This window comes from Pelmatolapia mariae, linkage group LG8, assembly GCF_036321145.2.
Source record: "Pelmatolapia mariae isolate MD_Pm_ZW linkage group LG8, Pm_UMD_F_2, whole genome shotgun sequence".
Taxonomy (NCBI): Eukaryota; Metazoa; Chordata; class Actinopteri; order Cichliformes; family Cichlidae; genus Pelmatolapia; species Pelmatolapia mariae.
In genome coordinates this window covers 12,438,071-12,498,383 of record NC_086234.1, presented here as the reverse complement: position 1 = coordinate 12,498,383, position 60,313 = coordinate 12,438,071, and the positions used below count along the sequence as shown (strand labels likewise).

At 38.7% G+C, this 60,313-nt stretch overlaps 1 protein-coding gene across 1 annotated transcript; it reads left to right on the top strand.

Moving 5' to 3' along the window:
* Positions 1–35,802: 35,802 nt before the first annotated feature.
* On the top strand, positions 35,803–60,111 carry polr3a (polymerase (RNA) III (DNA directed) polypeptide A). The gene is made up of 31 exons (XM_063482888.1): positions 35,803–35,998; positions 36,842–36,977; positions 37,972–38,109; positions 38,428–38,599; positions 38,698–38,852; positions 39,119–39,358; positions 39,539–39,701; positions 39,869–40,005; positions 40,107–40,210; positions 40,852–40,993; positions 41,544–41,684; positions 41,800–41,869; positions 42,110–42,237; positions 42,315–42,453; positions 42,925–43,089; positions 43,265–43,437; positions 45,721–45,832; positions 47,011–47,129; positions 47,522–47,659; positions 48,106–48,276; positions 51,363–51,476; positions 53,570–53,656; positions 53,739–53,821; positions 54,613–54,783; positions 55,170–55,263; positions 55,434–55,526; positions 56,164–56,328; positions 57,480–57,644; positions 58,916–59,047; positions 59,140–59,272; positions 59,357–60,111. The coding sequence occupies exons 1-31, from the start codon at positions 35,955–35,957 to the stop codon at positions 59,503–59,505; spliced, it is 4,173 nt and encodes a 1,390-aa protein (XP_063338958.1). The 5' UTR covers positions 35,803–35,954; the 3' UTR covers positions 59,506–60,111.
* Positions 60,112–60,313: the final 202 nt, after the last annotated feature.

Genomic DNA, 60,313 nt, shown 5'->3' with positions numbered 1-60,313 from the left:
AAATGACCTGTTATCACAACAGTACAGGTTTTATTCCAATGCATGGATGTTATTGAAATGTGCTTACAGATCCCTGTCCTCGCTCTCTCTCAACACACACACAGACACACACACACACACACACACACACACACACACACACACACACACACACACACACACACACACACACTTTATGAGTGCAGAGTGTAAATCACTTCAGTATTTCCATTTTTTTTTATCTGGCCTTTCAACATCAAGGTCGGGGGCAGCTTTATTATCATGTAAAGAGTGCAGAAAGAGCAGAAAAATGCAGTTATAACCTCCACACATGTTACATACTGTGTTTTAGAGAAAAAGATTTATCACAGTTATAAAAGAGTAAAAATGAAATTCAAAGTTCAAGAAAACAAGCAAATAAAAAGTAAAAAAAGCTCACAGAATTTGAACTAGTCTGTAAATATTAAACTGTCAGGACTAATGCAGCCGTGTAGCAGTTATGGAGATACAAACTATGTTGCTGTGTTTTTAAGTTGCACATTAGTGTCCTATTACAGTGTACTGCACCATTCTGAACTCATAATGGCAAAAGAGTTCTGCAGTATATTGGTAAACGATATTGCACTGTATAACAGGGTGCAGTGTTTGGTTATTACTTCATAAGGGCAAGGAGGGAAATGAATATCCGAATAATTTGTGCTGCCTATGCAACATGTAGCGCAGTTTTAATAGATGAGAGGTGGTATCTAAGACCTTATTTGTGTTCTTGCGAGAGAGAACAAATGAAGGTTAGAGGTTGTGCAGTGGTAGATACTTTATAACTTCACAGATAGCAACACAGGCTGTAGTTTGGGTATTTAAATGTTGTCACACTGATACTGGATATTGAGGAGCTTCTGATACTTTAAAATGGAAAATACTCAAAGTTGTGGATTTCATGCCAGTTTATTATGAGATTAGTCAGGCTTGTGGTTTATGAGACTTTTAAGAGTAACTACTTCCGGCGGAAATATAACACTTTATGTAGACTTTCATATATCTTGGAAATGCAAAAAGTCTGCAAAATGTGTTAAAATGTGACCTTTGATCTTAATAACGTAATACTTCTTACATTATTGTGTTGCACTTTAAGACAGGCTGACAGATGAGGTCATGGAGGCGACTATAATGTTCATCGCTGACATCGTGATCTGTAGTGAAAGGAGGGTATAGCTGGTGGAAGTGAACTTGGAGAGGTGGAGGTATGCTCTGGAGAGAAGAGGAGTGAAAGTCAGTAGACGCAGGACAGAATACATTTGAATGAGGGGTAGACAGGTGTAACTGTGAAGACCCAGGAAGCAGAGGTAGTGAAGGCAAATTAGTTTAAGTACCTGGGTACCAATCAAAGCAACAGACAGTGCACAAGAGAGGTGAAGAGGAGAGTGCAGGCAGGGTGGAGTAGGCAGAGATAAGTGTCAGGGGTGATTTGTGAAAGAAGATGGTAGTGAGACCTGCTATGATGAATTGTTTAGAGATGGTGGGAGTAATACAAAAACACAGGAGGTCGAGCTGGAGGTGGTAGAGCTGAAGCTGATAAGATGGTTTTGGGACTAATGAATAAGGACAGGATTAAAAATTAGTCCATCAGAGGGACAGCTCACATTGAGCGGTTTGGAGACAAAATTTGAGAGGCAAGGCTGAGATCGTTTGAACATGTGCAGAGGAGGGAGAGCAGACATATTGGACAAAGGATGTTTTATATGGAGCTGCCAGGCAGGAGGAGAAGAGGAAGACCACAGGTAAGACTCGTGGCGACCCTTAAAGAGAGCAGCTGATTGTGTAAAATGCCTGACTATTGTGTTACACAGACATGTTGGCACACTTCATTTAAAATTGGTTTGTACACGTTTGGCAGATTTATTGCAACTTTGCCTTTGTTTAATGTTGTTGGTAGTTTAACAGTGCATAAGGTGAAGAAGGTATGGTCAAGCTGCCCATGTGCAGGAGAAGGGTAGGTGGAAGATTTGCAAATTTACATATTCATATAACATATATAAGATGTAGAATTACTACTGAGCCATCTCAAGGTATGTATGTAGGAAATATTATTTAGTTCTGATATCCAATCTGCCCTATACAGGGGCGGATCTAGAGAAATTTTCTTAGGGTGGCAAAGAAATCAAATGGGGTGGCAAAATCAAAGCCTTTTTTCCCCCCCAAACACATATGCAGGTGGTTACATATGGTTAAAATGATTCAAATGCAGTAAGTATACACGTTTTTCATATAACTATAGTCTATAACTTAATTATTGTCTGTAGCCCACATAATTACACACTTTAGTTACATAAAACAAGTGAGTTTTGATGTTATGTACTGTATAGCCTGTATAATAAATACATATGTAGCCCAATAAGTATAAAATCCAGAAAGCTACACAACATGGGGTGGTTCATTTACAAACACAAGTCTAACTTAAGTTTCACACTGTTTTTTGTTAGAAATCAATCACATTGTTACATGCTTAAATTACACAAAATGTCAGAAATCTGCACTGTCATGAACAAAAATTTAAACCTAATTTTTCATGATTTGTTGGATTAACCCACTGAGGTCTGAAATACAACTGGCCATTTTTGACTCCTTTTGAGTTTACGTTTGTATTTCACGCTCAGATTGTTTCATTTTATTTTTTTCTCCCTGCCTTGTTTGGTATCATTCTTTTCAGCTCAACTGAATTTAGTTGTTTTTTTCACTGACATACTGCATTAGTATTACTGATCTGAAATCACACAAAGAACTTAAACTCCTAGTAGTATTTTTTACTGTAAAAAAAACCCCACAGACATGTTGAGTAAATTTTTATAACTTGAAATGCAAATATAAATTGTACATTTTGTAAACATATACAACTATTTATCTAAAAATGCAGCCAATACACCTGCCGGTTTTTGTTTTTTTTTTCATTTTTTACAACCATTTAAAAATATTACTAAAACTAAAGTGAGAGAACAATCAGGTTTCGCAATAAGATGCCCCACAATTGATGTGTGCCAGTAAAAAAAAAGTTTGTCCACCAAAAGACAGAGGAGAAGAGCACAGGGATAAACCAGCAGGCCTGACGACAGGTGGTGTATCACTCCGCTGGTTTTCTACTTAGTGACAGTGTTTACATTGCAAATGTGCCTTAGTGACATTCATTAGTGCCCTCACTAACACACAAAACAAAACGACTACACAACAGAACAGCTACACAAGACAACACAATACACTAAGTATACACTCCACACTAAACGTCACAAATCTCCCACATCTAAAAACTCTCTCGCTCTCTCTCTCTCTCTCGCTCGCTCTGTCTTGCTGCGTTACCGTCACTCCCAAAACTTTCCCCTCTTCCTAAACAACCAAATCCCACATGCTGACTTTTTTTTTAATTGGTCGACATGGTGCATTTTTCCACCGATAGGAAAGAGGTGGCTTTTTTTCCTTTCTTTACTGTTTTCGCGCTGTCCTTAGAAAACGCTTAAAACACACACACACAAAAACGTGACGACAGTATTTAGAAAAAAGCGTGGCTTATATATATTATCATAACTCTGGATTTACTTGCCTGTAATTAAAATTTAAAAACTTTGAAGTCCGAACTTTCAATGTGGGCTGAAACAGAGACTCAGCGTGGCTGCAGCTTGTTGCTATGTCAGCTTACATCAGTCATGTGATTTGGAGGTGCAGCGTGTTCGTGGACCACGGAGGGTTAATAACACTCACCTTCCTTCCATTTACAGAGTGTAACATCCAACCACCTGTGCAAAATCCGAAATTCCCATGGTGTTGTTCAAAATGTGCTCTGGCACAATCATAAGCATCGCTTGCTACTGAAACCAAGAAAAAAGCCGGTCCTGCTATGGGCTGAACCATTTGTTAATGGTGGAGGGGGGGAACACTATCCAATATATTCAGTTTTAGCATTTATATTCACTGTTGACTGTAACTACGCTCAAACTGTTAATGCTATCTTATTTTAATAAACAACACTGTCATATGCAAAACTGGGGTGGCACTTGGGGTGGCAAGGGATCATTTTAGGGTGGCACTTGCCACCCCATGCCACCCTTCTAGATCCGCCCCTGGCCCTATAGACACACAAATGTCATGCAGTTGTATACAGCTATTTGCTAATTACCTCCTGGATGAATTAACATGAGTTTTAAAAACACTGGAGTGGTCATATATGATCAATATAGGGGGTTTGCATTTAGTTATTTATTTACTTTTGATTCTATTACATTTATTCCCATAAATAATTAGCTACTGACCAGTTGTACACTTTACTTTTTGTTAACCTGATTTTGTGTTTCTGTGTTATGGATGATTCAAGGGAAGGGTTTTCATTGATCTGTTTCCTACAAAGGACAGAGTTCAGAAACAAGATGGATTTCATATATCTATTATCTGATGTGACTTCTCCTCTTTAAGAGGATATGGATTTTCTGCCACTGATTCAAGCAGTTAGGATGGGCCAAGGATCTTCTGCTTCCAAAGGTTGCAACCAGTGGATTTTCTGTGCTTTGTAGGATAAAAGGTTACACTGCACTATATAAACTTTAAGCTGACATTTATCTTTGTGGTAGGCCTGAAATCCTGTTTTCTAACACTAAAACTAATGCTAATGAATTGCTCCTTTTTAGTTCAGGGTGTAAAAAAACACAACAACAATATTGTATTTTCACTTTTGGCCTGATTAAATTAGGTGCATCGCCCATCCCACTTCCACGATGTACTCTGCTCCCACAATGTGAACAGCACTCGGTTTTAGAACCATTGGTTTGCTAGACTGTCTAAAAATCATCTCCTTAGCTCTTCCATCAGGCTCCCCGCATTTGGCTGGCACTGATAAGGCCCCGCCAGAATGACCAGGGGGTCACAATTTCACCACTGAAGTCAACGGCAGAGATAGACCACTGTGTCCATCAAAGTGTAACTTCAGGCTGTCTCCGCAGTGTTGTCATTTCCCAGGCAGTGGGATGCTTTGAATTAATCTGAAAAACATGGGGAGAAAGATAGCTTAGGCAGTTGTGAGGGCTGACACTCCTCTTGGCCTCTATTTCTAACACATTGTCAAAACGTTCATGAAGGCTGAATGCGCTTACAGAATTTCATATCTCAATAAAGTGGCTGTAGTGATTATTCCGTTTTGACAGAGATTACATACAAACGAACTTGCCAGCAATATCTTAATTCAGTAAGAAAATAATACATGATGTGGTCAGTGCTCCAGGTGTATATGAATATAAGTAGCCTGTATAGGTGTGAGTCTGTATACTCTACAGTACTGCCGGTTTTTGTGTCATAGGTAAAATAATCAAGCTTACTGTCTTGTTGGCATTTATGACAATTTTTATAATACAGTATTATGCATTTATTTAGAAATATAGATCAGAATAAAAAGCAAATTTAATGAGATTTAGAGGTGCTTCTTAATGTGTTGAACTTTCTGGAACTTTCTGTGGAACTAATCATTTATAAGTTTATTTGGTTTTTGAACAATAGCTCCGTGACACTTAAGGGTCTGATCAATACTCACTAATTATACAAAACCTTTTCCCCCCACTTCTGTAAATGACATGCACAACGAGTGAAAGACAAAATTTATATGTCACTTTGCACTTATTATTATTTTACTTACAACATGACACGGCAAATATGTAAAAACTAAGAAAAGCAATTAAGTAAAGGAAAAGTACTATAGAAATATGGTATGGCCAGCCTATTAGAAAATAACAGTTTTAACTCTTTCATTATATTTTCAGCTTAAATTGTCATTATATTCACTTGCGATATTTTTTAAAGAATAAATTCTATGCAAATGTGTCTATACTGACACATTTGCTGTTCAGGTCAGCAAGGTAAAAAAAAATTGTAGCTACAAAACTTTCACCAGTAGATAATTTGCACTGAGATCCTACTTTTGCATTACAAATTTTCTGGAATTCTGTGTTTCAGTGGGGTATATGCGGTGTAAATATGTGCTAATATTCACACAGTTTCTCAATCAAATTTTTTGGCACAAGTTTTTTGTGTGTGTGTGTTGTTGTTTTTTTTTTTCAAATATTCTGTTTTTATTAAAAATTATCACAAATAAGAGAGTATTAGAAAGTAATGTGAACTGTCAATGTTTAATATAGATTTTGAATATACATTAATAAAATGTTAAAATGTTTAGAATATGGTAAAGAATAAAGCTGGAAAGGATAAGGAAAAATATGTCCCATATTGTTTTCTACAAGCTCTCACATTTTGCAAGATATTTACCTTCACACAGCCTTTACATTGTACTGGAAAACCCAGCTTACTGGTAGGAAAATTATCAGGAAAATTATCAGATATTCCCATGAAAGGTTCCCCAGGTGATTACTTACATTAGGACAACTACTAACTACTGTCTAGTTTTCTGAAATATGTGCAAATATGCAAAGAAGGCAATATCTCATTAAGTAAACATCACTGTAAATAAATCCTGAGATGTGTGTTTTGGATTTTGTGTATTTTTCATTCCAGTAGTCTAAAAGAAGGCATGCTAAAGGAGGAGCAAAATAGCCCCCAAATCACAAAATTGACTTGTGCAATAACAAACATGTTGTTGCCTGCAGTGCCAAAGCCTAAAAACAGCATGTTAATGATGCAGTAAATTCTATAATTTTTAGTTTCAACGCTTGGCAGTTTTTTCTATTTTCCCCTGTTATGTGTTTATAAGTACTTTGTAGCAATTTTCCAAATCTGATGATTACTTTAGGATTTAGAAATGCACACAGTCCTTTAAGTTACTTCATGCTGCACACGGGGCACAAACCAAATTATTTATGACATCAACATAACTTCAAAGACCATATAGTTACATCACTATAGCATCTGCCATGAAAGGATTGCAAGGATTTTGCAGAAGTTGCGCCAGCCATAAAACTGTATTAGAGTGCTGTGTGTGTGCATTGTCACGGAGTTGAGCCTCTGTGTATAGAATTGATTTGTAAATACCTTCTTGACAATACCTTTCAAACACAGTGAAATAAATCCCATTCAATCCAACAAGCTGCCAGTACAGCCATTTGTTTGTCCATGACTAAACAAATGGTGGCTGAAACACTGCTTTAGCATGTGTGGCGTATACATGTCTGGCAATGACACAGCTATTACTAACACGAGGAAGGCTCAGAGTTCAACTGTAAGGTTTTTTTTCCTGTTTTTGATTTTTCATCACTCATAAAGGGGAAAGATCTTATTGTGTGTAATGGCTTAGTCATGTAAACAACGCTTGTAATATTTGGCTAAAATAAATTAAACTAATAAAAGAAGATGCTATTTGGAAGTCTACAGGATTAAGAACTGAAACTTTTCTCTTTCTTTCAAGTTGGTCATTTGGCTTAACGTGTGCTAATGTGACACAGGAAATGACCTTAAAAGTCCTGCTATAACGAATAAAATATTAATGATATGGTCTGTACCATTAATAGTTTAATCTTTTTAATAATATGACAGTTAGACTATAAGTAAGACTATAAGTGCAGCAATATGTCAGCTGTCTACTATAAGATACGAAGACAGAAAATGTATTTAACCACAGACTTTAATCAAAGAAAACCAGCAAATTTGAAAAGAATGTGAGAGAGGGGTGCAAAATAGGTCAGGACAATGGCTCTTTAGACTTTACTAAAACTGCTTTCTGCCAAGAAATAGCCCCTAAATCCCTATAAACACTAATTTCCATGGTAATAGTAACAATAATTATAAATAAAATTAAATTATTATACTGATATCAATTATAAATAATCATAAGTATAATAATAAAAGCACAAAATGACTTGCCACATAATAAAATGAAAATATGGTAATCGTTCAGATATATCTAAAAGGCATACTGGTGCTCTGACTATGACAATCAAATGTACATTGGTCTCAGCTGTATTGTGGTGAGGGCAGAAGACTCAGAGCTTAAAGACTTGCTAATTAAAGGTAAACCAGTGCAATCTTTTTTTAGTATTATTATTATTTCAGTACCCTAATTCTTTAATTTTAAACTCGCCTTTAATCTGTGTGCGTCCTGTGCATCATACATCTGTTTTTATTATTTCTCACCTTTGCTTTGAGTTTTATTTTTGCACTACACACATCATCTTATACAGTATGTATAAATGAGCACATACTGTACAAAAGTGAAACTTGCTGAGAAAGAAAGTTAAGGTGTTAATAGCACAAATATTATGATGAAGCGTCTAAATAACAACAGTGAACAGCAGAAAGCCAGTCATGCTTGAGGTCCAGCAGGACACTTGACACGACACAAGGACATCCTGAGGACGCTGGAACAGCTACAGCGCGCGCACACACACACTCACACAGGCGCACACACTCACTCCTCACCTTAAGACTCTGGAGAAACTAAACCATCCTCATTTCAGCATTATGCCTCTGCCAACTGTCAGAGGTGGCGCTTGTTGTTCTATAATGATGATCAAGTACTTCAATCCACGACGCTTTTGTCTTTTTTCCTTTTGCTCGGATCCCTGTTTGCCAAATGATAAAAGGCTTTTTATGATCCTACTTTTCTCTTCCAATTTGTATTGTTTGACATATGTTGTCCCCTATATTTCCCTGACCCCTCCTTGAACTCAACGCATCCATTTAATGCGGTGGATAAATGGCGGGTAGCAGGTCTCTGCTCTGGGACCTCTTGGCACTCGGCTCGGTGCTGAAGGAACACTTATCCCCACTCACCCACGTCAAATTCATTTTCTGGCATTGACGCGAGGCAGCACCATGGTCAGATCATTTTGAGTCAAGGTAAACTGCCAATAGTACACGCCGTGAAACAAGATGAAACATGAAATATGCTGGCACACAATGGAGCGGTGTGGATCTCCGTCACAATCTTCCCCCTAACTTGCTCTCATTTTCTCTCACTCTAAGTCACTTGAGTTTAAGTGGCGCCATAATCCCCGAAAGGCAATTACCATGACAACAGCAGTCAAAATTTGAACTGCAGTAATTAGCGTGTTTAAAAAATTGAGGAAATTATGTGTTTTCTATGAGAACTGGTATGTCACACATCAGCGTGTGAAGTGAAATGCCAGGGATGAACCTGCGGGTAGAAATGAGGGAGTGAAAACTATCCGAGCTCCAGTAGTACACAAAGAGAAAAGCAGAAGTCTAGGTCAGTGTATTAAGATCTCCATTAATCACTGTGATACAGTGGAAGCAATGACTTGAGCAGCCCTTCTCGGTGGAAGTGATGTCATGCCCATGTCTGTAGTAAAAAATGATGGTGGAAAAGGGACTGCTCTGAGTCTCAGCAGGGCCGCAAAAAAAAAAATCATAAAACATCATCTGATGAAGAGACTCTTTCTTCGAGTATGTAAACACTGGCTATGGCCCTTGATTCCTTAGTGGGGAGAGAAAGTGGGAGGGCTATTTGTTTTCTTTTTTCTCATTCTTGTTGAAATTCCCAGCATGATGCATCCTGAATCTCATTGCCCTGGATAGCAGCTTGTTGGAGGTGCGTGCAGGCTCACCTCCAGCTTTGCTCAGCTGCTGTAATAGATGTGTTTGTTGCTAAGTGGCGGTTGTAATGGGATGCTTGTTTGCCTTGCTCGGTGCACTTTCATCCTTCACTGTAGTGCTAATGCCACGCAGCAATTTGTCTCTCGGCTGCACGGCTTTTCCGTTAGGCAAAGGAAACAAAGAGTCTTGTGACACCTTACACTCTTTATGCACATCTGAATGTATGTCGTACATGCGGGTTGAGTATTTGTAGTAATTTGCCACCAGTGGGCGGTTGGGTGTAAAAGGCCATACCTGTTTCTGCCTAGCCCTGTCATTCCCGGTGCCTTTGTGCAGAAAAGGTGCAGGCTGTACGGATTTAAAAAGGTTCCATGTGGGCTCCAGTCCAGTGCTGAACTACCACACACACTGCAGTGCTCCATAAATAGAGAAGTGTGAGACATGGGCAGAGGTGTAGAGAAAGGTAAAGATAGCGCCAGGTCTCCTCCCACACAGTTAGACTGTCACTGGCTTCAGTGAATCATCCAATCATGGATACCGCAATCTTCATCACTGTTCTCCAAAGAAAAGTCCCCGCTGGTTTCTCTCAAACACTCCTGGGAGTTATTTTAATTCAGGGACCTTCCAGTGTTGTGTACAGTTATTGCTGTTATCAATGCATCATTTATGTATCTGAGTATCTTGGTCTCTGCAGAGGATCACCTAGGGTCAGACTGTGGTGCTTTAAAATATTCACCGTCTTTCAAAGCAGAAATAGGTTTCTTTAATTTTTGCTACAATGAATTGAAATCCGCTTTTCCGCAGCATCTTGAAGGCTTTTTAAAATTTCTATAGATCCTATTGTCAGATCTTGCTGCCACGCAGAGTGCGGAAAGGCTAAGTGACATTTAATTTAATTAGACGTAATCATTAGATGGTGCATTCTTGTGAGTCGCAGCCATGACCTGGATTTGTAAATCCGTGTAAAGAAATCTGGAACATCATGGAATATGTAACCTTGTTTGCTCAGGAAATGTGTGGTTGGTTTTTCGCATAATAAATTTACTAATCTCAAGGGACATGCGTTTAGTGTATTTGCACATGATTATTATCGTGCTATATAAATAAAACTCCCTGTGCAGTATTAAGGAAGCAGGGTGATGGCTGAAATGTTTGTTTGGCTCATCTTTCCAATGTAAACACTAATTCAGAATGTTTCTGTAAAGGTTGTGTTTCACTCTGCACGTAAATGAAAATTCTGCCTCCCGTTTTGTCATCTATTTCCTTTTGCCATTTCATTTTAGTTGCTTTTGTAAGTTGCAACTCTATCACTTCATCACCTCCCGCCACTTCTGTATTTTCTATTTTACATGTGGTCGCTGGAATCGTGGGCAGTAAGGAGACTTAAGTGATTTCCCTGCTGTGTTTTGATAAGTGGGCAGTGTGAGTCCTCACAGTGGACTCCGAGGAGGCTCTGATTTCATATCAAAATGGGACCCAGCTGTCAGAAACAAAATCCAGACTTTTTGTCACCGAAAGTATTTTTCTCTTGGTTCTACTGTAAGTCACACCCATGACTGTTGAATGTAAAAGCTGCCCAGTTCTGAACACTGAATAACACCGGTTAGAAAAGCTATTTCAATGTGCATCACTCTTCTGGTCTATAAAAAAACTGTAATGTAAAAGTGACTCTTGCTGTGCTATTGCTTGTTATAAGGATTTGACTCGTGGGTTTTATATTTATTTATTTATTTATTTATTTATTTATTTTGCGACACAGTTTTAACCACCAGGTAATAAAATCGCGGTTTTCTGCACGCCAAACATTTCAGAGCAGAACCACAGGAAAATACCAAAAACAGGAGGAAATTTCCACTTGTTAAGAATCATTTTAAAACTGCATTAATAGATTTTTCTAACCAATGTTAGGGTTGCTTTAACATTCCTGCAGGCCCCCTAAAAATCTTCTGCTTATGGCCATGTGAGTGAAGCTTTTTGCTGGACATCAATGACTTTGTCTTCTGAAGAAAACCACCACCTAGCACACTGGTGAATATCTATGATTTGGACATCCAAATTCCAGGGTGTTCACCTTAACAGTAAACTGGACTGGTCACATAACACTCATGCTCTGTACAAGAAGGGCCAAAGTGTGCTCCATTTGCTGGGCAGGATGACGTCTTTTGAGGTGTCCGGGACTTCACTGAGGACTTTTTACACAATCGTTTATGCAGTTGTCAGCTGAGGAGGTGGCAGCATGGAGAGACACAGGAAACGGCTTAACAGACTGGTACAAAGGGCCAGTTCTGTGCTGGACAGTCCCGTGGACTTCTTCCATTGCGCTTTATGTTCATATGTAAAATCTATGAGTGCATAGCAACCATTTCTAAAAAATAGAAATTACTCTTGTATAATTTTTTTAGTTTTTTAATTTTATTTGTACACTATTTTGTTTTGTACTTTTTTTTCTGAGACTTTGTCTTTGAACTTTTTCTTGTTGACCCTTGTACTGCTGTAACAGGTAAATTCCCCCAGTATGGGATTAATAAAGTCTAGGTCTAATGTCTTGTCTGCTTTGACTGCAGGACAAAAATGGCGGAGAGGGTGAAGAAGCGGTAGTCAAAGTTTAGGTGGGAGAACACTGAAGAGAGAAAAGCTCGAAAACTTTAAATTCCTTTGTTGTGGTTAAAGATTTTATATATTGTATTGATAAAAAATACAGTATTTTGTATGATGAGTTTAAAAAAATAAAAGCCCCTGGGCTTCTGGTCAGTGTTTCCTTGAAGAAGCATTGACTAGAAGCAGAGAACAATGAGCTAATCAGTTTACAGTCTTTAATTTAGATAGCACCGATTTACACACCAAGCAACCATGGAGAAGAATTACCTTTCTGGCCATATTGTGAAGCTTTTTTATTCTCCTTTCAGCTCTGCTTCTGTCTGTGAAAAATATATCATTCTTGAGCTGGATATTTGGATGTCTTATTAGTTAGTTACAACCCTTGTTTGCCTGCATAGCTACCACACTGTGGGTATACACAGGAAAATGTGACAATCAATGTTGTAAAGTGCTGAAGTGAATCCACGCAGTGGGCCTCCCTGTCTGTTCACTCTACAGGGTGCTTCCAGTCAGTTTGTGTAGCGCAAGCTGAATATCTGAGGTTCACTTGGTGCCACATGCAAATGGGAACTTATCTCCAAATGGTACCGGAGCGAGGCAAGGTCACAGCCTGCTGTGGTAATTAATTTTGGCAGCAGTGTGTTGTAGTTGTATCTTAACATGGGTTGGATGTGCCATGCCTTTGGGCTCACATGTGTGGTCAGATAGTCTAAGAGTAGCCACAGTTTGCAGCCCAGGGCTATAGCAGTAATAATATGCCACAACTGACCATTACAAGAGTCAAAGAAACCACAGACAAGCTCACTCAGCGAGCTCAGTATAAGTGGTTATTGCGCCTCTGCACAGAACTGGGTTTGAAATGGCAGGAGAGGACTGCTTTTTATCCCAGTAAAAAAATGTCAAGGTACAGCTTGACTTGGTGGATTGTATAATAATATTACAAAGAATTTCTGAAGAGCTAGAGTTTATTTTTTCTCTAAAGTTTTGCATTCATCATCAGGAAATAAGTATGGGATAAACTGCTGGATGTGTGCTCAAGGCCATGAGTCAGGATCCAGCAAAGGAAAGTGTAATCTGCCAGCACTGACACTGAGCACTGACCCACAACCAAGGTCTGATGGGATACAATTTCAATCGACAGCCTCAGTCATTGGTAGGTACAGACCTGAAGCGCTCCAGGTCATATTTCTCTGGCCTTCATTAATTGGTATTTTGACTACAGTCCTCTCTCTTGTGGTAGACCACCCGTCCACCCACATGAAGTCCTTGAAGTGTGACATTGCAATTACACTCACCGTGACACATGGGAGAAAATCCCACTCTGCTAATAGAGATCTGGCTGGCCTCTTCTCCCCTCTGCACTGAAAGGAAAAAGGAATTTTCAATAACATGGCCATTTATAGCTGCTACCACATGGTAGAATAAAGCAGAGGGCAGAAGAACTACTTTTCACTATTGATGGTTGTATAATGCTAATGGTTTGGCAATCAATACGGCATTACAGTGGCTCTGGTAAATAAAATTACGATCAGGACACGCCATACAAATGACCATATGAGTTATGCATTTAAGTACTAAAGCTGTACATAATGGCATGGCTATATATTTAGCATAAATATCAGTGAAATGGAAAGAAAACTACACATCATCGTGTAATAGGACCAGCGAGTTCTCCAAGAACACCCATCATCCAGTTCTGTCTTGTTTTTTAATGGTAACTATACTTTTGTGAAAAGCATGCTGGCATCTTGCCAATGTGTTGACATAATCCACCCACAGACATAGACTTGCAATCACATTTACATTTAATTTACATTTATTTTACAGTGTTAATACTTATTAATAAATATAAAACAAGTACCAATGCAAAATTTACCTCTACCGGCAAGAGTTCATCAGGCCACCTCTCGAGCTCCAAAGTGTTTGGACCTGCCTTTGTAGCACTTGTGCTACAGCTGGTGTCTTCAGGACCCGATTTTAGTTATGAAGCTATTATAATAGACAGAGAAACACAAGGTGAATGCAGTAGCAACTATGCAATAAAGCATAGTTGATGCTAAACTGATTGTGCTGGAGAAACCTGCACCCGTTCAACTTGCTTGTTTTATTAATGTTAAACTAGACTCAGAAGGAGTTAAAATCCTTTCTCCATCATCAAGACGTTTCTTGCTAACATGATAAAGGAGTTATTAAAAATTTCTGCATTTATTTACCTCCATCACACATTTCTGTCAAAGTGGTTTCTTACCTGTTACGTCTCTTTATAAGAGGTAAGAAAAAAAATTAAGTCTAGTTTGAAAATCTTGGTCATACTATAAAAAAAATTTGACAATTTTATCTGGTATGACTCTGCAAGCCCATTGGCTAACGACATAAAGTGTCACTGTCAGATCAGCCCTTCTATTCACATGTTTCCTGCAGTCAAGATGGTGGGTACAGAAACGTTCATCTTAATAAGGGTTCAAAATAGGACTTCAGAAACCAATGAGGGATGTCAGAAGCTAACTACGTGTTTTCATGTAATCAGCATCCACATGTCCATGACAGAAGCTCCAATGCCTCAAGTCTACTTCCAGAGACAATAGCCAACTGTCGCCACACTATGGCAGAAATTTACAGGATGAATGCAAAGAGGAGAAACTTGTTTCTCCTCTTTGATTATAAATATAATATTATTATATTATATTAAAGCAATGCATTATCAGGGACTGTAACATCTAGTCCTTTTTACTGAATTATTTTTTAGATTTCACTGGACAAGCAGTCCTTGCTTTTAATTTATATATGAAAAATATTGATGCTCTCCTCTGGAACTGATTTCATTCAGTTTGTACCTGTTTCTTAAGAGGGATTAATATGGAAAAACTGTATTGTGTTTGAGCTTTTAAACCAATACTAATCGAAATATTAGGCACTATGTAAACATAGGTATAGTGTCGCTGGTTGATGTTGAGCCTTTTTCAACCCAATAGCATTATTCATTGGCAATGAGTCTCATTTGCATCGTCCAGGAGCCTTTGTGATTGCCTGTAACGAAAACACACTTCTTTGGTGATAAATAAAATGAATGCACAGCAGCTTAATGCAAATTCTGTTGCCATTATTCAAGATGATGGCAAATATATGCAGTAGGACTAGCAGAAATACAGTGCATAGTAATTGTATATATACTGTGTCGTATGGCATGAATAAAAAATAGCTGTAATTTTTGCACTACATAAACCCGCTCATGCAAACACAAAAACAATATTCTATTAAATTGTCATAATAAGTAGTTTTGCATATACAGTTCTATTTATCTGAAATACTGATGTACCAGCATATTGAATGTCTGCACAATGTCCACAGCCCAATGTAAAACATATAGAAACATGATGTGTATGTATGTGTGAGAGTGAAATAGAATTTTGGCTCATAGGCAAAACTTGAATTGCATGACTAATATTTAATGAGCTAAAAGAGTCTCTCTTATGTAAGTTGGAATTATCCATTTTTTTCTAATTAACAAGATTGCTGCAGCCCCCATGCATGGAGGAGGTCTCGCATATGATGTGTGATGTGCAAAAAATATAAGACTAGTTACTGTCATCAAAGTCTCTGATTATAAAATGTTCTGAGCAGCAAGATAACCATTCTAATGCAGCTTCACATTATTTTTAATTGTTTTACGCGCAGTGACTCGTAGCCTATATGTTTTGGCTCTTCTCAAAAGCACCTTTTATCCAATGTGAATTTGTATTGGCTTTTGATGGATAATTTGACAGAGTCTGCCTTCACTTCCAGTTGTTATGATTAGGATAAATATCGCCGCAGCAGGCACAAAAGTCTGGACTTGACATTCATGGCTAAACACATTATGCGGAATCAAATTAAGAGCTGACCCATCTCTACAAAGTGGCTGAGATGGAAGGACAGCTAATCATCAATAACAGAAAAACACCTCAGAGATGAGAGCTGACAGCAAAGTGTCTAACACAATCCTCTTTCTTCTACTTTTTAAAAATGTATTAATTGCAAGAAAGTTATCATCTTTTCATTTGTCTGCAATATTTGATGTTTTCATCTAAGTATATTTTTAATTTCACAAGGTCTATTTCCTTTGGCTCTCACATTTTGGATTTGCAGATGTACTTTTTTTTCTTGTCAGTAAAGCTTTTTTTTGTGGCATTGTTTGAAATATCTAGTCTTTTTCTCACATTAAAATGTAGATAGTTCAGCTGGAATAAAAGTGCCACAATATCAATTCTTAGATGCTTTCTTTTGTTGAAAACAACATATATGTATATGTGCATTTTCTGCACTCCTAAGGAGGTTTGCTGCTATACTCTGGTTGTAAAGATGTAATCCACATTTGAATAGGTTTCTTTTTGTGCATGTTTTCTTTACTTTTCACGACATCACACAAGTGGACCTTTGCACCTCATTACACATTGACAACCTCTCAGTGTGCTCTCATTGCACACCATTTTCCTTTCCTTTTTCTCAGAGGAGTCACTCCCTCCTGCATCTTGTTTTTTTTAAAAAATTTTTTGAGGAGTGGTATGCAGGACCCCATTTCTCTCCACCTTCTTATCCCTAAATCCAAGCTGGTTTCCATGAGAAACTGGGAGGAATGTGTTTTATTAACATTCTTTGTGGAATGCATATGCACTTCTTGTTCATCAAATCCAAAGCAGCCCACCGCCTCTCTAATCAAAAGCAGCCCGTGACGCCTTTTAAGTGGGGCTCAAGTGTCTTCTAAGAAGCAGCATGTCCATATGAATGCCACAAATGACCACATGTTAAAGGGTGTTGATCCACAACCAGTTTCGTGTGATCCCTTCCGGAGAAAGAAATGATACAAATCATTTTGGCAAGATTATGACACAGAAACGATGTAAATGCGCGTATCACTATCAAACATTTAGCACCGATTAACTAACTGTGTCTCAAAAATCAAACTCCTGTTGTATTTTTTAAAAAAAATTCTTTTGGTTTTGTTTTTCTTCTCTATCATAGCTTATTCCGTCTTCGATGTTTTAACCCTGCTCTTTGGCATTCCAGAGCTGAGGGGCAATTTCAAGCTTAGAAAAGTGAAGGAGCCCAGAGATCAAGGGACCTCTGCGCTGAAGAAACACACGGGCTAACATGGTGAGGGTCATGGCAAACATGCATGTTTAAACACAGGACTGAGAATCATTCAGCTGTCAATCATATGTAGATATTTCAAAGACAGAAGGATGAAGTCGTACAGTAGATTTTCACTTTGTATCCAAGTGGCTAATGGGAAATGTTGGATGGACACCATGATGGTAGTCGTGATGTTTCATTAGCATCGTGTTTTAAATGTGCTATGTCACTTCAAAGCATTTTGTCACATAAGGGCTATTATTTTAATGTTCAGTTCATTCAAATAACTGAAAATGTGCTGCCTTTATTTGACCACAAAATTACTGTTGATTCAATTTTAATTTTCAGTGGCCAAATCATACAGCATTGTGCTATCACACACAGTATTAGTCGCTCTGGATGATCTACAAAACTCACTGTCAGTAGTTTTTAGTGGTAGGATTTCTTCAGTAGCAGTAAAACCTGTGGTAATGCATTATTTTACAGTTTTCACTTTTTATTATGGATTCTAGAGCTAGAAAGTTATCTTCATTAGCATAAAAACTGGAAATAGGGAAAAACAACTGGCCTAGAGCATAACCCTGGTAAAACCCAAAAGAGTAGATTTTAACAAGCTGGAACAGCCAGTTTTAGAAACTTTTTCTTTTTCAATTGGGCAAAGTCAAACTAAATGTTACCACCTGTTTTCAGTCTTTGTGCAAACTTAATCAAACAATTACCAGCCTTTAAGGTTTTGCAATCACATTTTGGATGAGTAACAATATAGTGTTAAGTGAATAAAACCCCTGAGATAGAGGCCTAGGCTGGTCCCTTATTACCCTGCAACTGAGGGGAATAATTTATGTTCCTTGGTTGGTTGATGCGTGGTTACTTGAGGCTGATGGCAGCGCCTGTAAAATCAATTCCTAAAGACACAAAACGATGGTTAACTAGTGAGGTAATACATATTTTTACCTAGTGAGTGGAAACCACCACTCACTAGGTAAAAATATGTATTACCTAACTGATTGCTAGTTAATATCTCCTTGTGATTGACATAGTTGCCCATAATTTGTAGGGAAGATACTGACTGACTGCTCACAGTCTCCAACTTCTGTCCGTGCAGCAGTGAAACTGTGAAAAGTGCAACAAAAGCCAGAAACTGAATGAATATTATCCTTTCTGGTTGACAATTGCACTTTTTCAAGTATAACTACTGCTTGATTTATACTTAGCAAGTACTTGCATACAAGAATAACTGTTTTCAAAGCTGTGTAGTGCACAGCAGTAAAATAGTTGCAACAGCTTCAGAAACACACTGCTTGATTTGGGTAAGACAACGATAGCTTATGCAGGAGGCTGAACACTTGCTAGTAGTATATTAATTTAGTTAACTAAAACATCATCACAGGGAAATGTCTGCTCAAAGGCTATTTTGAGTTGTAAAAAGTACCTTCATCCAGTGATGTCTGCAAAAGTTCTGACTGCAGTGAAAATGGCTTACCTCTTGGCATAAAGATAAAACTGAAGTACCACAATGATGAAAATGTTAAATAAAGCAAATCAAATCCACTTTTATCTCAATTCATGTGGGTTGGCAAAAGATAGCTGACAGATGGAGCTGAAACGCACAAAACCTATCCGATCCACATGGTTAGATACCACTAGAGGCAAGTTAAGAGGGAAAAAAAGCCCTTTTTAAAGCCATTTGAACGGTGTCACCTTTTCAACAACCACATCACATCCTTTACCTCTTTTTAACAAGCTAAGCCTCAAACATGTACTCAGTCGGTATTTGTGGAGAAGCTGTGACTCAACTAGCCACTGACACAGTGACTAAGAGCCACTTGGTTGCAGGAAACACAAAGCAAATCAAAACAAGCACTTTTTGATCTGTGTGGTCTCTTTGTGGAGCGGCGGACGTGGTGAGGCAGCGGGGAGCGAGGGGGAGGCTGCCATGTTTCACCTCCTCGAAAGTCATTGATTTTCCCATGACATACCCAACCCCCCCAAAAACACACCCTTCAGAGTCAGACGGCTGGCGTGGTGAACATGCACACCATCTCACATGAAAAAAAAACATGCTCCTTAAACCCGGAGCCCTACCCCCCACCTTGGCCCAGCGACCACCCCCTCTTCTCCTATCTCTCCCTGGCTGTCTCTCTCTCGCTCCCTGTCTCATTTATGCCTTTGCAGAGCAGCTGCTGCCCAGAGAACTGAGGGAGCAGCATTCACATCTGAGCACATTAGTCACCAGATGTCACCTTTTGCTGCCAGCCCATCGAACATCCAGGCAGACAATGCCCCATGCATTCTGAACATCTGACTTACGATGTCTCCTACAAAGGGGGCTGGGTGGTGCTCTGGACTCCCAACAGCCATGGCTGGTGAAGCTCAAAGCCACGTCGACAGTGACACCTACAGCTTGTCCACACACACTTAAAGTAGTAGCTGTTCTTGAGGGATTACTATCAAACGCCACCTTGAGATACCCAAGCTGATAGTGGATGAGATCCCTCTGCAGAATGGATAAAGGCAGGCGGATTGTACACTAAAAACAGCTACTTATTTTATCATCACCAAACAGTTTATTGAGAAATGTGCCCAGAATTTGGAGTGTTTACCTGTTTTCCTGTATCCTAAATATGTCTGAGCTGCTCAGAGATCTGAGTCATGTGCAGAGATGCTTTCTGACAACCCTGATGCTGCTTTTGACACTTGCAACAGATCTGGTGCTGTCACCTTGAGGGTATCAAATCTGTGTTCAGGCTGAAAGACAGCAGCTTGGCGTGCTCTGCACTACAGACATAAGGAGACAGTTTGCATGTATTTGCCAAGTAGAAGGTCTCTCTCAGAGAAGTAAACAGTGGTAAGAGCACACAGAATAGAAAAAAAAAACACCCCAGAGGCATAAAATGTGTGAATTGCAGAATTCCATTAACCAGCACATGTACTTTTTTAAGCCTCGGGTTGAAGTGAAAGTTTTTGTTTTGAAATATATGCCTTTTTCACTCTAGTTCATGACACTTCTTCACGACACTTTTGTGACATCACTGATTCCTAATATCACATCCCTACAATTATAATTTAGCGCTTTGCAATTTGGGTATTTCTTACTATCAGAAAAACAGGTGTAACAACTCTGTGATAATCCCTGGGGTTGAGGAGTCCTCACAGACTGTCTGCGTGGTCATGGTGCCAAACAAACACTCATTTGTAGATCTCCTGCTTCTGGAGGAGTAGCTTCTAGACATCAAATGGATGTTTTACAAAAACACCAGCTACTCACCCATCAGAACTTCACCTTTCAGGCAGTGTGCTCAGCAACTTCATTGACAACACTGCTCAAGCCCAAGTCCAGGCCCTATTCTTATTCTGCTCTCTTCTGTCTTTTCTCTTTTGGCTAAATGTAATTTACTCTATAAGACACGCCAATAAGTACTTGCATATTTGACGTCATTAGGTTTGCAGGCATTTTGTTAAAATGAGAGGGAGCAAGGTCAGGAAGTACAAGTAATATATTTCCAGGCATACCACTCCACCACAAAAAGCTTTCAGAATAGATACCTATTTTAGTCAGTGGGGTGTAAAACGGACAAGTAAATATTTGCAGCAAAGATTCATTTAATAGGGAAACTGCATACTGTATAAGAAAAAGTTAAGGGTGCCAAAAAAGGGTGCCAAGGTACTGTTTCATAGACATTTTGGCGAGGTCCCTCCCAACTTCCTGCCTTCTTGGCCCCCTACGTTGTCCTGGCTGCCCCATTGGATGTTACAGCTTTAAAGTAACAATAAAAATGTAAGTTAACTGCTGAGCATCACCATAACAAATAAATCCAAAGGCGGAGAAATCTCAAGCTCTAAGGCAGTTTTATTAGTTTTAAATAAACCCTGTGGCTAGCTTTGCAGATTAGAGGAGAAAATAAAAAAAGGATCCTAAAGATGATGAGTGTTTAGAGTAGATGGTTGTGAAGGTAGAAGCAGGTATGTCTTTTCACAGATTGTCATATCAATTCACCATAAGGACATCAAGCACAACTCTATTTATATTTTTCCATTCCATTATGTTGCTCAACTGTTGACTTGTTTACAGAACTGTCAAGTCATCAAGTTGCTCATCATGCCATCATAACCCAAGTTGTACTATGCTGCATCCTTTAGTCACAGGATATTTTACACACCCATCTCTCCATACAGTGAAATAACCTCAGCAAGTCCATATCATGGGGTCAAATTTAACTCACACAGATACAAAAAAAATTGTTTTTTAATTCATGTATTTATTTATTAATCTTTGCTTCATGTTCAGCAGGGCATGGGCTCAACAGTCTTAAATTCTTAGACTCATAGTTTCATCAGACAAAACAACAATTTAAGTCCTGTTTCACTTCAACTGTTTATCCTTGTTACACCTTATCAGTAGTATGATCCTCCATCCTCCGCCTGTCTTTGCCGCTCTCCATATATTAAACAAGGGGTGGCACTTTCCCCTCATAGCTCTATCTGCTACGTCGAGTCACCTCCAGACACATTAGCATATTTATCATCAGCTTCACAGACTTCAAAGTCAGTGTTTGCTTCTCACAGCGATGAGGAAGCGCCACCAGGAAGCCAGCACAGATTGCAAAGCACTAGGTGTTCCCCAGGGATCAAATATCCATTTAGTCTAAAGGGGGGGCTGGGCTATAAGCAGAATTCAATTCATTTATTTGCAGTGGTGATGATGTCTTTAGCACTGACTTTAAATATTTGCTCAGTGCTAACTGCAGCTTTCACTGCCGTTCTCTGATGTTAACACGCTAATGCTGGAGGAAGCACTTAAGATTTTTTTTTAAAGATTTGTTTATATGCTACACAGCAAAACATACATCAACAGAGTAAACAGAGTGTAAGCCATACATATCACAAGATGCAAATGAACACTCTCGACATGTACTTTTTTTTTTGCTTCTATTTCTTCATAAATCCTTTAATCTGTATCTGTGCTGCCAGGAAACTGGATAAACAGTACAGTAAATCTTCTGTAAACAACATCAGTCTTACCTGTGCTCCATCCGCCCCTGAAAGCTGGGTGGGTCAGGCTGCATTTGTCCTCTCTGAGTGCACACTTGATAGACAGCTTGTCTCAGTGTGCGGCCAGTAAAACAACTACTCAGGTTAAAGAGAGGTCAGCGAGCAATAGGTTTCCCACTGCACTGCAGCGTATTGCTGTATGTGGCAAGGTTCAAGTTAGAGGACAAGGTGTACATTGACCAAAGAGTAACAATACAGTCAGGTTCAGTAAACCCATCAGTCAATGCATCCACAATATTTTAAGGCAATGAAAAAAATGTGTGATAGGAAATACATGTAAATTACTCAGTTATACAATTTGAGAATTTTAGATACATTTTTAGATGTTCGTGGCAAACCTTTAGTGGATTTGTAGCAATGCTGTTTCACCTTTAGCACCTTAACATGATGCCAGTGTTTGATGTCAAACCATTTAATTTGTGATAACAGATTTGGCAAAATTAATAACAAAATTAAGGTTATGTCCTCTGGATTTTATTTAGTTTTCTAAGTTCACAAAACTGTTTCAAAAATCTTTTTTATTTTTTTATTTTTTATATCTAGCTTTAGTTTTTGTGAGTGTTGGGAAAGGCTACTGTAAGAACTTCACAAATAATCTGCAAATGGCACACATGAAGTTTCCTCTCATGGACATTATGCCAAATTATGTGACACAGCACTAAGCTTATAAGTTTAACTATAAGTAACTGAACTTCAGTTCATAAACTTTAGTTGATAGTTTACCCATATCTGGAAAATATCTCAGTGAGGCCTCTTAAGATTGAAGAATACAGTGTTTTCCATCCATCCGTCAGATGATCATGGGATACTATAAAGGCTACCCCAGCTGACACCTTGGACAGGTTAACACTCTATTGAAGGGCCATCAGAAAGAGACACAAAAATATCCATCCTCACGTTCATCTTTTCTGCCAGTTCAGAATCCCTGATTAACCTTTCAAAAATGCCTCCCACAGTGGACTGTGGCTGGATGTGGGAGCACCTGGAGAAAACCCACACAGGCATAGAGTGATGAGGTTAGCAGCAGGTTTGAATGCAGAACCCTCTTACCACAAGACAACAGTGCAGAAGTGTGCTGTGCAACCACAAAGAAAATCAGTCTTGATGAATAATTAACAACTAGTCTACACTGGAAGACTAAACAATTACTGCCAGAAATGCCAGGAAGGGACTTAGGGTCTTTGGCACAAGTGACAAACTTGTGACCAGAAGGACCAGAAGGACCAGAAGGGTAGACTGGTTCCCTTCAGTCATATTGCCATTAAAACAAGAAGGTTTTGCCTGAAGTGGATTTTTTGTAACATTAACACAGATCACAATTTCTCTGGTTTTTGTCACTTGCAAGACATCAGTCCACATATCTCTAAACTGTGTAATTGTTTTCTTGTCTAACACCACTGATAGCTTACCTTGTGTTATTCACTATTTCATATTTTCTTTGGTACTTTTCTGGTCAACTAGGCCTTAGTTTTGGTTTTCCCTTCATCTATGCGGAATAATAATGGATATTTCTGTCTATTTATCACAGGAAGCACGGGGCTTCCTGTGTGTATGCGCTTCCTGTGAACCACCACAGAGTGAATTGCAATCTAACATGTTCTCCCTTGATTTTTAAACATACATGCTCTGTTAATAATGTGCTTTGAATCATTAATATGCTACATTGTAGGCACCCATTGTAATTGGAAAATTAGTTACAGCACAGTGTCTAACTGCTTCCTACATCACTAATGCCAGCCCTCTCTCTGTGTCATCTAAACCCAATGCTAATGAAGCCTGGGCACACAACATGCAGAAGGTTGAATATCAATTTAATCAGTCCCTCCCTGCAGGGGCTTTCAGAGAGAAATGACAGCCAAAGTGCATTAGTAATTCAACTGCTGTCACTTCTCATAGCTGCTTACCTTGCAAACAAACTGCTCTAATGGCACCTGCCTGCTGGGCAATTTCGGCACTGTAGAGGCAACAGAACATGAAATGGACTGGAGACCACTGACCTAAATACAAAAAAGGATGACTCTAAACAAGGAGTAGCTCTCTTGTTGTCAAAGTGGGAAATATCTGGGTAAAGTGTATGCACATCGAGAGTAGCTCACTGAGATTGTGTCTCTACTTTCAAGGCACACTTTTAATGGAAATGGAAGAACAGTAGAGTTGTATCAATATATATTCTTTTCAGGAAAAAAAAAGCTTCTTGATCTGAAATTCCTGCCAATTATTTTGTCATCAAAAACATCTTCCCCTCACATTTCTAATTAATATCTACAGATAAGAGGTGCAAACAATACTTAAATACAGAATTGAATAGATAAAAGAAAGAGTTCATTACCTCCACTCATACAATTGAATTGCTTTGACATAATCCCCTCTTATTCCTCAAGGGGATGGGGGAGGGAGAAAGCTCCACGGGAGATGGGATTGGGTGCATGTGTGTGTGTGCGTGTGTGTGTGTATTGGGGGGGTGGTATGGCTCATTTCAGTGTCAGCCTCTGTACGTCAGCAAGGGGGAAAAATATGCAATTTCTCACTGCTCCTAGTGTAGCAGTCCATGTTTTCATTCATGTGTCATCATAACACACTGATGCTGCTCAGTGTGTCAGCTTGAAGGGCTGATATGAACTTGATGACTGGTGAACTAGTGCCACCTGTTGTTAGTAGTCACAAGTGTTACATTTTTGAATTGCTTTGATTTTGAAATGAATCTGGTTTGCTGTTTTTGTTTTAAATTTTGTGTGTGTGTGTGTGTGTGTGGTACTCTTTCTCTCCTGGACTGCAGTGTGAGTCCTCTCTTTTCAGCCAACTGCATGCTCAATATGCTGCGGCCAGATGCCTCTTAGCAGCCAAGCTCCTTCGCATCAATATGTCAGGTCAATAGTGTTGGTGGTATTGAATGTGTCAAAGAAGAGAACTTCAGTCAGGGAGGTGGAGTGGTGGTGGCAGAGAAGATGGGATCCAGGTCTCCTCCAGCCAAATATATCCATTCCGAGACAGAAAAAAAAAAAAAAAAAAAATCAAGGCCAGGCACGGCTGGGCAGAAAGCAAGAGTAAAGATGAGTCAAGAGGTACCATCAGAAATATAGTGTCACCCCCCCCCCCCCCCCCCCCCCCCCAAAAAAAAGATAAAGAAATGCTAGTTTTGAACCCAAAAGTGCATCCATGGTGTGACTTTGTGCTGCATTGTTGCTCCACAGCAGCAGACACACCTTTTCACAGTCGCTCATGTAGACATGATGTTATATGCTGCTTTCTGGTCTATAACATCGCAGCAACATGGCTGGGAGTTCTCTCAAAGGCATTACGCAAACCTGTAATGAGGAGCCGCCTGGTGTGATTAGTATTATCTTGGACACCTATTAAATCCTGATTGGATGACACAGAACAAGACTAAACATTTCCCATCCGGTCGTAGTGACTGCTCATTTAATCACGGCAGATACTGAAGCAAAAGAGCATTTGCTTGAGTACCCCGGCCTCACGCATGAATATTTAAAATGGTGCACGCAGTCAATGAAACTACCTGATTGTCTGTTTAACCAAGGCCGGCTGCTTTTTTAGTAGACTCCCTCTCGTCTTTAACTACTGCAGCGCTCCAGTGAGAATCCCCTTGAACACAATTGATTCATAGTTATCTATCTCATAGCTGAGGGCTGGGTAATCACAGCTAGAGAATCAAATCTCCCACACTACTGGTCCACAAGGGAGAAGAGTTTGTAAAGAAACAGCCCTCCTCCCTGCTTTAATTGTGTTTTTGGCCAGTGGCATGCAGATTTAAGTGGTGTTATTGTTGTTTTTTCAATGTTGGGATTACAGAAAATGATTTAATTAATCTTGACAAGGGTATGTGTTATCAAGCTTCTAATTAATCAAGCCAAAAACGTGCAGGCTTGATACTATCAATAGATTTGGAAGTGCATCCCACTGCAGATGTTTTTAAATGTTTTAAATTACAGAATCATATTTTTCTTTTATGTTGTAGTATTTAGGCACGGTGGTAGTTTTGAGTTATTTACAAAGGTATTAGAGGTATCTGCCTCATCATTATCTGCAATGACAGTGATACAAAGAGAAGGAGTTTTTAAAACCTAGCAGCTACGTAATGTGGATAATTAAACCAGAGATGTTATTGACAGTTATCATGAGGATTTTTTTGGGGGGGTTAGTAGAAGCTGGTTATTATTAGTGGACATTTTAAAATGCTCCTTGCAATAAAAAAAACAACAACAAGATTATACTGTAGGTTAGAGCTGTGCGCATTAATAAACACATGCGGATTCACGCATACACTTTCACACAACTCTGATCTCTCAGATTGTGCAGTATGCAAATGTTTTGCCATCAACTCGACCCAGCGGAGAATGACAGTAACATTTGATGCAGCGCAGCTTTTTAGTGGAGTCCCTGCAGAAAGCTATTTTCACAGGATGTTATGTATGCATTTTTCAGACAGATTGCTGCAGGAGACAGGAGCTCTGGGGTGGGGGGGTGGGGGGGGAGCAAACACGACTGGAATGAAACACAAACCATATTCTGCTGAATGAAGCCAACCACAGGGCAGGCCATAAAGAAAGCTGCAGTCACCTCATATTTTTACAGAGCAAAAATAACAATTTTTTATAAATTTTTGAAACCTTTATCTCCCCAAGATTGAAGAAAAGACATTTTTATAACCAAAATGTTTTACTCTCACAAGCACAGCTCGTTTTTGGTGTACCATAACTACTGGTTCACTCAAATGAGCTTCCAGTAGTTGCTCATTTATTGCACACAAAGCTACTTTCAGCTGCTCCCTATTCACAAGGGGTTGCCACAGCAGGTAGCACCACATGTTTGATTTGGCAGATTATTATTTATTTATTTATTTTTTTACGCTGGATGCCCTTCTTGATGCAACCACAAACGCATTTGTTTTTCCTCCCGGGATCGACCCAGGGATCTTTAACTTGTTAGGTGAATGCGTAGACTGCTACACTGTGGAGCCACTTAATTTATTGCACACAGCTATTCAAGCAATTATACAAGAAACTGTGAACCACTTTGTATCTTTGACTCCTTAAACTGCTACTGTACCTTATTTGCATAATATAAATGTGAAACCATTACAGTGAGTGTCATGCAGTCCCATATTGAATTATACAGCAAGACACCATTACCAAATATCATTTTCACAGCGTTCCATTTTCTTGAGGACTTCAAGGTGTGCAGATCAAACACTGCAGTCTGAGCTAAATATTGAAATGCATAATGAATACTGTACATAACAAACTGCTTTATTGATATTAGACTCCTTATATGGGTTTCTTGTTGCTAATCAACCAGTTTTTATTGTCTTTGTTTTGCAAAAGATTCACATCTGTCAATTAAGCTCATATATCATTGAGACAGTGAAATAAAGAACCAAATGAATACATCAGGTTCTTGACATGTTTGTTCTTGCATATAGATAAACATAGTAAACACCTAATCAGCTAATCGCATACATTTAGTCATGTAAAAAAGTAAAGATAACCTGCTGAATTCAAACTGAGCATCAGAATGGGGAAGAAAGGTAATCTATGCAGTATCTTTGAATATGGCATGGTTTTTGGTGCCAGATGGGCTGGTCTGAGTATTTCAAAAACTACTGCTTTATTGGGATTTTCCCACACAACTGGGAACCACTTTCATGCCAGAGGTCAGAGGAGAATAGCCAGCCTACTTGGAGCTAATAAGAAGAAGTGACTTTTTTTTTTTTTTTTTACAACCAAGGTATACAGAAAGGCATTTCTGACAGCACAACATGCTGGACATTGAAGCAAATGGGCCTCATCAGCAGAAGACCACACAGGGCAACGGTCCTGAACAGGAAACTGAGGCCACACTTCCAAAAGCAGGCAGTAGATGACTGGAAAAATATTGCACTGTCTGATGAGTCTTAATCTGCGATAAATCACATAGTGTCAGAATTTGACATAAACAACATGAAACCATGGATCCATCCTGACTTGTATCAACATTTCAAGCTGGTGAGGGGTTGTAATGACATGGGGGATTTTTGTTTTCTTTAAATGCCACAGCCTCCCTGACTATAGTTGTTATTGCTGATTATTATTCTTGCCATGAATCTATGCCATGAACAGTTAAGGCAGTTTTGAACTTTGTATATATCCATTATCTATAGTCCATTATGTGTGTGTTTCTTTTTCATTAATGACAAATTGAGAGTAACCCTAAGAATCCCCTGCAAAGCCTCACAACGTCTCCGTCTCTTGTGTTGCGCTGCTGCTAAAACAAGTGCCTATATATGCCCCAGATATACTTGGGCCAGTATATGAATAGCTTCATTCTTTTACTGTGACTTCAACAACCTTCACCACAACTGTGACCTAAACAAATCAGACAGATATACACTGAAATGCTTCCATACTCCCGCTCTTACAATATGTGGCCACTTCTATGTGGTGGCTCAAAGGAACACAGCTAGCGAGCGCCAGTGAAGAAAAGTGTCTTTCTCCTCGCCTTTCTGCCGTCCTTCCCTGGAGATGCCCGAACCCAACCCTGCCATCTGCTGGCTCCATCCAGGTGAACAAAAACTCATACCGGCAGATGACCCAAAGCACCTGGTGTTATGAAGATAAGATGCCAGACATTCCCATCTCCCAGCAGCTTTTTGCATGAGTTTCATTATCATTAGGAAAAAAATACGACACTTATATACAGAGCAGCGACAGCTTTTAAGGAATCTCGGCGAGCACAGATCATTTACAGAGGAAAAAATAGACTGTGCATTCAGGAGTAAGAGAGTGAGGGAGAAGTGTGTGGAGGGTCGTTGGAGGAGGTTTCAATGCTTCAGAGAGGTGCCTCATTTTCCAGTACCATCTGTTCCTGGTTCTGCGAGCTGGAAGCCTTGTTTGTGTCAAACACCTCCCACATGCTCCGAGGAGCCAGACACCAACAGCAAGGACTCCATCACCTGTTTCAAACAACTGCACAATGTGACCCGCTGCATTCGTTAACTACTAATCACACCATGTTTGATGATGTTGTTAACCCACTCCTTGAGAGGTTCCCAGCCTCAGGCTTTTTTTCCTCTTCTTCTTTTTTTTTTTAACTTACAGCCAGCCCTGAGCAACTGCTAATCTGTGCTTTGGACAATGAAAGGTTTGATGGAGGGAGAGAGGAGGAAGACCAGATCTGTGCTGGAGGCTGGAGTCGGCCCTACTTCCCTCAAGGAGGACAGAAAGATAGAAGGAAGACAGAGGCGCATGAACAAGGCCACGCTCCTCCATTTCAATCAGCTGCTGCTGTCTCACATGGCAGCAGAGCATCCAGAGGGGAGGTGCCGCCATGAATCCTAATTGCTCCCTTTTCGCCACAGTGTAGGGTGTTTCTATGCAAATCTGTCTAGAGAGGTATCTAGTTTATGCAAGACCAACTGTATGAACTGAAATGTGAGCAGGAATCTCACTCAGACAAAAGCCTTGGCGGGGAGATGCAGCTATTATAATTCATTTGGATAAATTATTCATTTTGCACATGGCCCTCCTGAGTGCAGGACAGAGCGCAGTTTCACACATGCAGATGTTTTGGCATGTATGTATTCCGCTACATCGATGGGCACTGGCCTCAAGTTAAGATATATGGCTTTAATAAGAGTGACGAAGATGCAAAATAATGAGATGTCTGGGAGCAGAGTGCAGACATGTCCACCGAGAGGAAGAGAGAAAGTAACATTATTCTTCAGTGTGTGGCAGTTAGAGCAAATTCTGCTACATTTTTACCTTTTATTAATACCCAGTGATGCACATTTGCAACTGAAATGAACGCACACACTGTATTACTAAGTAATTCTGTAAGTTCAAGCTTGAAGAGTGAGGGTGCTGCTTTGCGACCTTGCAATAATTTTGGTAAAGTGAAATGAACTTAGCAACATAACTGCTATGTTAACATCACTGATTGTGAAAGCATGCACCATTGCTCATGCTAGCATGGCTGTGACACCACACTATTGTATCTCATGAAACCACTGCATGTGTGGCTATGTCTCTTCTCACCTATATCAACAATGGCTCATCTGATCTACTTCAGACTTGGCGCATGTATTGATGGGAACATCAGTAATTGCAGTGCCATGTGTAAAGTCATTATAGTGAGTGATGGTCTCATTTTGGGGGGTCTTTGTGACCTCTGTGTGCACACAAAGAATGCCACAAAAAAGTAGCTGGTAATATCGTGAAATTGAAAACAAATTGTACAATCATTAAAGTATTTTGTGTTTAATTTTAATCATTGTTTACTTGCGTCATATTCTTTGATGTTTCAGCAATCCACCATGCACTCAGGGTTGAATAGTCCTAACATTTTTAAACTGTTATGCAGTTGATGGCTTGACTAATATGTGATGACAACTGATTCAGAATGTCACATTATTAGTCATGTTTACCTGTTTGTTATTGAACCATTTACAGAAATAGGACAAATACAGAAGGTTATATTCCATTGCTCTGGCTGGAAGGGAAAACATTTCAGTGTTAGTCATTTTAGCGTTGGCATAACGTGGTCTCATTCCCAAATCAGTGCTGGGAATAAGACAAGACTCTTGTCTTGAGTCATTTGTGGTCTAGGTAGTTCTAAACTAATGCTATATTATTACATGTAGTGCTAAGCAACAACTCTTTACAGTCAGTCATAAGGAGTCACAATCATGCTAGCTGGCTATAAGATACTGTTTTCAGCAGGCAGATACAAATCCATCCATCCATCCATCCATTCACCCATCCATTCTCTTCTGCCTATCCTTATTGCAGTGTTGCAATGGGGATGGGGCCTGCAGCTACCATAAGATGAGAGCTGGGGTAGACACTCACATTTACATGTATGGGCAATTCAGAATCACCAGTTATTCTAACCTGATGCATGTCTTTGGACTGTGGGAGGAAGCTAAAGTTCCCACACAGAACCCACACAGACATGGGGAGAACATGCAAACTCCACACAGAAAAGCCTTGGCATGGAGCGATCGTTAGCACTGTTGCCTCACAGCATGCAGCCTGTTAACCATGTTAACCAAGTTACCAGCAGCTCCAGATTAACAGAAGTGAAGACTACCAGACACACATCGGCTCCAGCAGCCTTTACATTGTTTTATACGTACCATAGGCTGTAATTAATTAAGTCAATACAGCAGAGCCTTAATACTGAATTTTAGCTGAAGACTTCCAGAAGACGACAGACATGGTTGTAAAAAGGCTTTTGGTTCAATACACTTCATTACACTACAAAATGAAGTTCATTTGGCAAATTTTGATCATACTGTATTAAAAAAAGGACGAGTATCTCTGGTATGCTTTTTGGCTACTGACTTGTGCTTCACTGGCCGTCAATCATCAAACGAGCAAGTGATTTCACAGTCACACCTGCGCCTCCTAATCACATCTAGTTTTTTGAAGCCAAGATGATGACAGTGGATTCAAATAAAAGGATTCCAGAAACCAGTGGATGACATCAAGGCAGCAACATCCATCATTTACACTGTCTGTCAATCTAAGCCGTAACGCCCTAACTGCATTACTCACATCGATGACTTAATAAAATCACACCCTGTAGAGCTGGTTTAAAGGCAGTAACCGTCCATAGAGGCTAAACCCATTTTTTCTGTCAGGCTGTAAAAATGATTTTTAATGCTGCAAAATTGGGCATTTTAGCATTGGAGTCTATGGGGATTTACTCAGTTTTAGATGTAGCCTCGAGTGGCCAGTAGGGGAACTGCACATATGGGACTTCGACCTTGGTTTCAGTTTTCAGCTCTGGAGTTCACTACTTACCTGAGGAAAGATGCTTGAATGTGTTTGAACTGAGAATGGCCGCCCAAAAATTTCTTCTTGTTTATGGTATCCCTGGGTCACCCTGCAATTATATTATCAGCTTAACCACACATAGAGTTCTGTACACTGTAATAGCCTATACTAAGTGTCACAAACTACAGTATGTGTTGATTCATACTGATGTATGGTCAACCAGAGCTTGTAGATCAAGCATTACTGTCTTTCAAATGTAATGATATGCAGCTCTGTGTGCGCTGTGCTGATCAATGAGAGTTGTGAGAAGAATACAATGAAGCCTGTCCCCATCCCCACCCTTGGTACATACACAGACATATACAGAAATGCACTGTGACACCTGGCTCTTATTACAAACCCGTCAGTCACAAATGACCATAATCTATACTCTTCTCCCAATGGCCCTCCTGGGAAGCTCTCTTCCCTCATTTCATTTTTCACATCATCCTCTTTCACTTTATTTTCAGTAATTCAAAGCCACTAAATCCAAATATGAGTAGACACGGAGCCCTGCTGTTTTGACAAGTTAAATGACTACAGGCAATGATGTGCTTCCCAGCCGGTCTGTAAGCAGCACACGTCGCCAGTCGCCGCCTTGCTGTGAGTTTAACAGAAATATGCTCGCGTGTGTGTGTGGATGTGCATGCGCTCTCCTTATTCCTGCGGCCGCGTGGCCCTCTGCAGCATCTTTTTGAGGTGAAATTGAAATGGATTGGGTAGCTCAATATTTTATTGACATCAACTTCACAGAATGTTGCTACAGTGACACCGAGGATAATTATTTCACCACAGATTTCTTCCTCCCTGCATTTCTTTCCCTCTCTCTTTCAGCCTTCCTCCAAGCCCTTCCATTCCTGTAGAGAATTAGTTCTGCATAAATTACCCAGTGGAATATTGAATCAGTCTCCAGCCACCAAAGGCGAGTCTGTGTGGCTGATTACCGAGCAGTACGCACAACACGCATGCAGACACACACGCGGAAAGAGGAAGAGGGGCCTCTGAGCAAAGAGATGACACCATTGCAGAAAACATGGTGAGGAGGAGGAGATGGAGTACAAGGGATAGGGTGGAGGGAGGGGCACCAGCCAGTCTGGATATGGAGAGTGAAAGCTGTATTAGCCACCCTAGCCATACACTATCTCCTCATTACTTAGTCATTAGCAGGGGCATGGTTTTAAAGGAGGAAGGGATCAATCAATTGTCTTGGGTCAATGTTTTGTAGCCTGATTATGAACCTTGGGTGGCTCTGTAAATTAAGCACAGTAATTACTCATGTTAATTACACAAAGTTGGTGGCTACATTGATCTACAAATATGTTTTGAATAATGTAAATGGCACGTGTGGTGCTCAAGAATTAGTATTATAGGGAGGGCTTATGAGTGCTTTGTAATCATCTATTTACACATATAAATAATTTAGATATTTTTGGATATTAGTAATATTTAGATCATCAAATAAAAATACATTAAATTGCTTTGTATCAGCTTCTTAAATTTAAAGATTAACCATGTCTGTTTAGCTTTGATGTAATTGAATAATATAGTGTATTCACCATATTAGGATTTTTGTCCTTGGTCTCTATATTGTTTCCTTTTTTCGCTCCTCTTTACCCTCACCTCCTAACTGCTTGCGTTAGATGGCTGCCCCCACCTTTTTGCTGGTCTGGTCCTGTTAGAAGGGAGTTCTTCCTTTCCACCATCCCCAAGTGCTTGCTCAAAGACGGCTGCCTATTCATTGAAGCGCTCTCTTTAATATTGTATGAGGTTTACTTTATAGTACAAAATGCCTCGAGACGACTGTTGCTGTGAGTACTGAATACTAATAACGTCAATTCATTGTGTTAGACTTTTCACCATTTTCAGTCTTAATAAAATACATAATAATCTAGGGACTCTCTCAACTTTAGTATACATCAATCCTGCAGATTTTGTGGAAATTGGCAAAGTGCATTATCTGGTCATTACATACCCTAGAGCTTCAGCATATACAAGGGAAAAAGTTGCATAATTCATCTAAAAGCCTTTCTCTGAAACTAAATCTATCACAATTTAGCACAGTGACAGTAAACAAATCCCTGGATCCTCCCTCCTGAGAGATGGTTTCCCTGAGCAGACCTCAGATCTGAGTAGTCTGAGATATTCAACTCCTCCATGGGGAGTGCTGCGTTTGTGAGGTTGTGCTTCTGCTCATGATTGGACGATTAACCAACCATACTCTATTTCATACACAGTTTTGTACACATAGATGCTCAAGGGGCACTTTAAAGAGCGATTACTGTGTTACCCCTTAAGCTGAAGGCGTTGTTAGCAGAAGTCCCTCAAGTGTTTATCTGGATCATTTCTCATGCTGTGTACGTATATGTATATGTTTTAAGTATTGGACTATCCTTTTAGAGACCAACCTTTTCAGGAAGCTGTTGTCATGAAAGGCAGATTGAAAAAGGGCAGACCTTGTTAAACATTGTATTAGAGGTTCAATTAGAGGCCTTCTTAGATTCAGATGTCAGCAGAATTAGAAAATTGCAAATCAGATTCAGTTGGGCAATTTTCGCTGTCAGTGGTTATAAGCTGACAGAACAATTAATCAACACAAGCATGTTGTGGGAGGAAATTTTCATCAGGAAGTCATCAGTCGCCATCAGTGCCTCAATGCCAACGCATCAAAGCACACAGGTACAACAGCAGGTTTGTTTAGCCCGAGCTGCCTCCCTCACCCTGTTTCCAGCGGCTGGAAAAGCATTTGGTGCCATCTAGAGGCTGAATTGTTAAACATACATTATGTGATATAAGAGCATAGATTGACGCATTTTCACTGAGGAAATATTTGAGAAAAATTGTCATGCAAATCCATCCATATATATATATATATATATATATATATATATATATATATATATATATATATATATATATATATATATATATATATATATACACAAATATATATATATGTGTTTGTGTGTGTGTTGGATTGATGGATTTACATGAGAATCCCTATGTTGTTATTTTTAAAAACACTTAAGAGTACAGTCATCTGGAGTCCATTAATATACTTCTCTTCATTTATTTTATTTCCCTTTCATTATATAAGCAACCATTCAAAAAGTCATAGTTCTAAATTAAGGAGAGTTGATTTTCTTTCAGAAATAGTGTTTTTTAATTTAATTTAATTACATTTTTGAAGATGAGCTAAATTCACCATAAATCCCCCTGGAAGTAGTACTCCTGTTAGCCGCTAGGTGTCAGCATACAGGTCATACTAGCTGTATCCGTACTTCCGTGACTTCTCTTTCAGCCTGTTGTTGGGTGTATGCTTACGATACGTTCACTGGCTTTCATATACTCATTTTTTTTAAATAAATAGGCAGTTAAAAACAAGTTTTGTGGGACTAGGCTGAGGAGACCATCAAGTGTAAATTTTAATAACAAAAACCCACAATATGAATATGCTAAAATTAGCCTTTGTTAATTAAAATTAACTCAGCATATGATCGCCCCATTTATTTAAGAAGGAGATACTACGGGTATTTTTTATGTCTATATATTTAAACAACTAAATGTATCCAGTAATATTCTGTGAAATCATCTTTTTGTAAGATTCCTATAGTTTTTTTTTTTTTTTTTTAAATCTGTCAATATAGTAAGGGCTAAAACAATCAGACTACGTGTTATTAAATTTCAAATAGACCCTGAAGGCAGCACTGCACGGTGGCTCCCATGCATGCTATCAACACATTGCATGGTGCTGACTGCTAGCATATTCACAACATGACAGTATGCTGGCTATTTCTGTAGCTTAGCGTCCTGCAAAGAGGACAACATAACAATTTACTTTCGTGTAATATTATTATTTTAGTAGAAGCAGCCAAAATGGTGAAGGAGCAGTTCAGAGAGACAGATGTGGCCAAAAAAATGTGAGTATGACCGAGGGATGAATCCTGTTAGCCTGGTTAGCTCGCCGGTTAGCCACACAAGTTGTTTAGGTCGTTAATATAAGAATAGTTCTGAATTGCCGGATAATTTAGTCGTACTTACATAACGTAACTGTGGAATAGAGTTGAAAGCCTTGATGGACGCATTTAAAAAGTGTGATGAATGAGTAAATATGCTTCATTGAATCTGCATATTGGCAACTAAGTTTTCATGCAAACGCTAGTGTCACCCTGTAAGCATGCGTCACCCAATAGTTCAGTAAGTTCAAGATAGGATTTTATAGGTTTTCTTGTAAGCTTTGCCTGTGATATGCTAGAAAAAGTGGTTCCAACAACAATACAGCTGTGATCAGAACATGGCCGTGTCATGGACACGAACGAGCCAAATACTTTATGGAGAAAAGTTTGATTAGAATGACAATGGGTGTATTTGGATAAGGACAGGTGAGACTTTCAAACCTGCGAACATTGTACCAGCTGTTAAGCATAATAATGGCGGCATCATGTTCTGGAACTTTTTGCTACTAGTTTCATCCACTTTTTGGCAATGTACAAAGTGGATGGAATAATAAAGGAGGATGCCTACCTTTAAATCCACTAAACCCATTAAAGATGCGTCCTGTATAATCATTATGACCTGGAAAAAGAACAGTTCAAAGAAATCATTTAAAGTTCAAGATTACTATGACTATGACATTGGATATAAACTGCTGACCAAAGCTGTACCAGAGCTCAAGCAGTCCTGCTTATGTTTCCTCTTGTTACCAACTGGAGAGATTAAACTCTTTAATTTGTTTTTGCTTTATTTTATGTCATTGTTTACAGAAGCCACATCTGCTTCGGCATGAAATCTGCAGAGCAGATGCGGCAGCAGGCCCACATCCAGGTGGTCAGTAAAAATCTCTACAGCCAGGACACCAAACACACTCCACTGGCCTATGGAGTGTTGGACCACCGTATGGTATGACATGGAAGACTTTTTACTTCTGTTTGCAATGACTCAAGAAAAAACCTGAGAAATGCATAAATACAGAAATACAGGGCATGGCCATAAAATATGTCAAAAATGTTTGGAAGGGATTGCTAAAAGGCTTTTTATGTGAAAGTTAATTTACAGTTTCCATTTCAATAAACGCGCGTCACATTCATTCTTCTTCTGTCATTACTAAAGATCAAACAGCCATGTTTTCTTTGTGCTAGCTAGTTTGACAACCCCAACTGTGAAAAATAAAAAAAGTCATTTCTAAGCTAACAAAACTTTATTTAAACGTTGAAGCTGATTCGGTGTGTTCAGGTCTCATTCAGCTCCACAGCCTAATTATTTGTTAAGTATTCTTGAAGATAACTAGCAACAAACAAAATAATCAAATTTTCTCATCTCTGTCCACCTAGGTATAATTTCAGCTCTGTGAAGAAAAGAGTCCAGTTTTGTGATTTTTTTTATTTATTTATTTTTTTATTTTTGCATTAACAAATTAATAAAAGATCCCTTAAAATAGTTATAAGATATACTTTTTTTAAATATACACTTTGAGATTTAGGCTCAAGGCTTAATGGAAGTTGTGGTATAAAGGCATGTATATGAGAGAGACATTTTCTTTGTGTACACGTGTGTATACACTTGTATTTATATAGTTTGTCTCTACTTTTCTAAAATTAAATAAAGGAAAGTTTAATTATAAGAAAATAATGGTATTGTTTTAAGAGCTTTCACTCTTTATTATGACATCTTTAAACATTTAACTTTAAATATTTTAACATTTGCACACTAAAACTTCTTTTGGCTGCTTTTTTATTCACAAGGGGTTTTCACAGTGGGGAAGTCCACATGCTTGATTTTTACACCACTGAGCTCTTATATGGGTGTTTGGTAGATTTGCATTGGTGCATCAAAAACAGTCTTGAGTTAATCCTCATATTTCAGCCTTATTTCTCCGATCTCATGCTTCCTGCAGGGCACCAGTGAGAAAGACAGACCGTGCCTGACTTGTGGGAAAAATCTGGCAGATTGTTTAGGACATTATGGCTACCTGGATCTTGAGCTGCCCTGTTTTCATGTTGGTTATTTCAAAGCCACCATAGGAATCTTACAGGTAAATCCAGTGTTTTCTTGTTGTAGTGACTAAAATATCTTACAAACCTTTCATTGTTCCAAGAGTACATGTTTAAGGAATGGCAAGGTACATTTTAAAATCTATTTCAAAACCATAGAGGTGAAATTGTATTTCTCCTTTAGGTGTCACTAGAGTGCCATAAATAGGCGAGAAATAAAGAGATTCTTTATTTCTTGAGTTATCATTTGTTGTTTTCCCAAATGTTAAAGGTGAAGTCCTATGCAATACATTTCATAATTTAAGACTTTGTGAGAAACGATAATTCAGTTCCCTCTTTCTGATGGGTTGTGTATCCAGATGATTTGTAAGACATGTTCAAGGATAATGCTGACGAAAGAAGAGAAGCTGCAGTTCATGGATTACTTGAAACGGCCTAACCTGGCCTATCTCCAGAAACGTGGGCTGAAGAAGAAAATCTCTGATAAATGCCGCAAAAGGACAGTCTGTCTAAATTGTTCTGCTTTCAATGGTGAGAAGAGACCTTTCCATTTCATAACTGGTTCTTTTTAAAAGCCACCCTGACTTGATTGCTAAATCAATGTGTGTGTGTGTGTGTTTACTCTTTAGGACCAGTCAAAAAGTGTGGCCTACTTAAGATCATCCATGAGAAGTATAAGACGACCAAGAAAGTGGTGGATGCTTTTGTGTCAGATTTCTTGCAGTCCTTTGATATTGCCATTGAACACAACAAACTGGTTGAACCACTGCTGACCAGAGCACAGGTGAAGTTTTTTTACTACTAATTTCATCATATGGCAACACATGGGTCTTATTTTAAAAAAGGACCAAAAAGTAGGCCTAATATATCGACATGGCTGTGGCTTACAGTCACTGTATGGTTTATGGATAACTTAGAAAAATATTAAAAGCAATTATTTTAGATGTAAGGGATTTTTAAAATTTCTTTCTATGTATTAATTTATTTTTAGAAAAATCGATGTATTCTTTGAACTCAGGATCTTGCCTTCATTTCCAATTTCCTTTTCAGGAAAACCTGAATCCTCTGGTCGTGCTGAACCTGTTCAGGAGGATTCCTGAAGAGGACATCCCTCTGCTGCTGATGAACCCCGAAGCAGGGAAACCCGCAGACCTTATCATCACCCGTCTCCTTGTGCCTCCTCTTTGCATCCGACCGTCTGTTGTCAGCGACCTCAAGTCTGGCACCAATGAAGACGACCTCACTATGAAGCTAACAGAGATAATCTTCCTTAATGATGTCATTAAAAAGGTATCTTTCACCTGTACAGGTTAACAGCAGGGCCAATTAAGATTCATCTTCAAACCTTGTCCGATGCATTGATCTGAAAATCATAAATCCTTTAAAAAAAAAAAGTCTGTCTGTAATAGAGTTATCAAATGTATTATGTTTAATTGGAGATGTCCCACTTAACAAACTCTTCTCTTGCAGCATCGTATGACAGGAGCAAAAACCCAGATGATCATGGAGGACTGGGACTTCCTCCAGCTGCAGTGTGCCCTTTACATTAATAGTGAACTTTCTGGTATCCCCCTCAATATGGCACCTAAAAAGTGGACTAGGGGCTTTGTGCAGAGGCTCAAGGGAAAGCAAGGTATAGTGTGTAATAAAATTTTGGGTAATTTAGCAACATTTAATTGTATTTTTACTTTTTTTGGCACTTGGCAGATGTTTGCTTTTATGTTACTTGTACATCACATTGACAAATGAAGAGTTTAAGTATCTAAATGACTGATTTTGTCTACTCTAATGGCGACTCAGGTCGATTCAGAGGAAACCTCTCTGGCAAAAGAGTGGACTTCTCTGGCAGAACTGTCATTTCTCCAGACCCAAACCTGAGGATTGATGAGGTGGCTGTCCCTGTGCATGTGGCCAAAATCCTGACATACCCAGAGAGGGTAAAGCTTTCTCCAAGACTAGCAAAAATAACACTAAATACCCATTTTTGATTTTAATCCTTGTGTGTGTAATACTGTATCTGAATTTGGCTCATCTCAAGGTAAACAAAGCCAATCTGGAGCTAATGAGGAAACTGGTCCGTAATGGTCCTGATGTTCACCCTGGAGCCAACTTCATACAGAACAGACACACTCAGATAAAAAGGTGAGGCTTAGTACTTTGTGTTTATTTTACACCATACTCTGTTGTATTCTCTCTGCTTTAATATTTAAAATATCCTTTCTTTTTATTAGTCTATACAGCTCAAGTTCATTATTCTATTTATTTTATGTGATGATAATCTTTAGTGGGCACACATGGAATTTAAATGGTTTAAAAGTACCACTTCCCAAATGTTTATACACTGACACAATGTAAAAACAGTAATAATCTAATTAATGACCATGTGATTAAAACTTGATATGATGTAAGAATGTCTGAAAAAGGAGCAAACTGTTTCAGTATCGCTGCCTGAGGGCTGTTTAACTAGAAAGAGCAGATCCTGCATGTAAAGTTTCGGCTGACAAGCTGCTTGTCAGAATTCAAGATCTGTATCTTCCAAACTTTGTTATCATATCCTTTGAAGAACTGAGGCATAAATGTAATCTGAGTAGAAAACTTTCATTTAATGACTGCAGCTGAGAAGTTTTCTTGTGAATTGTTGTTGAATTTCCTTTTATTTCCCTTTTTTGTTTTGTTTTTTTAATTAATTAATCTTTTTAGTTGATAAATTAATTCTTGGTGAAAAAAGAAGTGCGTATCTACTGTTTTTTGGAAACCAACAGTAAATCATTTTTGTTTGTCAGGTTTTTAAAATATGGAAACCGTGAAAAGATTGCCCAGGAACTGAGGTTTGGTGATTTGGTGGAAAGGCACCTAATAGATGGAGACATCGTCCTCTTCAATCGACAGCCTTCTCTGCACAAACTCAGCATCATGGCTCACATTGTAAGATGGGGTTTTTTTGCCCTAAATACTTGTTAAACTGGTATTGTAACCATAATTTTCACAGCCACACAGAGAATTATTAACGTATCGTTCTTCTAAGGAAAATGATAAAGAAAACAAGATTAAAAATGTTTCATACGTTTTTTTGTGCTGGTGTGCAAACACACACAAAACATGTTAACTAGGTTTTAGGACTCCTCGTGTTTTATCTACAAAGATCGTAGTTTTGCGTATAGTTTACTTGACGTTATTTCTTACTTTTTACTTGCAAAGTTTCTTTTAAACCCAGTGCTGAGTCAAGTCAATGCACACACATCTAGAAATGTGTAAAATAGAATACAGGTGCAGTCAAAATAATCTATTTGCACATTGATGTTCCTTTTTCTCATTTAATAATTACCTGTTACACACTGAAAACATGGTTCCTGAACATGGTTCGCATTTTAGCTTTCTCTCTACTTTTAAAAAAAAAAACTTGACTAATGAGAAATATTTTAGTTGGATCCTTTTGAATGACATAGTTTTTGGCACTTTTCAAACTCACACACAGGCCAGGGTCAAACCTCACAGGACATTTCGGTTTAATGAGTGTGTGTGCACGCCATACAACGCTGACTTTGACGGGGACGAAATGAATCTCCATCTACCTCAGACAGAAGAAGCTAAAGCTGAGGCTCTTATTCTCATGGGGGTATGTGTCATTATACTACATGGTGTTTAAACAAACTGCAGATGTGTTTTTTTTCAGCAATAAAAAGCTGTCTACAGGAAACTGCAGTTAGACAACTTATTATCTTTTCTTCTAGACCAAAGCTAATCTTGTCACTCCAAGAAATGGCGAACCCCTGATTGCTGCTATTCAGGACTTCCTGACAGGTCAGTGCAGTGATGTGTGGTAGCCAACTGTAGATGTTTTTGTATGATACGAGTGTCCCGGTTCTCAAAAGCATCATACATATATGTATAATGTATGGAAATATTAAGAAAGTATTTAAAAAATCGGGAGGTATTAAAAAAAAATCCATTCTCTGCCAGATGGGTGTGCAATTTTGCAATATTTGAAAGGCACCTAATTTTTAATTTCCCGTGAGTTAATAATGTGTTTGTACTGCCTAGGTGCTTACCTCTTGACGTTGAAGGACACCTTCTTTGACAGATCAAAAGCCTGCCAAATAGTAGCGTCAATCCTTGTGGGTAAAGATGAAAGAGTTAGGATCTCTCTCCCTCGCCCGGCCATAATAAAGGTACTCCATACTGCTGAGCTGGTTACATAAGTCCATATTTGTGACCCAGCACTAATAATCTATTCTGTGTCTGTCAGCCCATGGCTCTGTGGACAGGAAAGCAAATCTTCAGCGTAATCCTGAAGCCAAGTAAGGAATGTCCAGTCAATGCCAACCTACGCACCAAGGGCAAACAGTACTGCGGCAAGGGAGAGGACCTTTGTCACAATGATTCGTGTGAGTTTCTTAAGTAAAGACGTCCACCGAATGAAACCAACTGTAAAGCTTTTGTTTGACTACATCTCACATTACAAACACGTCTTTATAGCGATGAAGTTTCAGGAGGAGGCTTTAAATTTTGATTGTGATTGAAATTAAATAAATTTAATGGATTACATTTGTTTGTCAGCAACTACCTAGAAACATTTAATGAAGCCTGTATGAGCAGTAACATATGAGCAAAAAATAAAATTGAGTAATTGCCCGTCGCTAGGAGAGTTCATCAAATTTTAGTGTGATTCCAGAAAATGTAGCAAAAACAATAAGCAGTAAGCATGTTCCTGAAATTCCTTTGAGGTTTGAGAATGTCCTGTCAGATAGGTGTCAGGTGTCTTGAGGCGAACAGGGTGCAGTGTTTTATTCACCTGGTGTTTCTATTCTGGATTTAATAGCATCGCTGTTTGTCCTATTCTTGTGTCATATCCCCAGTTGTGGTGATTCACAACAGTGAGCTGATGTGTGGTAGCATGGATAAGGGCACCTTGGGATCTGGCTCGAAGAATAACATTTTCTACATCCTGCTGAGGGACTGGGGACAGCTGGAGGCTGCCAACGCCATGTCTCGCTTGGCAAGACTTGCTCCTGTGTATCTCTGTAGGTGGTCTACAAGGCATTTACTACTTATTTCTTAGGTCTGATATATGCCAAGATATCTTCTAGTGTCTTGGTTCATATTAGAAAATTCAAAACCCTTTAAGAACAATAAAAGATTACACAGAAGGGTTAGCCTAAAGTAATGCAGAATTATTTTTTTAACCTCAACTTTCAGCAAACAGGGGTTTCTCTATTGGAATCGGGGATGTTACACCAGGCCAGGGTCTGCTGAAGGCTAAGCAGGACCTGTTGGATGATGGCTACAAGAAGTGTGACGAATACATTGAAGCTTTGGACACGGGCAAGTTGCAGCAGCAGCCAGGCTGCACAGCAGAAGAAACCCTGGAGGTAGGCATGGACAATCTGCATCATTGCTGAAACATTTCATCACCGCACGAGATGAAAGCTTTTTCATTTAATTGATACCTCCCCACTACTTTTTGAACACCACATCAGTTGTGAGTCATTCAGTTCTATTCAAATCAGGTTTATTTATATAGTGTCGAATTACAACAACAGCTGGCTCAAGGCACTTTATATGGCGAGGTAAAGAAACATAAGAGCTGAGGGAGATGGGACAAAACAAACATTTTGTGACATGCTGCAGTGGTGTGTAAACACCTGGGTAGTGAAAAGAGTTCAGTGAAGAAGAAATGCTCGGCAGCAGCAGTTTGGGCTGATAGCAGTGTAATCGACGGATGGTTCAGGTTCACCTGATCCAGCTTTAAGTATAAGCTTTGTCAAAAAAGGAAAGTTTTGAGTCCTAATCTTAAAAGTAGAGAGGGTGTGTGTCTCCTGAACCTAGAGATTTTTCCACAGCAGAAGGGCGTGATAGCTGAAGGGTCTGCCTGCCACTCTGCTTTTAGAAACTCTAGGAGCCACCAGTAAGCCTGCAGTCTGAGAATGAAGACTTCTGTTAGCATAATAATAAGTCTTTAACTCCATCTTCCAAAAGCGAGCATGTGCTGTTGGAAGTAGACCTGTTGTAGAAGAACAGAAGAATTAATCAAGTGTTACAGCTGTGGTTTGGTTAGTATTTGTGTGAACTGTAGGCTCAGTTTCCTGTTTTTAGCTGATATGAGTGGCACCTGGTGTTGTCCCCTGCAGCTATAGTCAATTTGGTTCAAGGTTTGTGCATTCAGAGATGCTGTTCTGCCTGTCCTCTGACATCAAAGAGTCATTTTCAGCTAGAGAACTGGATGTTTTAAATTGCTTTTCTTCTCCATTCTGATGCAGCTTCAGCAGATCATCTTGACCATTTCTACATGCCTAAATGCATCACGTTCCTGCCATATGATTGGCTAATTAGACATTTACATTAATGAGAAGATGGACAGATGTAACTAACAAAGTGGTCTGTGGGTGTGCAAAGAAAAGAAGCAAATTGTTCAATTCATTTATGTTATGGGTTTATATTATAGGTAATAGACCAAAGAGGATGGCAATCATTACCTCAGTAGTAAAGGCACAGATGCACACAGAAATATTAGTCTTCTCTCATTCCACTGATCGATAATAGATAGAAAGTAGGTTTGGTGACAAAGATGCTATTTTCAGTGCAATTCATGTTGCCAAGGAGCAAAGAGTATTAAAGTTTTTCTTCCGCGCTGGCAAATTAACAGAGTGACATGGCGAACAAGCAGTCTGGCTCTCAATCCAGCTGATGTGGAAACTACCAAAAAAAATTGAGTCCATGACAAGGCTTCATCCTGCAGAGCTTGAACTGACCGCTTTTGTTCAAGAAAGTTGGAATTAGTTTGATTAAGGCCTTAACTCAAACGGTTAAGGCCATTCTAAAAGCCCAAGGAGGAGCAACAAAGTACCTGATCTGATGTCTTTTGTTTTTTTATGAATCCCTATTCCTTTTTTCTTCCTCTGCTTGATGTGAAAATGAACACACCATTAATTGATATATCTAAATTATAATTTGTTTGAGGTTATTAAACCGATGTAGTTTTTTGTCATATCTGTTATTTATTTGCTACAAACTTGAGAAGAAAGCTGAATGAACATCATCCAAATGTGGCGATTCCATTATTTTCTCCCATGTTATGAATTATAAGCACTGCCAGTAAAACCCAAAACTTTTCTTCAGTTTCTCATCAAATTGACTTTTTATGATCTAATTTCTGTATCTCTCATCTTTCCAATATTTCCTGTTTGCCTGCACCTTTTGTTCGATAAAAGGCACAAATACTTCCAAAATTGGTCAAGCTCTGAAATTGACTTGACGGTAGGCTGCACATTGGCAACAACTGACCTTAAATAAAATCTTCACTGACAGATGGTCATCATATCGCAGAGGGGCCATTTCCAACGATGATCAGTCCAATCATCGGGGTTTTCATAGACTGAGAAAGAGCAATATGTTTGATTGGGCTGGGGTAGTTTTTGGAGAGTACAGCACAAAATCATCCAGTTTGTCTGTGGAAGATTAAAAAGTAATGTTGAATGCTGTGATTTGTTCTGTTCATATTTATAGGCTCAGAAAGTTTCACAAGATTTCATTGAGGGTATTGAAGAAAAGGAAGTGTGATATGAAATTTTTATTTTGTGTATAAGAGAAGAACAAAAAAGTATAGATGTTGGTGTGCCATCTTTCAAGATCATTTTGTGTGTGTTTGTTAAAAGGCTCTCATCTTGAAAGAGCTGTCTGTCATCAGAGACCGAGCTGGTAGTGCCTGTCTAAGGGAGCTGGACAAGAGCAACAGCCCTCTGATTATGGCTCTCTGTGGGTCCAAAGGTAAGCTAACAGGAAAGCAAACACAACAAATCGTAAAATCTTCATGTAAATGGTCGATGAAGGTGTTGTCGTGTCTATGTGCAGCTGGGAAAAAATGTTTTGAAGAGCTCTGAGACACAAAGTGGCTTCTTCTTGTTGTCAATACAATATTTACATGGAAGGATGGGTTTTTTTTTTTTTAAGCTCTTTGTAATGGTAAATAGTGAAAAACTGTAAGACAGGAACCAAAAGAACCTGGTTACATAATCAGATAATACCACAACAGTCACATTTTTGTCAGGCTTATTGGCACTAACAGACTTACAAGGACACTCAAGGACAAAAAGCTATTATAGAAGTTATACAGTTATGTGTATATTATGAGTGAAAATACATAATCATTGCTGCCAGAACAAGAAAAAATCATCTTAACTCAAAAGCAATAAAGAATTCATATGCACTCTAAGCCTGATCGTACTGTCAGAAGACAATTTATGTTAACATACTTGTACACCATAAAATCCTGGAGTATGCTGGCAGTGTTGTCCGTCAGCTATAGCATTCTAGTGGCATTGAAAGCTGGGCAGACACAGGAGTTTTATTAAACGTGTGATATGCTAACAGACACTGCATTTTAAATTACAGTTTTAATTGGCCTCACTGCACAGCCAGAATCTGCGACTGTTCTCTCTTCACAAATCGGCTACAAAAAAATCACAAAGTGGAGTTCGCATTGAGCATAAATACGAGGCTCAAGGACACTTTTGTCCACTGCTGGCTCTAGTTGAGTGTTTTGGGGGGGAAAACAATTCGGCCTAAATAAAGTATTTGTTACAGCCCTAATTTTTAATGTTTGACCTAACTTTAGTAGCATCAGTTACATTTAACATTTTATAACACTGTTCATGAAATAGGCCCTGCGTCACCATGTGAACAGGTGTGATTATTTTAATTGCATTAACAGATTAGATTTTAATCTAAGATTGCTATATTTCTTGTTTGCATGACAAAACTCAGTAGGCTTGATAAGCTGTTAATAAAGAGACCGTTAAACTACAATGTTTCTAGTTGATAGATTTTTCAGGGCTTGCCAAGCTGTTAAGTGCTAAATTGGCTGCTTTATTCTGTTTCTTCCATTTTCATTTTCTTGTTTGTTTAGTGTGTCTCACTTTTTCATCTGTCCCCGCTGTGTAACGCAGGATCCTTCATTAATATATCTCAGATGATTGCCTGTGTGGGCCAGCAGGCCATAAGCGGCTCTCGGGTACCTAATGGGTTTGAGAATCGCTCCCTGCCTCACTTTGAAAAACACTCAAAAGTAAGACCTTATTTATTTGTTGTAATTGTGTTACTATGTATTCCTCAAGTGCCACTCATGTTGTAGTTCTGGATCTGTTTTTTGTGATTTATTAATCAGTTAATTGTTGAGGCTTTGTTCTTGTAACTGGAAATTATATGCTACAAACTTTGGTGTTTGACTGTAGACCTGATGTGCTGCATTCAAGGCTCTGACACACTTTGATTATTTAGTAGTATTATTTCATTGTGCTACCCCTGCATCCAATACTCCAAAAGCTTTCATCAATTCTAGTCTCGTCATGTTTAGTCTCTTTGCTTCTTTTTTTTCTGAGAAAATAACATTGCAACTGGATAACAGTTTCTTAGAGTACTCAAAGCTCTGTTAATAGCTCACTGATGATTTCTCTACAGCTACCTGCTGCTAAAGGGTTCGTGGCCGACAGCTTCTATTCTGGTTTGACGCCCACAGAGTTCTTCTTCCACACCATGGCTGGTCGAGAGGGTCTGGTGGACACTGCGGTGAAAACTGCAGAGACTGGGTACATGCAGGTAAGGCTTTTTGGGCCCATTTCTTTTGAGTCTTTTCACACAGTTCACTTCTGACGACTACTGCTGACACTGAATCGCTGCAGGTCTTTACTTTCTCCCCAGGACACTAGCATTTTTGTGTGTGTTATATTTTAAGTTTTTATTGATTTATTGATTTATTTATTTATTTTTTCCAGTAAATTTTCTATTGCACAAACTAATACTGCCTGTTTCAGTGTTTTATTTATTAATCCATGAGATCATATAAAATTGTGAAAATATTAAGATTTCATAGTATGTAATATTATTATATAATAATATCTGGAGCACTTTCATCATAGCTAATTAGGGTTTCTTATTCATTTACCTGTACTGTGGTTACATACTTATAGTGCAGTGTTGATGCAGTTTGCAGTTCCATCGGATGTGTCAGTGTCATATTGTTTTGTGTCGTTTCTCTGTAATAGAGGCGTCTGGTGAAGTCTCTGGAGGATTTGTGCTCACAGTATGACCTCACAGTACGCAGTTCAACAGGCGACATCATCCAGTTCATTTATGGTGGTGATGGCCTGGACCCTGCTGCAATGGAGGGAAAGGATGAGCCACTGGAGTTTAAAAGAGTCCTGGACAACATTCGGGTGAGTTAATCAGAAACTGAAAGCTTGACTACCAGTATTTCTAGTCTTACTCATTTTTAGTATGAAACACACCAAAAATGCACTAAAATATATGTGAACCAGAGTAGAAGCTAATTTCATCAGCCTTCAAATAACCCTTACACTTTGTTGCTGTTGCAGTCACATTTTACTTTAATATTTGTCGGCCATTTTCATATAGTTGAACTTTCATAAATTGTTTATAGTTATAGTTTGCCTTTTAAAAGATCTCCTTATGTCAGCTGGTTTATTTCAAGGAGTAATTTTAAGATGAAAAAGCCGTGAGAAGCCACTTACTCTGGATAAACTAGAGTCCTTCTCATTTATCTTCCTAGCTGATGGTAAAGCTAAAAAATTCAGTGCAGGAATTAATGAGATTCTAAAGGCGTAAGCACGTCCCAGCCTTTAGAATCTCAATCTGATATGTGTTGATGATTTTATGCGTTTATATAAGCAGCGATATGATTTATGTAATGTAACCTTTAATTGTTTTGCCTTGACGCATGCTCATGCCCAGTTAAGGAAATCCCAAAAAGTTGATTCTGTTCATCTTTACATTTCATCACTCGTTCTTTAGATGAGTAACGAAATGTTTCTCCTACCATAGTACATTTGACAACTTTCAGCCCCCCCACAGTCATTATTTTAGCTTAAAAGTACATTTTCTAGGGTTGCGTAAAGGACATGATCCATTTAGAATCAGCTTTTTCTATTCATTGTATTCAACTTGATAAAGATTACTTTGACTCTTCAACCGTTTAAACTTTTAAAAACAATTGCTCGTTCCTTGCTACAGCTGTCAATGTTAATATCATTGCTTTCTTGTAGCAATGACCATGATATTTTAATATTAAAGCAGACATGAAGTTTCTGAAAAATCAAATGGTTTCTGCAACTCCTCCTTGGACCCGGTGACTGGTACGATGTAATGTGTTTCTACTTCCAGAAGATGGTAGTAATGCACCCACAGGTTACCACAGAAAAACATCTTACTAATTACGAGTTATCTGTTTAAAAAGCCAGGTACTTTGATGTTATAGGCTACTATACAGAAAAGAGGGAAATGCAAAAACAAATACTATGAAAGAAAATGTTTTGTCAAAGTCCTTCAAGTAATGAAAAAACGTCTTGCACTGAGATAAAGCGCAAACTATGTAAAGGTAACAGATGGGCTGTGGTCAAGTGGCGCTAGTCTGATCTGTGCTCTCCAAACCTTAACTGTGCAGGTAATTTGTTACCACCTTGTGGCCAGTTGGGTGTTACACAAACTAAAGGCTCAATTGACCACTTGAATTCAGCGGATTAGCTGAGACTCCACCCGCTAATGCTGGGCATACACTGTGTGATTTTTGGCTCATTTTGAGCCGATTTTTCAGTCGTGCGAGCGTTTTGGGGATCGGCCCGAGTTTTGCCTTCATCGTGTGTCGTGCATCGTGTAGTATACACGGAGTAACGAGAAGCGATTAACACCTCACGACCAGCTCCCGATCATCAATCTCTTGGTCGTAAGAAAATCAAACCTGTTTGAAATCCTGTCGGCCGTCGTGAGGGTGTCACCGCAGCCTCTCATACTGTGCACGCGCAAACACAGAAATGAAAGTGAAAAGACGGGGCAGCACAGCGGTGCAGCGTGTGATCTGGACACAAGCGATGGAGGCACAACTTGTAGAACTTTGGCAAGCTCATCTGAGCCTTTTCCATGTGGCCTCACAAAATTATCATGACTACAACAACTGCTCAATCACAGCTGCCTGATCAATGTTATTCATTAGCAATTAGCAAAGTTGATGGTGGCGGTGTGTGTGTCTGTGTGAGTGAAAGACAGAGAGGGAGAGAAAGGGAGAGTGAGTGACAGATTTTCCGTTATAACCTTCATGTTATGGACGCACAGTGTGAGCACCCAGGTCGCATCAGAGCATCGGGCCGTATAGTGTGAGACCCTGCATCGTGACCTGCGAACTTCTAACCCCCAATCGTGCAGTTTGAGCAGAAGCTGAATAACGCGACTGAAAAAATCGCACAGTGTATGCCCAGCTTAAACAAGGTAACTCTAGGGTACAAGAACCCAACGTAATGTCGGCCATAGTGTAAACTCTGAGACTTCAAAATGATTCCACAAAGCGGTGGATGTACATTGGCTACGTCCATCTTTTATGTGTACTTTGTCATATATACACACAACAAAGCTGTGTCTCAAAAAGCAAACATAGTTTAATTAAAAAAGGCACATTTTATGGTTTGGAGTACTGGTTTTGTTCAGCAGTACTGAAGCCATTTAAATATTAAAATGTTGCCGTTTTCTTTTCCTGCTACTGTAAACAGTCTGCTTTTGAGCTGGAGAAGCAAAAACAAACAGCTGAATAGTTGCAATTGCAGCCAACTAATTTCTTACTAACATATTTTTCGTCATTTCTGACCTTGTAAGTGTTTAAAATGACACAGAGTTCAAATCAGTTTACTCTGTGGGAAGGCAGTTTAGCAGGCAGAGAATTTTTGAACTGACTTGTTGGATTAACAATTAATTGCTCTATTCACCGTCAGGTCATGTGTCAAGTGTACACAATCTGCTGCTTGTCATTGAGGTTAAAAGTGTTGTTGTTTTTCTGAAATCACATTCTAAGATCCAAATAGATATCACAAGCTTACAGCATTAGAGGATCCACATTTCTTAAACTAGGTCTTTTTAACTAGGATAACCAGCAGAGAACAAATACAGCTTTTTACCAGTAATATTTAAAATAATTATGATAATTTAATGAGTTTAATACATTTAATATTAATCTGTTACTGGAAAGGTGTTCTGATTTGATCCGCTCATTCCCAAGGGCTGTGCAGTCTGTAGACAAATTTTTAAAGGAGCTTGAATAAAATAATAAAATAATTAGTGTGGCTGTCTTTTACATATTATATGCTCAAAGCACTGACCCTTAAACTGGGACAGAATGTATATGGTACATTTTCTTCATGTTCACTTTGAAGCATTTTCAGCTGCTATTAATATCAACCATCATGAGCTTTTTACAGCTGAACTGTGAGTGAGTGCTTCTGATCTTCTCTGTTCCTCCCAGGCGGTCTACACGTGTCCAGATGAGCCTGCACTGAGTCAAAATGAGCTGGTCCTCACTGCAGACGCTATCATGAAAAGAGCTGACTTCTTATGCTGTAGAGACAGCTTCTTGGAGGTAAACCCATCACAGTATTTGGTTAACAAAGTTGTATAGATTTTTTAAATTAGGAAATTATGGCATAGCTTATTATGCTTATTATAGCATAGCTTATTATGAATAGAGTTTCAATTGAAACTGATTCACAGTAAGCTTAGTGGTTATATTCGATGTTAAAATAAGCACTAAAGTAGCTAGGTAGTGTTTTTCTTGGGAATTGTAAATCATGACTACTTACAACTTTTCTACCATGTAACTGCAGCAGTAACTTCCATCCATCCTTGGCTTTTGCACCACTCGATTTAGTCATTTGGGTCACATATCACTAGGTTGTAGTCTGTGTTTTTCGTCAGGTGATGGAACAAAATTGTTTCCACTTTAGCAAGAACAGGTTACTTGCGTATTTTACAAAGTATTATGCTTAGTTGGAGTTTCTTGAAGAAGCTCCCTTTTTAGGTACCAAGTTATTATTAGAGGCTGACACACTGTTATTCTCAGACATGCCTGAGGTTGTGCACTAGGCAAATGGCCTTGCTATAGCACTAATATCGTGATATGACAGTTTTAAATTAATAAACATAAGAATTTATGCTGGTATTATGGTGGATTGATATGATATAGCACAACGCTTAGAGGCCACAATATCAAATACACTGAGATAAAAATTCAAAATAAGCAACAACAAACTGTGTTTTTTATTTAGGGTATGAGAGGCTAAGAGTATGTTTTTATTGATTTACTTATTTTTATTTATTTTTTTTAGTAAAATATAGCACACATCAGATCTTTGGTTGAAAAGGAAGACTGATAATACTTGTCCTTTGTAGTCTGTGCTTAGAGGAGTCGGACGGTTGGAATGAGTCAGGTGTACCAAATCATTTAAACTGCTCTGTTCTTCGTTCTGCAGCCAGATGCAACCCTATAAGACAAAATGAATCAATATGTTGATCAATTATTAAATCATTCACTGTTGGAAGTGAGAGGGAGCCTTAATATTTAACAGCCTGAGTCTTTAAAAAATGAAGTATTCTCCAGAAAAAGCTGAAAAGTAGTTTTTACTAAATGATACCAAACCAGAATGCATAATTAATGTGTTGTGGACTAACCGAATAATTCATTTAGTGCCTTTGTGAGTCTTGTTTTATTCTTTATTCATTTATTACGGCCTTCTGTGCAAAATAATCAATGTATTTTTAGTAGGGTTGAAACATAAAGAAGTTATTATAGGATTTGGTATTAGGACAAATGATTGTGGATAACAGCAATTATAATAGTGAGTGTTTTAAATTATTGAAGCAGTTTGACAATTCGATAAGTTTTTCCGTTTAAAATGTATGATTATTGTCGATAATACATTTTGTTGATGAAACTTAAGTTTATTTTCGGGGCCATGTATTAGTCACCTATCATTAATTTAAGAATCTGATTTACTCTGCGAATAGAAAATGTATTTCACCTCCTGCGGCCATGGTGCACTGCTACCACAAACTAACTACACATTAAAAAATCGATTCAGCTCACTTGGGCTTCAGTACCCTTTGACAGTATTAAAACTAAAAAGAGAAGCACAAATGAATATACAAGGTAATTAGATGTTCCCTTATAAAATGGTTGTCATGGATATAGTTTAATTTTTTTTTTTTTTAAATTAAATACAGAGACATGCTGTCATCTAAACCCAAAGCCAGCTGCATGCAGTTAATGGGTTTTCTGATGGTAACAAACATGACTCTTTTCCCTTTTATGAAGGAATTAACTGACACAGGCGCAGAGAAGTACCTGGAGGTACAGTTATCAAGCATGCGGTGAATTTTGAATGGCGTGTCAGTGAGAATTGGAACAGATAAATCATTAATGGAATAATCCTGCTGATGCTGTTGTATAATAAAACAGCGCCTGATGTTGTTCTGTACTGATTTTCCAACATCTGATTGCTCATTTTAAAGTGTTGCTGATGTTTAAAAAAAGACTTGTCAGTGTGTTTTACTGGGCGCTTGAATTCTCCACTCCTTAACAGTTTGTGATTTCTAACAGCTGCATGACAGCCACATTTGTTGTTGAGGATATGTTTGAGTTTGGAGGTGGAATTTATTCTCTCCTCTCTACTTTAGGAGATAAAGAAATTCATTAAGAGCGTTTCAGAAAGGATCAAGAAGACTAGAGACAAGTACGGCATCAATGACAATGGGACTAGTGAGGTAGGTGTCACGCATGCTTAACAAACTTCAGCCTCGCAACATTTGAATCCTAATTGCTAATCTTTCTGCCTTGTATTTACAGCCAAAGGTTCTCTATCAGCTGGATCGTGTAACTCCTACCCAGCTGGAGAAGTTTCTTGAAACCTGTAGAGACAAATACATGAGGTACAAGACTCATATCCAAGTCTGAGGCTTGTTATTTTTGTTTCTCGGCTCCATCTGTCCATCCATCCCTCCATTATGTAACCACAGAGCCAAAAATTGTTGATCTTTGGTTTTTAATGATAAAAAAATCTCCCTGTTACTACATACACAGCCCAAAATACAGAGAACAATTGAGAGGAAATTTGTAATCAGTTCTGATTGTGCTCCAAAAAGCTTTAAAGTAGTTGAAGCTGGGGAGGAATGAACAGCTCATCTATTTTAAGAAAATGAAAAGGCAATGCAACAAACACTTAGAAGTGTACTGAAAGGTTTATTGAAAGTTTGGTAAGGATGTGGAGTTGCCAGAAATATTCACTCAAAACCAAACTATAATGGTTGTACTAGAGAAAAAGTCAGAAGGCTTTATGGCATCAGAAACCATGCAGGGTTCTGGTAATTCATCCAATACTTGTTGAGAAATTTAATCTGCACCACTGTGATGGAAGGAGTGACTGGCCATCATTGTTCCTGTGACAGCACTGCGCTAAACTCTGCTGGAGCTTGAAATAGCATGCTGTGTTAACCACGTTTTTTTTTATTTCAGGTTTTAGAATCAGCCTAGGGTTAAGATTTAGATTTATTTTTTTAAGTGGTTGACTTCTTTGTTTCCCAAATGATCATTCATCCTTTCTGAGAGCTGTTAAAATGACAATAGTTTAAGTGCAACTCCAATTTCACTTGTCAGTTTGATGAAAGCTGATTCGGCTTAGAGACTCTGTCTTGTAATATTATTTTTTTTCGTTTCTCGATAGAGCTCAGATGGAGCCAGGATCAGCAGTTGGGGCCCTTTGTGCCCAGAGCATTGGAGAGCCGGGTACTCAAATGACACTAAAAACCTTTCACTTTGCCGGTGTTGCATCAATGAATATCACTCTAGGAGTGCCTCGCATCAAAGAAATCATCAACGCCTCCAAGAACATCAGGTATGATATTCAATTATAGAGACGTCTCATTATATTCCCTCTGTCATTTGCGCCGAGGACGAAAAGACAAATATACCTTACTATTCAAAGTTGGCCATGGGCTTTGTCTTGATGTCTTTGAAACATCGCTGAAAATTACTGCTGCAAGATGGAGTAAGAATGATTTCAAGACCTCCGCCTTCCTGAGTGGAAGCTGAGTTTTGCAGCTCTAAAGCTGCCTATTCCACTTTTATTGAGAGAATATATTTGATCACTTGGTTCAGTCCACGGCTTACACAGAATTAGAGCAGTTAGCAGAGTGAGCTCTGCTTGCCCATGGTGTTTTGTGCCACAGTAGTGAATACATCCCTAATTTGTTTTGAACAATCTATTGAAAATCCACTCAGCACTCCTATAATCACGGCTCATTTGGATGTGGAAGATGATGCTGACTTTGCCAGGCTGGTGAAGGGGAGAATTGAGAAGACTCTTCTAGGAGAGGTAACCTGAACCAATCAGATTTTTTTCCCCCTTTTATTTACAAATCAAAGCTTTGAAATCATTACTAAGGGATATCAATGGTTCAAGTAGAGGTGTTGTTTTTTAAAAAAGAAAAGGAACAAGCTGTACAGAGCTGTAATAAGGCTAGGTTCTCATTTTGTCCTTTACAGATTTCAGAGTACATAGAAGAGGTTTTCCTTCCAGATGACTGTTTCATCTTGGTGAAGCTGTCACTGGAGAGAATAAGACTGCTGCGACTGGAGGTACCACAACTTTATTACTTTTACTCCCACTTTGTGTGAACATCTCAGACACTTCCCCCTCCTTTCACACCTCTAGATTAGTTCTGAATTAGTGCACCTGGGATATTAATCTATAGTTTTAATTGTCATTTTACGTAAGCTGTGATACCGTTAAGTATGAGGCCTGGGAACTTGGGGATACTGTTAAAACTGACTGTCCAGCGCTGCTTAGACTTCATTGTATCCTCATTTCTACTATTTTTAGCTTCTCAATTATATTTGAAGAAGAAATAATGTTCATTTTTATACCTTCAAGGTTGATTTCAGGATGTAATTCATCCTGCATATTTTCAGTACATGTTGGGGTTTTGGTTGAATTGCTTTAGAATAAGTTTTGAATAAAATCAAAACGTATATTTTTATACTCTCACTTTTTGCTTTATGTGCGGTTACAGATAAGTCTGCATAGCTTAAACCCTGAACACTGAATTCTTTGTTTTCTTTACCTATTAAAATATGATAACACTGCATTTCTTTAACAGTAGCAGCTACAGCACAGTGCTCTGACTCATGAGTGTCTGCAGGTTAGAGATAAGTGCACTTTGTGCAGCGTGGAAAAGAAAACAAGCTTTGCCTTTGATTTCTCGTCTCTTCTCAGGTAAATGCGGAAACGGTGCGTTACTCCATCTGCATGTCTAAACTGCGAGTCAAACCTGCAGACATCGCTGTACACGGGGAGGCGGTGGTGTGCGTGTCTCCTCGAGAGAACAGCAAAAGCTCCATGTACTATGTGCTGCAGTCATTAAAAGCAGAACTTCCCAAGGTGAGAATGTCACGTGTGCAGTGGTTGTTTTCTTTTGTGCATACATGCTTTCTGTGTGCAAATTGAATTCAAGGTCAAGGCCGGTCAGGGCTTCTTACCTATGGAAAATTCCTGTTTAGAAAGCACAAATGCTGCATTGTGATTTCTGCCAATGTCTGAGAATACTGTATGGATGCGGAGAGGCTGAACGCTTTACTGTTTACTTCAGCTACTTCCTAAGCAATCTGTAGTGATAAATATGGAGTGCACAGTGTGTGAAGTGTGCAGATTTTAAGTCACTGAATGCCAAATTTGTTCCTTTGTGATACTGGGCTTTATAAAATACACTGAATTACCTTTCATAGGTAAAGTGAGCAGTAGTTTAATTGTTCTGTTCAATAAAATATTTAAGACTGCGTTGTTGTGAAGCCAAGGTGCTCATTTTCACTGCTTTATTTTTATTTTTTCACTCTGGTTTAAGCACCAGGTCATGCAACGTTACTCTATTAAAGTATATTCATTGTGTTCTTGGCCTTGGTGGAAATCTTTAGCTCATCCTCTATTTAAGAGCAAACATCAAGTTTATTTTCTCTGCCTTCCTCCTTCCCTTTGAGCTGACTTTCTTATGATTGGCTTACCCTTGTAAATGGATAGTCTGAACAGCAGGTGGGGAAGGTTGCTTTGCAAGTGATAACCATATTAAACCTTTAACATAAAGTGTATTATATTTCATATTTAAAATCATATCTTGGGTTTTTGAGGCCCCTACGTCATCAGTGTGATTATTTATGAACCCTAACTGTGACCCCTATTATGTTTTTGAGAAATAAATTGACCCATAAAACCCATTTATGCATTTAATTTCATTGTTGTTATTGTGTTGTTTTGTTTCTTTTTCTTTGTTTTTACCTGAAGGCTCAATGAACTCCTCAGTTTAAAAAGATAAATACATAATTTAATTTTTTGGCCGTTATTTCGGTTATTATCTGCTCTCTGTGACATAAATAGAACTCTGCTGGCCAAGTTTAATATGTCACTGTGAATGTATGACAGAAAATACTTTTCAGTACATGTTCTGAACTGTATAATGCTTAGAGTGCACTCAAAGCAGGGATAACATGGATTCCTGTGTATTTTCTTGTCTTAACTGTTTGCACTTACTCACTTGAAAGGTGGTGGTTCAAGGGATACCGGAGGTTGCCAGAGCTGTCATTCATATTGACGAACAGAGCAGCAAGAGTAAGTACAAACTCCTGGTGGAGGGGGACAACCTGAGAGCGGTTATGGCGACACATGGCGTGAACGGAAGTAGGACCACTTCAAACAATACATATGAGGTATGAATCTTTTTTCCCCCCAGTGTCAAATGATTGTGTATCATACATTTTTATTAATTTAAAAAAAAGAAAAAAAAGAATGGGGTGCACAAGTTTTATTGTGAATTTTCTCTTATCCACACAGGAAGCTCAAAAGTATACATACAGGCTCAAATATATACACAGGCTTGTGTATATAACCTTTTGTTATTTTACCAAATAACCTTTAGCAAATTGCATCTTGACCTCAATTTTGGCTGAATATCTGCCCACTCTTGGGAGAATTGGTAGAGTTGATTGAAATTGGTTGGTTTCCTGCACAGACCCTACATTTAAGCACAGTTTAGAAATTACAGACCCAGCACATTATGCCACCAGAACCATGCCTGTCAGCTGTTACAGTGCTGTTTGATTTTCTTGTTGTTGGAATGGTTAAATGCTCAGAAATGGGTACTTGTGTGCCCAATTCTTTTTGTTTTTAAAGTTATTAATGTGTCTTGAACACTTATTTACCCTGGAAAAATAGCAAGTGAAAAAAATTATTAGAAGCTCAAAATTACCAGGCTATTCATTCCCATGATGAGAGTAGGATCACTCTGAAAATCCAAGCTGAATATTTAAAAACAAAAACAAAAAAAAGCTTTAACTGCAAAACTGAAGCATTAACATTTTGTCTGTCATTGATGGGCAAAAACATGTTTGCACACATTTTCATTCACTTTTAATTAAATTTTCATCATATTTGTATCTAATATTGTCCCTAAGTGTTATCGTTTGGTTAGAAATGTTAGAGGCTCATTAAGTTTTTTTGTTATATGATACAAGTTAAAAATTAATTAACAAATATGCAAGCTAAACCAAGCTAGCTCAATGGTGTTTCAGCTTAGATCAGCTCTCACTAGGTTGTATTAATGCTTTTATCTAACAACACAAAGCCTGGTCCATGACACACAGTTGTTGTTGTTGCTACACTGAGTATTCAGCCATGTCCTTGAAGGCTGGCAGTTTTTGATATCTCCATCACTCAAATGGAGCACCATGTTTTCTAATACATCCACTCCTGTGCCTTTAAAATAAATAAATGAATTTCTTTGATGGAACCTGTTGGCTCAAAGCGCATGAAGTAACGGACACGTTTTAAAATGTCAACTGTTAAAAGGGAAGGAAAACAATCGCATAAATGATCACGCCAGCTGAAGTAGCTGAGAACACTTCCATTGGCTGTGGGGAGTCTGCACCAGGGCTTTTTAAAATGTGTGTTTTTTAAACAAGCTTTTCTGTGCACTTGATAGGTCGAGAAGACCTTGGGCATTGAGGCTGCTAGATCCACAATCATAAACGAGATTCAGTACACCATGGTGAACCACGGAATGAGCATTGACCGACGTCACGTCATGCTTCTTGCAGATCTCATGTCCTATAAGGTAAGAACCGCTGATCTAAATACATTACATAAATTAATATCCTTTCATCTCCTTGTAGGGGAACTAATGAAAACCATCTTCTATCCATAAAGGGTGAGATCCTGGGAATCACCAGGTTTGGTTTAGCAAAAATGAAGGAGAGTGTCCTCATGCTGGCTTCTTTTGAGAAGACAGCCGATCATCTTTTTGATGCTGCCTATTTTGGACAGAAGGACTCAGTTTGTGGTAAACTGCTGTTTCATCTGCATAATGAAATTGATCTTCATGGCTTGACTGGCCTGTTAACATCCCCCTGTGTTCCTGTTTCAGGTGTGTCTGAGTGTATCATCATGGGGATTCCAATGAATATTGGAACAGGACTATTTAAACTGCTGCACAAAGCTGACAGAGATCCCTTTCCAGTCAAAAGGCCTCTCCTCTTTGACAATCCAGACTTCCATTTACCTTTGATCACATAGCATCAAAGGACAAAACAGCAGGGATGTTTCAAGGTTTTTTTTTTTTCATAGCTGACAAATATTATCTTCAACTAGTACAGAAGTGCCTGCCAATGTGTCACATCATTTTCTGTTTGGGGATTTAACAGAAAATGGGATTGCGTATTTTTGTTGGTTGATAAACTGTGAGAAGACTGAATTTCATTTTAAAAAACTAGCAGCACTCCAGATAGAATTACTTATTTAAGTTAAATTTTGGGTAACAGCAAAAAAAGCAAAAATTTAAACACTTTAAAGTCATAATCTTGTGTTCCTGCACTGATCACACTGTGAAAAATTGTTATAAACAGGTGTCTCGCTAACATGAGAAAGATTACCTCTTAATTATGAAGCAGAATGGATTTCTTCTGTGCTGGTACTTAGTTTTGCATAATGTATGAACTGCTTGCATCTTAGCGTTGCAGCTTCTCCCACATCGCAAAACTCATATTTTGCTGTTTGACATTTTTATTGGGTTTATTTTTTCTTCAACATTCAGTTCAAGAGAAGTTCAGTTTGTTCATCTTTTTACATCTTGTAAGAAACCTGTTCTTATAATAATGTAAATAATGTAATAAATAAATTACTCAAAGCCATGTTCTTTGGTATTTACAGTGATTTCTGCAGCAGTGTTTTAGGGTCATACACATAAACTGTCACCTCATCCAATTTAGTGTGCTATTTTTTTATTTGAGTAGCCTCAATTTACAACTGTGTCTTTTTAGAGTCTTTATAAGTATTTTCTCATTGTATCTAGTGCAGAGTCCAGCCATCCAGTGGAAGCATTATA

What these genes read in the sequence shown, in the direction of transcription:
- polr3a (XM_063482888.1), top strand. Translation starts at nt 35,955, where the DNA reads ATGGTGAAGGAGCAGTTCAGAGAGACAGATGTGGCCAAAAAAAT. An exon ending in GAGGCTCAAGGGAAAGCAAG is followed by an intron (nt 39,702 to 39,868) that starts GTATAGTGTGTA and finishes ATGGCGACTCAG; the next exon opens with GTCGATTCAGAGGAAACCTC. An exon ending in AGACACACTCAGATAAAAAG is followed by an intron (nt 40,211 to 40,851) that starts GTGAGGCTTAGT and finishes TTTGTTTGTCAG; the next exon opens with GTTTTTAAAATATGGAAACC.